The 72089-nt window shown below is 41.9% G+C and overlaps 4 protein-coding genes and 2 pseudogenes across 4 annotated transcripts; 3 read left to right on the top strand and 3 right to left on the bottom strand.

The window, feature by feature from the left end:
* Nucleotides 1-11216: 11216 nt before the first annotated feature.
* Nucleotides 11217-12803, top strand: LOC123477557. Its single transcript, XM_045180937.1, has 2 exons — nucleotides 11217-11760; nucleotides 11851-12803. Exons 1-2 carry the CDS (start codon nucleotides 11217-11219, stop codon nucleotides 12801-12803), a joined length of 1497 nt encoding a protein of 498 aa, XP_045036872.1.
* A 12-nt stretch (nucleotides 12804-12815) lies between these two features.
* LOC123477556 lies at nucleotides 12816-13640 on the top strand. The gene has a single exon (XM_045180936.1). It carries the CDS (start codon nucleotides 12816-12818, stop codon nucleotides 13638-13640), a length of 825 nt encoding a protein of 274 aa, XP_045036871.1.
* A 3340-nt stretch (nucleotides 13641-16980) lies between these two features.
* On the bottom strand, nucleotides 16981-18423 carry LOC123477555. Its single transcript, XM_045180935.1, has one exon. The coding sequence runs from the start codon at nucleotides 18421-18423 to the stop codon at nucleotides 17158-17160; it is 1266 nt and encodes a 421-aa protein (XP_045036870.1). The 3' UTR covers nucleotides 16981-17157.
* Nucleotides 18424-53964: 35541 nt separating this feature from the next.
* On the bottom strand, nucleotides 53965-56076 carry LOC123477554. Its single transcript, XM_045180934.1, has one exon. It carries the CDS (start codon nucleotides 56074-56076, stop codon nucleotides 53965-53967), a length of 2112 nt encoding a protein of 703 aa, XP_045036869.1.
* A 1848-nt stretch (nucleotides 56077-57924) lies between these two features.
* Nucleotides 57925-59965, bottom strand: LOC123477553 (annotated as a pseudogene).
* A 3177-nt stretch (nucleotides 59966-63142) lies between these two features.
* LOC123477552 lies at nucleotides 63143-64515 on the top strand (annotated as a pseudogene).
* The last annotated feature ends 7574 nt before the right edge of the window (nucleotides 64516-72089 follow it).

Below are 72089 nucleotides of genomic sequence, written 5' to 3'. Positions count from 1 at the left end.
TCAATCAGTCCCCAAATCGACAACACCCTTTTCTGGGATACAGTTCAGTCAGCCAATAGAAACCCTTGCGGATTTCGAACAACTCCGAGTAGCCTTCCATGAGACTCTCAGAATCCACAACAGGGAACTTTACAATTTCTCTTGCCCAATCCAACCAGTAACTGAAGAACAGTAAGACCAATACAACTGATAAGACTGAAAATGCTGGTAAGACTTCAACTGAGAAGCAAAAGGGCACGCTTTCATAGGTTTTGGGTTTCTTATGAAAACATCGCTTTTCTGGATTGATGCGACGCTGGTGTCTCCTTTTTGAGTAACACGCTTGATCAATCCAAATTCATTTAAATGGATGGCGCCAAGTCCTAGCTATTGCTTGTAACCAATCATTAGCAAGAATATCATTGATATTTCTGGTATATATTTTGATGACTTCGTTACAGTATTCTAATCATTAATGCAGCGAAATCTGCCAACTTAAAGTTTAAAACCTACTACAAGACAAATAATATGTATTTACATATTTACAATTCTTGGTCCGAGATTAAAACATGAGAATTTCAGAGATACCAGTGAGATTAAGAAATTCAAGACCGTTTGTTGCCAATGAAAGAAACTAAAATAATATTTTAAAACTGCGTATATTAAAATGTTTTGTATGTATATAGGATTTAAGATTCTTGGGCATATTATCGGCCGAAATAACTATTACTCTTTCCGCAAACAGAAGATAAGACAACTCTCTAATGTCAGCTTTTTATACATAACGTCATGTTATATGATAATTAGATGATTACTTAGCTATGGAAACCGAAAGTGAAGATAATGATATTTAGATGTTTGGCAAATCCACAAAAAAAGACGACCGGAGTCATCAAACATGGAATTTGATTTTCTCACTAATTCTTCATGTAGTGCAGCCCAGATAGCTTTCAATTAAAAAGGATCTCATATTCGTTGCGCGTAACAAACTAAGCCCTGAGTCAATTGAGATGTCTAATTGCCTTAGAAGTTGGATGAAGGGGGTTTTATATTCCTCTGAAATACACTGCATTAAAAAAATGTTGTTTTCAGCACACAAAAAATGTGACCCATCAAACCGCGTTTGGACGGGATCGAGTTGATTGAGGAGTTTTTGGGTTGTTGGGTCGGGTTAATTTGGGTAGAAAATCGATCGTATACGGGTCAATCTGGATGACTAAAATACCTCATCCGAACCTAGGATCACTGGTTGGGGCACATTTGATTTGTGATAAAATGAAGCGGCACGTCCATCTGTGTAGCTTCCAATAATCCAAGAGAGCAAGACTCTAGGTAAAAACTAAGGATCTACTGCCTACCACAGTGTGTTTTCACTCGGGTGTCATAAAGACAGACAAGAGACACTGAAAACAAGTGTGAGGAAAGCTGAAACAAAAAAAGGTTATAAGGCGGACACACAAGTAGATTTCTAGTATCCGCTTCACTAAATTACAATAATAATTTTAATTCTTCACCGGAACATCCTTCCCCGAAATATCCTTCCCGAGTGGATCTGGAACGGAATCACGGCATTTCCCATACCGTAGTCCTTTGTCCATTTCCAAAACCTTATCCCCGAATTTAAAGTATGGTACTTCTTTCTTCTGACAAGCAATTAGAGGTAGACGTTCTTCTATAAATTCCAAAATAAGTGGTCCATCAAATGATCATATCTAATAGGCACAAAACTGATCTGATCATTTATTATCATATTTGATAAGCACAAACGAAGTTTGTTCCAATTCCGGAGTGCCTGAAACAGGATTTACCGTAGAGCCCAATGAATCGAGAAAATTGTCTGCAGAGAGTGAGTTGGCAACATCCAAATAGACAGCGCTGGTTACGAGGTAGTTATATAGAAAGGCGCATCGCCTGGCTGTGTGATTTCGAGAGAGTCCAGCCTCCAGTGGTACAAACAAATCCCAGGCTGTTCTGTAACTCGCACAACCAGTCATCAGCTGCTTGCTGGACGCCTTGCTTCTTTGCGGAGAACTGCCTGCACCACACGTGGCGGTTGCGGCCGGCGTTGCAACTGGGGCGAAGATGACCGATCACGATGGAGTGATCGTTGAGCTGAGCGTCGGTGAAGCCGATGGAGAGAACGGCTTGAAGGGTGTCGGTAGACAAGCATGACAGCAGCGTGTGGGCTTTATATACGCCTCGAGCATCTTCATCAAGTGCCGTGTCGATCGTCGACAAACTGAGAAAAATTTGCCATTTTTTGTGTCACAGTTCAAAAGAGTCTTTATACTCATCGAGATCGAACGCCGGCGGTGAACCGTAGGGTTTGAATGCCATATTGGTGTAATACCCCCACAGCCAGCCTATGTCCAGCGTGCTAACTCTTTCCAGCTAGGACCGTCGGGCGAGTCACTAAGCGCGATTCACTACGGCAACGGCCACTAAACGCACCAGCGAGATGTAAGAAACTGTCATAAGCTGTAGAAAGTGAAATACCCTCGGCGATGTCACTGATTACCACCGATACGATTCAGTAAAAAAAAATCAGAGAAACGCGAGTCACTTGGTAGTTTCGTGCGTGGCCATGCGCTCTGCCAATCAGGCGTCCATTTCACACGCTAAGGTATACTTAAACTACGGCCGGGTAAGTCAATTTACTGTTCAAACAGAAATGTACAGTATCCTGCACAAGAAGGTGAACACCGATTTATTTTTAAAAAGCATTCTGTGGGTAGAAAATATTAATAGTTGGCCTTTTTAAAGAGAGGTAGGGCGGTTTTGGCACAAAATCATCATAAGAGGGGTTGGGTAATGTCAGTCCAGACACCGTTTTTTTTGCCCTGGGTATTAAATGTCTGGGAAAAAGTGTAGACTGTATTATTGGTAGACTCCCCTATCCCCCGGCTAAGTAGAACAATTTCTGCAATACAAAACAGAGTCTTTCCATTACTGGTTATTGTCATTATCGGGTCGGGTAATCGGGTAGCATATGAGAACAACAAATTCATTTAAGGAGAGGTAGGGCCAAAACCACCCTACCTCTCCTTAAAAAGGCAAACTATTAATATTTTCTACCCACAGATGGCTTTTTAAAAATAAATCAGTGTTCACCTTTTTGTGCAGGATACTATAAAAACACAGAAAACGTAGGTGTAGGTATGAGAACAAACCATCTGCGCCATGTAATGAACTGAACGAGACGTGATCTGTATTTGAGTTGACCGTCGGCCATAGATGACTTCACAAGACTCGAGACAAAAAGGGCTTTTGGGCCGAGCTAGATTCCGTGAGGGGGGTGAGGGCTGTGCTGCCCGATGTCTTCATAACATGTTCGAGAAAAAGAGGATGAGACAGCTTCTAGTTGAGAATTTAGAAGCTCGGTCATAAGCTGTTCGCCGGGTTTGGCTCGATCTTGTTGGCACCTGTGACATTCATATGTAATCCTTTTGACTACTTCTCTGCCTCTTGGTATCAAAAAGTGCTGTCGGATAAAACTGATTTGCTAGTCTGTTCCCACGTGCTTTAACAAAATGTGAAACGCTCGAATGATAGTTCTTGTAAAACTATGTTGCGTGGGTAGCAATGGCGGGTGTAGCTCTTAGTAGAGGAATTTAGTTCGTCCATCTCGTCCACCTAGTCTTAAAAGTTCGTGTTTCCCGGGGAGTTTTGCAAGGAAGTATGAACTTGAGGAAGGTTGGAACCATTTTCCTTCCATCAGACGGCAGATTTCTTCACTTTGCGCTTAAGATTGACATCATTTTGCAAGATCACAGAAAGAGCTATCCAGCCTTACCAGCTGGATGTCGTCTACGTCAATCTTGACGTTTTCCTAATCAAGTGTGGGGGCGATGACTGTGTTTTAATGCGTTCTTACTGATTGTATCTCTTTGATCAAGGCAATCAATGTGAATCGGCATTCCAATTTTCTTCGTCGTCCTGTAGGAGTTTCAGTCCATTCCACCAATACGTTGGAAGGGCTTCCTCTTCAATGGCCGAGTGGGTAGCGATATTGAACGGATTTTTCTTGCCCGGTACAAAGGACCATTCTTCTGGTTGCTTGGAGACACAGACATACAGTTATTTGGAGACACATATGTTAGCACCAGAAAGTATCTCGACTATTCTGAAAACATATCTTGCTACACTGGAGAACTAACGAATAATAATCCATCAAACAGTGCGTCCCGATAGCAACTCCGCCCCATTCTAACCACCTACCCCGATTTTCACTCTGAAGCTTTTACAGTCACCATCTTTGAAAATGGCGACCGGTCTTTCAGAGTGTTGGGAATACGAATGTATTCCCAACAGCAGACGACCCGGACTGGCCGCCAGACACGTCTACCGCAACGTTTTTCATTGTATGATTTGGGTGGCCACCATCTTAAAATTGCATTGTGTGTAGCCTACCCTCGGTCTAACGGCCGTTACTATAAACAGGGAAAAGGGCAGGTAGTAACGTATTACACCCCGCACAGTTCAGACATACAACCAGTGCTATTTCATCGCCTTGTCATCAATTTCATCTTTAATAAGGTAAGATCAGTACACGGACTGACGTATACTTTACACAGGGTAACCACAGATTTGTGTTCCGCTTCGGTTCAAGGGGTCCCCTGATTGTGTCTCGAATGGCTTTTTGGGGGAAGGGTGTGGACTTCGATTAGAACCAATCGTGGACGTTCCCGACTGCAAGTATTTATACACGATGCATTTTCTTTTTCTATCCTGCCTGAGTCAGTGCCTAAAATACGAAAGTGGAACACGAAACTTTTTTGGACTAAACGTGAAACTCAATGCGAACCAGGAACTGAGCTAGGCAATAGAACCAAATCCTTTAATAAAACTTCTATAGTATCCTGCTAGTTCCAGAAAAGATGTTGTATGGTCAGATTACTGAAGAACAGGATAATTAAGAATTTTATCAATTTTGGTGAGATCGCGTGCGATGCCTTCTTTAGAAATAACAGGACCCAAATAATTGGCAAAATGTTTCATACATTTTTTAATTTATAGTTTAAGTGATTTTTAAAATGATGAGTACTTTGCATATGTCTTCTAATTGGGATTCAAATGTGTTGGAAAAAGATTATAACATCATCCAAATAAATAAATGCTCTTTTCTAAGACGAGTAAAGAAAGAAGTCTCTTAGAACCTAATTCATCGTTCGTTCAATTGTTCTTGGTGCGTTACATTATAAAAAAGTCATTCTTTTAAATTGATATAAAATTTTTTCTACGATAAAGGCTTTTTGTTCTTTAGCTGAATCCTCTGGCTCTATCTGCTACTAGACAAGACAGATGCAAGGTAAAGAGTCGATTTTTTTCTTTATTGTAAATTAGGCAGTATCCTAATATCCCTAACTTTTTGTTAGAAACTCCTTATAATTAACATATATAACTATAGCTATCCTTATATAACTCATAGCTAGACTTATAATTAGCATGGAAATATTCTTCTTAAAAAGATGAATTTAACCATACCTAGTATATGGGGGTGCAAATGATGTCTTGAGGTAGTAAATCAACTTTGAAAATATTGATTTACCGTAGCTTCCCCACGCGTTTGGCGGGGTAATACCTGCTTATCCTACGCCAATTTTCCCCTTTCCTCCTTTTCCCCCGTAATTTATTTTTGTGATGTAATGTAAACTTACTTCTTCATAATGTCATTTTTCTTAAGTTATCCTACTAAAACAAAGCATACGGATAACGTAAAATGAATGTCAATAACGTATGTGTACATGCACATTACATTTTTGAATGTTGTGGTAATATAAAATGTGTATTTAAAAATAGTCTTTTAATTTTAAATACATATAACGTAAAAAGTACATAAAACGATGAAAAGGTCTTTACTAAGCAAAATTTTATATGCTTGCGACATACAAAATTGCACTTCAAAGTGAGGACAAGTTTGCTATGGAAGGAAGATCTCTATAGAACATTGGTAGATGACCATAAATTTCCTCAACAAAATCGTATGTTCTTATTACGTACAAAATGTATGTCAAATCGAAGACTATTTTGGAATAAAGGGGGGATGTCTATGGGACATAGAGACATGAAGATAAATTTACTCAGTAACATTGTATGTGCTTATTCCGTACAGAATTGCATGTGAAATCGAAGAAAAGTTCGTAATAAAAGAAGGACGTCTATAGAATATTAAAAGATGAAGGTGAATTGAATCAGCAAATTTGTATGTCTTATAACGTTCAGAATTGCACAAAAAAGCGAAGATAATTTAATTGTGGCGGGAAGATAATTATAGAACATTCGGAAATGACGGTGAGTATCCTCAACAAAATTTTGTGTTCTCATTACGTACATAATTGCACAATAATTTGGTAATAAAGGGAGGATGTCTCTAGAACATTAAAAAATGAAGATTATTTTACTCAACCACGTTGAATATTCTTATAACATAAAGCATTCCATTTCAAAGTGAAGATTATTTTTGTTATGATGGGAATATATTTATAGAACATTAAGATATAATGATGACTTTCTCAACAAATTTCTACGTACTTATTACGTACAGAATTGCATGTTAATTAGAAGACTCTGTAAAAAAATTAATGTTTATTGAACATTCTAATATTGTTTCCAGCATTTTAAGCTCCGGCCTAGTGTCAATGCGGCGAGTCAAAATTAACCGTGTAAATTAAACGATGAATTTATTTCTCGATTACAATTGGAGACAACTGCGTACTCATTGATAAATAATTAGTTAATTTTGTGGTTTAACATTCGAGCGAAAAAATATGAATCCGTTTCGGGAAAAACAGTTAGAATTCGAATACGTTTAAACTTTAGGAATGAAAGAAGATGGTATTTCAAGGTTGGGGATAAGTTTGACACGACAGTTTCAAAAACGTTTAATGAAGAAAGGGGATATTCAAATAAATGTTCTTTGTTCAGATATCTTTTTCCTGACACAAAACACGCCCTTTGAATTACAAAAAATTCGTGATTAGGAAAAAAATATCACCCGATAGAATTACAGAGTTGTCCGGTAAACTATTAGATAATATAACTTTTCCTTTATGTAACTGTTTGAACTGCTTTGCCGTCCTTAAATCCGGTAATATGGGACAAAAAACATGAATTCGTCTAAGTAGTACTGAATCAGTAACATTAGATTCCCTCGATTTCATAACCAAAACCTTCACTTTAGAATCTTCCTCTATGCGACGTACAACCTGCTCAAGTTCTCTGCCACATTGTTTGACCTTGTTTTTAAAAATTTGGAGTTTGTTTTCAAAGAGAAAGGCACTTGTTTCTTCCAAGCTACCATGCCTGCGCACTCCTTCAGTCAAATGGCTGAGCCCATGAACATCGAAAGAAACAAATGCAGAACCATACAGCTTAGCGGATACTTCAATGAATAGCCATTATAACTGATTAGCATAATCTGCATCAGTTTGGGAGTTATCTGTACCCAACAATAGCCGGATGGCCACATGAAGTAACATTCAGGGGTCGTAATTTGATTTAGTTAAAAACCTCCTATAAACTACAGGACACAAATACAGTTCAGTTGCCTTCCAACGACTAACATGTTTAAACTCTCTTGGCTTCCTAGCAAACTCAGTGGGGATGTACTTTTGAAGATGAATTCGAATTCGGGAATTTCAGCCAATTGTCCTTTAGTTAATCGAATGTTATCAAACGGGTGTGCAAAATAGATCAGCAGGAGTTTCTTGTATGACCCAATGCATACCAAGTGCATATAGTAGAAGTGTACGTCATTTACCAGGTCAACAATGATGTTCTCCATAATGGACGTTCGACCATCCTTGCTGTAATGTACAGGATTGGCTCGATCACGAAACGACGAGTCCGTTCGGAGAGGTGCGTCAAGTTCAGGATAAGTTCCTCTTCCTTCATATTTTGCATTTGTTCTAATAGAAATATTTGCTAACCAGGAACCTCTTGTGGTGCATTTTCGGCATCCATGAAATGCACTGTGGTTCTTTTTTTTTTCAACACGAAAGCCGTTGCTGGTGCATCACAAGAAATTCCACTTATCGAAACATTAACCAATTTTCCTTTATGCTGTATCCCGCATCTGCTTAGTTCTACTATTTCTTCCTTGAAAGCGTATAAGAACTCTTTAACGTCACCAGGTTTTCCTAGTCCATGATAGATGCCAGCTACGAAAACGTTATCCCACCCTAAAGAAAGATTAAGAAACTTGTTATTATTAAAATTACGACATTAATTCATGTAATTGATGTATAACAATCAAGAACTCGCAAAAGCGTTGGCCAGAAATCTGAAATATTGCTCTTGCTTAATGGAATTCAATCTACATTAAACAAAATCTTCAATTCCATTAAATTTTCAATTCTTTGGGACTACATCGCTACGAGAGCACTGAAAAGAGCTGTCTCGACACTGAAATGGAAGTATTTGCCAGGCAGAATATCGGTAAATTTGAATTTATCTCGCTTTGAATGAAGAAGAGGGCTAGCAGAAAGTGGGAGATAAGTTAACTTAGCTTTGTAGTGCAGAAGTATTAGCAAGCTATAGATGTGGACAAATGGGGCGCGAGATCGATCGCCTAGTTTCGTAAACTTGATGTTACAATTGTTTGTGAATTTGTTTGTTTAGTTGAGTTGTTATCGACATGTTCATCATTGACAGTGTAAAAATATTCTGTGTTCCGAATCCTACAACTCCGAAATAGCTAGAAGAGGCTTTGTCGCGATCGGTATTGTGCCATAGGCGAGAACGGAGGCAGGGGAACGTAGACGACGCAACGACAAGGGAAGAACACGTTTTGCGGCGTTAATTACACACGAGAATTCGCCAGTTACAGTCGCGTCAATCGTTTGCAATATAACAGTTTTGTAACACTTAAATGTCAGTTTGATTTAACGTGCCCGTAAAACAATACAGAGTATCGAAAATTACCTACAGTATAAAATCAGTACGTATCGATAACATTTTGGTGCATCGACCGGGAATCGTGAATCCCAACGAACTGATCCGTAAATTGTAGTCGTCTTATCGCTCTGTATCGTCCACATCGTTTACGCCACAGCACGAATATTCATGCCGACATTGTCTCTCAGTGAGAAGATCTACAATCAAGCGTAATTTTTAGAACAGAACTTAATTAGACGATTTACGTTCACACGTGCTCGCCCTATAGCACCCTGAGTCGTCTACGCTCAAAGTACTGTCCTAATAACTTGATTGTCGAAAACCTAAGCTTGTACCCGTTTCGTTGACAAGCTCGTGTCTTAAATAACGTGTAACGTGTTACATTCGCAAATAAGTCCCGCGTGGCAGATCACGTATCCATTCCACAAATTGCTCCCCTACGTCATCCGTTGTCATTCCAGCATGGCCAACGACGCCTTTCCCCTTAAAGCTATTCAAGAAGAAGAACCGGAGGAGGAATTGGAAGAATGGCAAACGACCAACGATCCTGCTGAGCTAAAGCATTACCGTACTCAGGCAAAGAGAATTCACACGAAGTCATTTAATCAAGCTCTCCTTGCCGTCCGAATGCTAGAAGATGTTGATACAGTCAACGTATATCGAGTTGGCTTGGTCCGTGCATATGACATAGTTGAAAGAATTCACCGTCGCTACGTTGAAGTCTGTAAGTTCGACGGCGAAGAGCTTGACAGAGAAACCAGCTGGGGAATTGATATTTCCATCAAACATTCGAAGACGTTAGCTGACGTGGCCAACGTCAGATTCCTGTCAGGCCCACGCAAGATCAGTTGCAGGTTCCAGCCGCAGTAGCACTTCTAACCGTTCATCAGCCTCATCGACACGCCGTAAACTTCAAGAAGCAGAGCGGCTAGAAAAGGAAATGTAATTAAAGATTCAACAGGAAAGAGCTGAAGCCTTACAACAAGCCGAAGAGGATAAACGTATTCAGCAGTTGGAAATCACTAGAAAAGCAGAAGAAAGGCGTGTTGAAGCAGCACGTAAGGAACGACAATTGCAAATGGAGCTGGAGAAACAACGATACACTGGCTCCTTGTTACGCAAACAGCTCGCAGACGAATTAGCAGTTGCCGAAGAGACCGATGAAATGGAAACGTCCGGGTTTGATAAAACAGATGTCTGGAAACCATCTGTCGTCACATTTCATCCACCTGCTACGCTTATCCCAAATTTCCGTATACCGTGTGGGACATCAACGTCAACGCAACCATGCTCTCAATACGAGCTGGCTGCGTCTGAACAGCAATCTACGTCCGACCAGCCGTCCACGTCGATTCCCAAGCAAAATGCCAACGCTTCCAGCTACGTACCACCAAACGTATTCAACCAGCCAAATCCAAGTATAGCTCAGCAATTCACCTCAAGCGCTCGTCCGTCACTGATTCCAACAACCACGATGGCGTCGCTACCCGTCCACAACCGAGTTACGCAACAAGCGTTTTCGCCTCAAATAGCAGGTCACGCTCCACAACCAACGGTGCATTCTCCTGATGCCTGGATATTCGTTGTGAATCGTCATGACGCACCTCCGACATTTCGTTCATCGAGACCGCCGAAAGCTGAACCACCGAAGTTTGACGGCAACCCGATAAACTGGCCTATGTTTATCCAGTCATTCAAGGTTCAAATTCACGACACATGTTTCAGCGATGCTGAACGTCAACATCATACACGTGCAAGCTTGACGACCGAAATTCAGAACAATCTTGGCGAAGTTCTACTTCGCAACTTTGCAACTGGGTGGATATGGACTGGAACTACACAGCAGCACAACCTTGGCTCAATTGGTTAGAAAATTGCCGCCCACCTTACGCAGTAAATGGGCCGAAGTAAGCTATCGAATTCAAGATAGATTGCCTACGATACTCGACCTGGACACGTGGCTCGATGACGTTACGATGGCGGAATACTTCGTCCGTGTTGGCGTCAACCCCACATCCCAGCAAGGCAGTCATCCGAAAACTCGAGAAAACGTCCACAGGTCGTCGAACGAAAAACAGAAAAAATCGACCACGACTCCCGTGGTCTTTTCTACGACCGTAAAAATTGCGTCCTGCCCACATTGTGACGGTGCTCATCGCCTTTACCTCTGTGAGAAGTTTAAAGCCTTAAATCCCACGGAACGATCAGAAATCTTTAAAAAAAAAATGCTGTTACCGGTGTCGCGACGACCGCCATCTTAGTTCCGAGTGTACGAAGTAAAAGGAATGTGGAACGGACAGTGTAAACGTCTTCAACACCCCCTTCTCCATGGAGCACCGAGGATGTACCCGAAAACGCCACGATCGATTCCGATGTCATCCTCATCTCAAAAGAGCCCGTTTAACGGCTTGGTCTCCTACGGCTACGAAAGTGAAGCGACCTTGCTGCCTATTGTCCCTATGTTAATTGAAGCTAATGGCCGAACCTGGACCGGTTATGGATTGCTGGATCCTGGAAGCCAAATCTCAATGATAACCAACGCGCTTGCAAACGAATTGGGACTTCAAGGCGAGAAGGGAATTTCAAGAATCGGAACGTATCACGGCCGCGACCCAACCGCAAACACAACAAAGGTGTCTTTCAGAATCTCTTCTTTGGACAAAAGCAGTTCCTTCGAAATCCCGAACTGTTACTCCGTTCCCGTCTTAAGAATCAGAAACGAAAACGTTGACCTAAAGAAGTTGGTTAAGGATTGGCCTCATCTAGCCGGATTAAAAGTTCCCACCCAAAATTCCGTGTACGTTAACGTGTTGATCAGCTCGTGTGATATGGCGCCGCAAGAGGTCCTGGAAATCAAAAGGGATCCGTTGAACGAGCGGGCCCCGCGTTGACTACGAACAGCCTTTGGATGGAGTATAGCTGGACAGATCTCCCCAGCCGCTGTTGCACAATTGCAGTGTAACTCGCTCTCATTAGCGCCCCCACCCGACCAAGATCTTGTGAATGCAATTGATCGCTTTCTACTCACCGAGACTTACGAAGCCCGAGCAGGTGTCAAGGTACTGATTAGCGACGAAGAATTACGTGCGAACAAGATCCTAAACGAAACGACGAAATTCGTAGGCGATCGATACGAGTCGGGACTTCTCTGGAAAAACGAAGAGCCGAACCTGCCCGACAACAGTCAGTCTACACTAGCGCGCTCCCTCAAGCTAGAACGAAGACTCATCGCCGACGAAAACCTTGGTAAAAGGTACTCCGCAGCAGTCAACGAGTATATCAGCCTTGGTCACGCCCGAAAACTCTCAGCTGAGGAGGTTAACTATCATCCAGCTGGCCGAACCTGGTTTCTGCCTCACCATCCGGTGATTCCGAAGAAACCTGAAAAATGCCTCCCGGTCTTTTATGCCTCCGCGTACTACAAGGGAATGTCGCTGAACTCTGCCCTGCTGAAAGGACCCGACCTGCTAACCAACCTCATTGGAGTGCTGATACGTTTCCGACAACATCCGATAGCGTTGAGCGCGGATATTGTTAAAATGTTCCACCAAGTAAGGGTGCGGCCAAAAGACGGGCCCACACTTCGCTTTTTCTATCGTGACCCGGGTATACAGGAACCACTTTCCGTTTACCAAATGAACATGCAACCCTTCGGCGCAGTTTGCTCTCCTGCAATTTGTGCACACGTTCTACGTCAAGCAGCCGTAGACGGCGGGATTGATGCGGCCGACGTTACCAACCTAATAATCGACCATTTTTACGTGGATAATTGGTTGACATCATTCCCAACTGCCAAAGAAGCTATTCAGCACGCAAAAAGGGTGGCAGACGTTCTACTTCGAGGAGGATTCGAGCTCGCCCAATGGGGTTCATCATTTCCAAAAGTTCTGTTGTCGTTGCCTGGCAATCCAGTCTCATCCATCAATTGAGCCTTACACGGAATGCCAATAGAGCGAACGTTGGGGCTCTCACTCGACTACGGCAGCGATTCGTTTGTGGTGAGCGCAAGCATAAAACTGGATGGAACGCCGAAACGAGAAATACTTCGAGAAACGTCAAGCGTCTACAACACATTTGGGTTTCTTTCACCGGTGTTGCTACACGCAAAAATTATCCTGCAAGCTGTATGCAGAAAATCGGTTGGCTGGGACGATCAACTAGACCAGACGACCATCGATGAGTGGCAACATTGGGCCGTCTCCCTCTCGAAGCTAAGACCGCTCTCCGTCTCACGATGTTTTAACCCAGAGCTACCAAAAGCGCGAGGTGTGGGACTTCATCTGTTTGCTGACGCATCGGAATCGGCATGTGGTGCCATCGCCTATCTCAAATTTGACAATCCCGACGGCGTAAAGGTGTCATTTGTCATGGCCAAGGCAAGAGTGGCACCCATCAAATACGTTTCGATTCCCAGACTTGAGCTGTGTGCAGCATTACTCGCCGCCCGTCTAGCATCAGTGATCAAGTTAGAACTCCGACTAAAAATCGACCAAGCCACATTCTCGTCGGACTCCATAACGGTTTTGAGATGGATCAACTCTCCAGACTATCGATTTCATGTTTACGTTGGAAACCGAATAGGCGAAATATTGAAGTTGTCCGAAAGTAGTCAATGGCGTTATGTCCCTAAAACTCAAAACCCAGCAGACGACGTCAGCCGTGGCGTCGCATCCACAGAATTTTCCATCGAACAACGTTTCATTACCGGACCATCTTTCCTCTATCAATCACCGCAAAACTGGCCGGCCTTCCCCGATGTAAAATAGGGAATTGACGAAATAGAGGATCCCGAAGTTCGCTGTACGAGATGGGTTGGTGCGACACTACACGTAACCGATTCCATTGACCGGCTCACCACGTACACTTCCCGCTATCCGTTTTTAGTCGGCGTCGTCGGCTACGTCAAACGTTTCATTAATAACGCTCGGAAAGAAAAAACCCATCGTGATTTCGGCAAACTATCGGAAACCGTGGTCAAAAATGCGGAAGCGGAATTGTTTAGGCGCGCCCAGATGTCCGCCTTTCCTGAAATTACAGTAATATAAAAGAGGGAAAGCAGTTCGATCCTGGTTCAAGCCTAATCACGTTAACGCCATTCGTCGACCATCAAGGAGTTTTACGGGTCGGAGGACGTATTGAAAATGCTCCAGCGTCACCGGAAGCTCGCTATCCGATCATACTCCCAGCCGACGAAAAAATCACAGAATTGATAATTTATAGTCTCCACCTTGAATTCGTACATTCCACTACAGAGAGAACCTTTCACGAATTACGTAAACTCTACCGGGTTCAACGCGGACGAAAAACGGTGAGAAGAATTATAAACAAGTGTTTCAAATGCAAGCAACACTACGCAAAGGCACTTTGTCCAATGATGGCCGCTCTTCCCGGTTACCGTCTGAAGCCTTTCTACCCCGCCTTTACACATACCGGAGTAGATTTCTTTGACCCGTACAACGTAACGATATTCAGACGGAAGGTGAAACGCTGGGCCTGTTTGTTTACTTGCATGTCATCAAGAGCCGTGCACCTGGAAATTTCATACTCTCTTGACACTTCCTCCTTCATCAACTGCATCAGTCGCTTCGAAGATCGCCGTACAACCCCGAAATATTACCACAGCGATAATGGCACGAACTTTGTTGGAGCTGTGCGTGAATTTTCCGAGTGTCTCCGTCGGATGGAACAGCTAGCCATTCAAGATGGGCGAAAACGAAGAACGGTGACTTGGAGTTTCAACCAACCTGCCGCGCCACATTTTGGTGGAACCTGGGAACGTCTAGTTCAATCGTCAAAACGTGCCTTAAGATTCGTATTAAACGAGCAAACTCTGACTGACGATACTTTAATCACCACGCTAATTCAAGTCGAGAAACTTCTCAACGGCCGCCCGTTAACGTATGTAAGCGTAAACCCGGCGGATCCTGAACCCATTACGCCAAATCATCTTCTCCTTGTACACGAAAATCCGTACATACCTTTTGATCTGTTCGACGAAAACGATATGACAACCAAAAGGAAGTACCGCATTGCTTAGTACCTAACTGATTGTTTCTGGAGACGTTGGATGAGAGAGTATCTAACCAGCCTTACGGAACGACGAAAATGGCTACATGGACCAAAGAATCTCAACGTTGGCGACATCGTGATCGTTATCGAGCCAGATACACCCCGTGGAGAATGGTCAATCGCTCGTGTCGTCAAGGTGTTTTCCGGCCCAGATGGCGTAGTCCGTTCCGCTATCGTTCACCTTCGTTCGGCTACCAAAACCTCCGAACTTCACCGCCTGGCTGTGAAACTCTGCTTGTGGGAGTCTTGGGATACGGATTGTGCGACCGCTTACGAACGCAGAGTCGGCTATGTTCCGAATCCTACAACTCCGAAATAGCTAGAAGAAACTTTGTCGCGATTGGTATTGTGCCATAGGCGAGAACGGAGGCAGGGGAACGTAGATGACGCAACGACAAGGGAAGAACACGTTTGGCGGCGTTAATTACACACGAGAATTCGCCAGTTACAGTCGCGTCAATCGTTTTTAATATAACAGTTTTGTAACACTCAAATGTCAATTTGATTTAACGTGCCCGTAAAACAATACAGAGTATCGAAAATTACCTACAGTATAAAATCAGTGCGTATCGATAACATTCTGTACCAGCATTGTTTTCTCCCGATGAATCATCAGATTCCACGTCCAATGATTCATTGTCGTCGAACAAGATGTCACTGTTAGGTTCGATGTCACCTATTAAAATAAAAATACAATAGATCTATTTGAATTTATGATATGTTTCAGCAAGATTTATGAAAATCCACCATAAGGATTACTGTTAAACTTAAAAGGATATCTGATTAATTAAAGCTTTTTTTAATCAAAGTGAAAATTTTTGTTTTTGATGAATCATTATTGGTGATGGTGGCCTTTAAATTACAGGGATCATATAAGTGAGAAAAAAACTGAAAAAGTGCCACTGTGTTATTTGGCCCCCCATAGGGCGAAGCGGTGTTCGGATATTTGATGACTAACATGCTAGTCAACAAATCTTGTAGGTAAAAAATTAAAAATATTGTTCTGGATAGCATATTGTTTATTTAACACTAGAAATTTTTTTTGTAGCTTTATTTTAAATTTTACTACCCCATTTCCCTATCCGCGCTACACACCATTCGCCATAAGACACTGGGTTAAATGGCCCTAGCGTTCGGATACTAAGGGCGGGTACTGTACATCGTAGAGTTTTCGGTATGTAATTTCTTGTATGCAGAAAACTTTTTCTCATAGAACTACTATGTGGTATTCATCAACTTATCTCTTCACATTTCTAGATAACTTTAGTGCTGGAAGAAGAAAGTTGAGTTTAGCATCGAAGCAAACTGATTTGGAATCTGAGCTAGAGTTCAACCAAGGAAAAGGAAAGAGGGTCAGGAAAGCTACCAAAAGGTATTCACCCAATACATCCAAGGATGATGGTGAGTCCTCCGACAATGAGTATGGGGAAGCTCCCAATTTGCTGGGAATGTTCCCGAAACCACCACATACTATTGGTAGTCCCAACTTCTAAATGTTTTGTATTTTGGCTGTCTAATCCATAACAGAATTTTGAAATATCTAATGATATCGTCTGTTTTTCTTTAATAGGAGGAAAGGTGATAGCAGATATATACACAGATAATTCTCTGCACATTGATCCAGCACAATGATAGTGATTTTTGGGATGAAGGGTAAATATAAATATAAATCAACAAAAAGAAGTTTCCGTTTGTAGTATAAGCAAGGATTATTCTCCTGTCGTGTAATGGGACCTCTTGAATTTTCATTTTATTCACAGTTTAGATCTTAAATTAAGTAATGATATTTTTATTCAAAACCAATAACAAGTACTGAACATTGTGTGATTTATTCCACTGATTCATAAAATGACAGAGATTTTCAAGATTAAGGGTAAAAATATATATAAATCAACAAAAAAAAGTTTCCGTTTGTACTATAAGCAAGGTTGACTCTCCTGTCGTGTAATGGTACCTCTTTTTTTTTTTTTTTTTTGTTTTTAGGGGCGCTGAAGAATCCCTCTGGTGGCCAGATTTTATCTTCAGTTTATGGGCGTAGGTAGGCCCTTTAGCCCCAACCTTCGTTGTCGCTTGATGGAGTCTTAGCGTCGTTGGTGAATTTGGGGGTTTTGGGCTTTTGGCTATAGAGTCATGAGGTTTTTGTTTGTTTGTTTCTTTGCGTTAGCCTCAGGTTTGTTATGAAGGTAAGTAGTGGAGAATATTCTTGCTAGTTGTTCAAATCATGCCAATTAATCTTGTTTCTTTTAGGTAACGAACAAGTAGCCTTTGGATCTCGTACTGTTGGTTGCTGTGGATTTCGAGGTTGAGACCCAGTAGGTTAGTTAAGTTGTGTTCAAGATTATTTGCTGTAAGGTAGCAACTTATTTCCATTCTTTCTAGCTCAAGAGTGGAGCATTTCAGCAGGACATGCATTGTGGTTTCATTCTCCTCTTCACAGTTTCTGCACGTTGGGTGGATATGGTTATTGAAACGGGCCAGGTTTGCTTTGAGCCTGTTGTGGCCTGTTCTTAGCCTGAAAAGTACCCTGGAGATGTATCTGGATTTGTGTGCGTGCCATTTAAGTGGGCCAGTTCTGTTCCTCCTCTGTAAGTTATCTTTCTCGTTGTCTTTTTGCAGTTCAGTCATGTTTATTTTGTTTAGGTATGCCCTGAAGATGGAGCTTTGTTCTGTGGCAGATAGTTGGTTGCTGATGAGTCTGCCGATGTCTTGTGTTGAGCTTTCTTCTGATGCTAGCTTATCTGCCTTTTCGTTTCCTGCTATTCCAATATGGCTTGGCACCCAGTAGAGATTGACTTTGGTACCTGCACTTTTTAGTGTTTCAGCTGTGCTAAGGATAGTATTAATAATATCATGTTTTTCTCTTCCAGGGTTTTCAATGGTTTGGAGGACTGATCTGGAGTCTGTGATTATGGTGAGTTCGCTTATTTGTCCTTCGTGGTGATAAGCTGCCTCCATTGCCTTGTGTATGCCGTAGGCTTCTGCTGTGAAGATTGACGATCCTTTGCTTAGCGTGTATGTTTCCTCTATTCCCAGGGTAGGGAGGTAGAGCGCGCAGGTTGTTTTCCCCGTTGCCTCATTTAGTGAGCCATCTGTGTAGGCTGTTGTGGAGGCGCAGAGTTGGCTGTGATTTAGGCAGTTGAATAGGGCTCGAGCTTCAGCTGAGTTGTTTAGTGCTGCAGTTTTGGAGATTGGGAAATATCCTACTGTGATTGGGGGGCCTATCCATGGCGCTGGGCCTAGTTGTTGTTGTCTGCTCCTGGGCTGTTCCCGGAATAATTCGATGTCAGCCAGGATTGTGTGTCCTGTTGCAAGCTTGAGGGATGGTATGTTTTGGTTCTTCCATGTTTTGGGCTGTCTTTTTAAGTTGAAGCAGCTTTGGTACAGGGGGTGGTCCGGGTCTTTTTCAATTCTAAATAAGTAACGCCCCGACAGCCAAGTCTGTCTTATTGAGAGAGGTTCGATGCCCAATTCACACTGCATTTCCTTGATCGGGGTGGTAGCTAGGGCACCGAAAAATAATTCGTAGGATGTTGTTCTGTATGACCTCCAGTTTCATTTGCCTTGTTTTGCACGTTGAGCTATATGCTATGATCCCGTATTCGATCCTGCTCCGGACTAATGCCTTGTACAGGATGCAAATTGAATCCATGTCCGGTCCTTGCTTGGCTTAGGAAAGAATTTTGAATAGATTTCTTAGTTTGACCGACTTGCTTATTGCAACTTCCATTTGTTTAGCCCAGCGCAGGCCCTTGTCTAAGTGTATTCCTAAATGTTTTATTTCTTCTGTTTCAGGTATCCTGGTGCCTGAAAGGAATAGCAATGGTTGAGACTGAGGGCGTTTTTGTCTGGTGAAGTTGACCAGGTTGGATTTTGCAGCCGAGAACTTGACGCGCCATTTCTTGTTCCATTTGCTTATGGATTCTAGGTAGGGTGAGATTAATTCTTCCGCTTCTTGTCCGTTCTCTGCGTGAATATGAAATTCTATATCATCCGCAAACATGAGGGTTTGTCCTGGTGTGGGGAAGGATGGAAAATCGTCCATCATGACGGAGAATAGGAAGGGGCTTAGTGGCGAGCCTTGTGGTTCTCCGAATTTCAAGGGGTAGTCTTCGGAGTGGCGGTTGCCTATACGGACGCAGTATGTTCGGTTTCGGAGCATGTTGTTAAGCCACCCTAGGATGCGGCCATTTACTCTCTTCTTACTGAGTTTGAAGAGAAGCCCTTGGATCTATGTGGTATCAAATGCTTTAGCCACATCTAGGAACACAGCGTATGTATTGATTGGCTTCCTTTTATTGAATCCCTCCCTGATGTAGGGTTCCAGGCCAACTATGTTGTCCATGGTTCCCCTTCCTTTCCGAAATCCTGACTGTGTTTTTTTTCGTAATCCGTTCTTCTAAAAAAACCACGTTAGTCTTTGGTTGACGATTTTCTCTATTGTTTTGCCAAGGCATGATGTCAGCGAGATAGGGCGGTATGATTCTGGGTTTTCGGCCGGTTTGTCTGGTTTTCGAATTGGGATAATTGTGGCTAGTTTCCACTCATCCGGAATATAGGATGAAGTCAGCATGGCATTGAAGAGATTGAGAAGATGCTTTTTATTGTCTTCAGACATGTTTTTGAGCATCTGGTTGTGTATGAGGTCCCGTCCCATTGCTTTACTTTTAAGATTGCTCATGCCGTATCTTAGTTCTTGCTGAGTTATTACTGAGTTGAGTGGGTTGGGTTCCGAGGAATTGATTTTCGACCTGATGGCGTGTTCGAATTCTGGCCTGTCGGGGATGTCCACTTTCTGATGGTCATACTGTAGGGCGAAGATTCTGGCTTTTTCTTCAGGGAGCGTGACTAGGTGTTGTGTCTCCGGGTCCTTAATTGGTGAGGAACAGAGGTCGGGTGCTCGAATTCCTTTTGTCCATGCTTTTACGAACGCCCATGTTTTTGCTGGGGAGCTTTTGGGGCTCAGACTGTTGATGTGATCCTTAATGGCTATTTTCTTTGCTTTTAAGATGATTTTGTTTTTTGAATTTTCCTTTTCTTTCCAGGCTATGATGTTTGAAGCGCAAATGATTCCTCCTCTTCTTGGGTTGCAAGCATTTCTGGCTTTCCTTGCCATTGCCACTGCTTTTCTGCAGTCTTCATTCCGCCATGGTTGTGCGGGTTCAGCACGGATTTTTTTCGATGGTTTTGCAAGGAAGATATTACTGGCCTTAGATGCTGACATTAGGGCTTCGTGAAAAGTGAGGTATTTTGTTTCTGGGTTGGCTGTAGAATACAACTCACTTGAATTGACTGCTTCATTGACTTTAACGTTCCAGGTTGTCCAGTTGGCATTCTTAAAATCCCAGCTGGGAGCTCGGCCTAGTGTTAGTATCGGCTTCGCATTTATCTTGATATGAACTGGGAGATGATCGCTGCCTATGTGTGGCCCCTTCGTGACTTCAGCTGTTAATGCCAGGTGAGGGGACATGAGTGCGAGATCAATTGTTGAGTATGTTAGTGTGGTTGGATTTTGCCTTGTACCAAGGTCTGGTGGTGTTGCTAGTTCAAGCTCTTCGTTGTTTTCCAGCAGGTTGGCTATAGCGCGTCCGCTCTGGTTGTGGTGGTTGCATGATGTCTCCCAGCGTCCATGGTGGGCATTGAAGTCCCCGCAGAGGATAAAGCTGCTTCTTCTCGCTTGGGTTAGTAGCTTGAGTTCGTCTTCGTTGCATTGATTGCCGTTAGGGATGTAAGCTGAGATTATGTCTATAAATTCGTCTGTATTATTGTTTTTAACAGCTATTGATGCGCCGACTGCTTCGATTGTCTGGGTTGCTGGGAGTGAGAGTTGGAAGAACTGGAGGGATTTATGGATAAGGATTGCCACTCCTCCTCCATTTTGGTTCTGGCGGTTTTTGTTGATCACATTGTAGCTTTTGAACTTAACAGTGAATGAGTCTTTCCAAAAAGTTTCCGAAATGATTGCTATTAATGGTTTGTATTTGTGCAAGTGTGCTTTAAATTGAACTAAATTGGCTTTTGTTAGGCTTCTTGAATTTAACTGAATAATGAACATCATTTCCAATTGAGTTCTCTCCCCTTCGACGCGTTGCTTAGCCTTTTGATTTTATTTTCGGAGCCTCCTTTGCTTTCTGAGGCTTTGAGGGGTAGGGGTGCTCTGCCTGCTGCGTGATCCACTTCAGGGGGTCCTGCTAATTGGCCTCCTCCTTCAGTTTCAACTTCCATTTCGACCTGATCTATGTTCGGGAAGTTTCTTTGGAAAAGACTCACCAGCATATCTAGCTTTGCATTGGTCGATGCTTGACCTGCTTCTAGGGTGTCCAGCGAGATATGAATTAGACTCACCGTTTTATCTAAGTTTTCTACTCTCTTTTCTAGAGATTTGATCTTGCCGATTTCCGTTCGCATTCTGGTCATTTCTGTTTGCAGGGCTTGAACTTGACTTTTTAGAATCTCAGTTTCTGGTTCAGGGGCTGTCGTTGAATTATTTTTTGCGATCTCGCTATAGGGCTGTAATCGAGTCTCTTGCTGGGGGGTACCCTTTTCGGCCTCCGCTCGGGCAGAAGCCCTCATTTTCAGATACTTCGGGCAGGTTGGGGAGCTGGCTGGGTGATCACCCTTGCAATTGATACAATTGGGTGATGATATACAGTTAGCGGCATCTTCTTGGGTTATTCCGCATATGGAACAAGCATGGGGGGAGTTGCAGAATCTCTCCGTGTGGCCAAGTCTCTGGCATTTTTTGCAACGGAGTGGCGATGGTAGCTGCTTTTCGGGTATGAAGACTAGGCCCTTTAGGAGGATTTCTTTGGGGTACTGGCCATTAAACTCTATAGCTACCGTAGTGGACGGGATCTTTGAAGTACCTTTATGAATCGTAAAACGATGGACGTTTTTGATTTTGTATCCGTAACGTTCGAGGGCTTGACGGATCTCCTCGTTCGTGTCTCCAGTTGGTACTTGACGGATGATGATCCTTTGGGAGGTGTGGCTATTTGGAAGAGAGCAGTTTACCTCAATTTCTCCATTGAGCACTTTATGAGTATCCAATAGTTGATTTTGCTGTTCACACGAGGCTGGTCGAATTAGTAAGTCGCCTCCTGCTGCTATTGAGACACTTCCTTTCTCGAATGGGCCTAATTTCCGTTCAAGCTCTTGTATGATTGCTGAGATTTCCTCAGATTTCATTTGTTTGAAGGTGCTGAGGCCATTACGTTTTATAAAGACAGGTATCGGTTTTTTATCCATGTGCGACATCACTATTGTGGGAGGGGGGGTGGCCTAAGGCCGGGGTCTACCGCTTGCGCTATGGGCAAGGTAACTTCACTTTAGTAGAGGTGTGGTAATGTAATCTTGAGAGTTCTTTAGAACACATCCGATCACTGGCGCGGTTGAAACCGCACTCCCAATGGTACCTCTTGAATTTTCGTTTCATGCACAGTTTAGATCTTAAATTAAGTCATGATATTTTTATTCAAAACCAATAACAAGTACTGAACATTGTGTGTTTTATTCCACTGATTCATAAAGTGACAGTGATTTTCGGGTTGAAGGGTAAACATAAATATAAATCAACAAAAACAAGTTTCCGTTTGTAGTATAAGCAAGGATGACTCTCCTGTCGTGTAATGGTACCTCTTAAATTTTCGTTTCATGCACAGTATAGATCTTAAATTAGGTCATGATATTTTATTCAAAACTAATAAAAAATCCTGAACATTGTGTGTTTTATTCCACTGATTCATAAAATGACAGTGATTTTCGGGTTTAGGAGTAAACATAAATATAAATCAACAAAAACAAGTTTCCGTTTGTAGTATAAGCATGGATGACTCTCCTGTCGTGTAATGGTACCTCTTGAATTTTCGTTTGATGCACAGTTTAGATCTAAAATTAAGTCATGATACTTTATTCAAAACCAATAACAAGTACTGAACATTGTGTGTTTTATTCCACTGATTCATAAAATGAAAGTGATTTTCGGGTTGAAGGGTAAACATAAATATAAATATACTGTACAAAAACAAGTTTCCGGTTGTAGTATAAGCAAGGATGACTCTCCTGTCGTGTAATGGTACCTCTTAAATTTTCGTTTCATGCACAGTATAGATCTTAAATTAAGTCATGATATTTTATTCAAAACTAATAACAAGTACTGAACATTGGGTGTTTTATTCCACTGATTCAAAAAATGACAGTGATTTTCGGGTTTAGGAGTAAACATAAATATTAATCAACAAAAACAAATTTCCGTTTCTAGTATAAGCATAGATGACTCTCCTGTCGTGTAATGGTACATCTTGAATTTTCGTTTGATGCACAGTTTAGATCTAAAATTAAGTCATGATATTTTATTCAAAACCAATAACTAGTACTGAACATTGTGTGTTTTATTCCACTGATTCATAAAATGACAGTGATTTTCGGGTTTAGGAGCAAACATAAATATAAATCAACAAAAATAAGTTTCCGTTTGTAGTATAAGCAAGGATGACTCTCCTGTCGTGTAATGGTACCTTTTGAATTTTCGTTTGATGCAAAGTTTAGATCTTAAATTAAGTCATGATATTTTTATTCAAAACCAATAACAAGTACTGATCATTGTGTGTTTTATTTCACTGATTCATAAAATGACAGTGATTTTCGGGTTGAAAGGTAAACATAAATATAAATCAACAAAAACAAGTTTCCGGTTGTAGTATAAGCAAGGATGACTCTTCTGTCGAGTAATGGTACCTCTTGAATATTTGTTTTATGCACAGTTTAGATCATAAATTAAGGCATGATATTTTATTGAAAACCAATAACAAGTACTGAACATTGTGTGTTTTGTGAAGCTTGACTGAGCGTAGGCTTCCAGAATAAGACGAGATAGAGAGGGGAATTTTAGGTGGACTTACAGTGTGCGCATAGTGACAACTAGCGGTAGTAGAGTAGAACGCGGCGGGTCGGGGCACCAAACAGTTTATTCAACACAAACACTTGCACTTACAAAAATTAAAAGAACTTGTCGAGTTGGGCACTAGAAAAAGACTGAATTCGTTAGGGTTTTGGAGGGACATTTTATACGGGAGAATTAGGTCAGTTTAATTCAACATAAGGGGAAAGGTAGAGAATATATTAGTGTAAATTTAACACTAAAGTGTAAAAAGGTACCGGGTAAGGGTTTTCGGGTTAGGGTTCTCCGTGGGAACCAAGGTCGCACATCGGAGGTGTGAAATCGGCGGTGGTAAAAAGGTTCGCGGCTGGCCGTTCCTTACATACCTTACGGCCGTGAAAGATTGCGTCCCGCAATCATGTTGCAGGGTTTAAGGGATGAGTGGTTTCACTGTCGAACGAGTGGTACCCCGAAGTTTTGCTCGGGGAATCGGATATATTGATCATAGTTAACAGTTCCTTCTTCAGCATGCGACACATGTATACACGACAAAAACTTTTTTCACTATCTTCTTGGCGGGCGTATTGACGACAATGGCCGTAGCCCTGTGCGTCTTCCCGGTCTGGCTGGCTGTGCCAACTCTTCGTCGCCCTGGTCTGGCGGCGTGAATCCGAAAAATGGGTTTGAGATGTTTTCATGTTTTCATGTTTTCATTTTCATCTGTCGGGAGGTCTAGGGAAAACGCCTCCAGAGGGTAAGAGGACTCGGCTGTGTCGTCTTCTACCGGTTTGAGCTCTTCTTCCTCTTCTTATTCGATTACTTGTCTTGCGGGATTTAGCCGGAGGTCTTCAAAGTCGGGACAGTGGTCGTCCCTTCCGATCATAGCTTCTAGCAATGGTTTGATTTGGTTGGTGTGAACTAGCTGCGGGGCCGTACCTGGTGTTGCCTGTATCTCCACTGTGTGGTTTGGGTTAATTTTGGTCACTCGGTACGGGCCTTGGTATCTGGGATTTAGTTTACGGCTGGTCCCGGGTTTAACGGTTCGTACGTCGAGGAGTACCTTATCCCCTATTTTGTATTCGAACATTTTAACTCGTTTGTTGTATTGTTCCTTTTGCTGTGCTCTTGCTATCTCTAGATTTTCCTTTACGAGGTCAAAAGCCTTGAAGAGACGTTTCATGGTTTGGTTTTTGTAGTCTTGCGGTGTAATAGGATCGGAGGAAGTTGGCTGTAACCATCGGTCGATAGGCATGACTGCGTCCTTACTGTACTTTCTTAGCATTTCTACGACGGTTTTATTGAAACGTTCGGTTAATCCATTGGTTTGTGGATGATACGTGGTGGTGGTGCAGTGTTTGATGCGGAGAGCCTTGCAAAGTTCGTTGAATAGCTCCGATGTAAAATTCGTGCCATGATCTGAGATGATTACCCGAGGAGGGCCATGGTAGTTTATGACTTTGTCCACTAGGGCCTTACATTTTGTTACTGCGGTTTGGTCTAGAAGCGCCACGACCTCCACCCATTTGGTAAAGTAATCTGTTATCACAAGTATGTGGTTATTTCCTTCGAAGGATGTAGGGTTAATAGGACCCAAGAAATCTAGTCTTAAGGTTTCGAATGGGGCTTGGGCGGGTTGGAGCGAGTGTAGAAGCGCTCTGTTGGCTGATCGTCGTTGTCGAGCGCACGTTTTACATTTCTGGCAGTATTCTTTAACGTCTTCGAGCATGCTTGGCCAATAATACTTATCACGTAACCTCTGGCAGGTTCTTCGGTAAGCGAGGTGGCCAGAAAGCGGTGAGTCGTGATATTCTTCCACTAGTGCCTGTCGTAAAGATGCTGGTACCACCACTTGTTTTTGCACAAATTGTTGCCTCTTTTCGGAGTAAGGCGTGTACAATCTGCATAATATGCCATCCTCGACGGTGAATAGTTCGATTTCTCTTGCCCAGGTTGGCATTTGTCGTCGATCTTCTTCCCATAAAAGCCCATTTTCTAGGTACGCCTGGATGTCTTGGCATAAGGGGTCGTTCCTTTGTTCTTGTGTTATACTATCGGCGTCTTTGGGCTGCACTTGCACGGCTGCCACTGGTATCCGTGATAGGAAGTCGGCGTTTTCGTTTACCCGTCCTTAGCGATATCGTACCGTGTATTTTAGGTTACCGAGCATTATCGACCATCTGCCTAGTCTCCCTGTTTCTTCTTTGAAGGTCTGAAGCCATTGTAGTGGCCGGTGATCGCTTACTATCACGAAGGGCTCGTCTTGTAGGTAATATTTGAAACGTTTTATCCCGAATATCAGGGCTGCTGCTTCTTTTTCTACCGTTGAGTATTTTCTTTCACTGTCGTTAAGATGTCTGCTGGCATACGCAATTGGCTTGTCTTTCCCGTCGATTTCTTGAGATAGGACGGCACCGAGTCCGTGATCGCTTGCGTCCGTGAAGATTATGAACTCTTTACCAAAATCCGGGTACGACAGCACTGGTTCTGTTATCAGGCTCTTCCTGAGGGCTTCAAAGGCTTTTTCCTCCTCCAATCCCCATTTGATCTCATCTTTGGGTTGCCCTTTTGACTGCACTAGCAGGGGGTGTGCAATGGTTGAAAATTTCTCGATGAACCGACGGTAGTATTAGGGTAGTCCTAGAAATGATTGAAGTTCTCTCATGGTGCATGGGCGTTTGTAATTGGCTATTGCTTCAATTTTTGTTGGGTCGGGGGCTACTCCTTCGGCTGATATGATGTGGCCAAGATAATTTACCTTCTCTTGCAAGAATTTGCATTTGGATAACTTGAGTCTTAGGTTAGCTCTCTCCAATAGTCCAAAAATTTCTCGCAGGTGCAGAACGTGTTCTTCGATGGTTTTGGAAAATACTATAATGTCGTCTAAGTAAACGAGGCAACTTTTACCGAGGACGCTTGTTAACATAAAATTCATCAAACGTTGAAATGTTCCTGGGGCGTTTGTTAGCCCGAATGCTAATCTATTCCATTCGTACTAATTATTGTCCACAATAAAAGCAGTCTTTTCTTTGGATTGCTCATCCATCTCTCTTTGCCAGTACCCTGAAGCGAGATCTAAGGTTGAGAATAGTTTCTGTCCTTGCAGGAGGTCCAATACGTCGTCGATTCTTGGCAGCGGAAATGAGTCTTTTTTCGTGATGGCATTTAGTTTCCCGTAGTCGATACACAGTCTTTCTTCTCCCGATTTTTTTCGGTACCAAAACAATGGGCGATGCCCATGGAGAAACAGATGGTCGTATAATCTTGTGTCTGAGTAGTTCTTGGATGATTTCCTCCGTGACTTCTTTTTGTCGTGGGGAGCTCCGATAGGGCCGTGAGCGGATGGGCCCTTTGCCTTGCGTGTCGACCGTGTGCTTGACTAGTCCTGTCTTTCCGAGATCTTCTGTTTTAAAAGCAAACAGATGGGCATAATTTTCGAAGAGCTCTTGTAGGGCTTGTTTTTCTTTGCTCGGAATTTCTGCCAGGGCTTCGTCGAAGACCTTGGGGTCAGTCGGCGTGTTTTGGTAGGAGCAGGAGACAACTGTGAACTGTGTTTTTTCTTCGGTAAAGACTACTGTACCTAATACTCGAAAGGCTGGTATCGTGATTTGTTTGTCGGTCTCGTTGATGATGACGATGCGAAATAATCCATTCCCCTGTTTCTTCGAAACGAAGGGGTCAAGGCGGACTCCCTTCGGGAGTTCTGGAGCAGGTATAAATGAACAGGCGATGTTCGGGGGTAGCTTTCCGCCCCCCCCCCCGTTCGCTCTCCACCACTTGGGCTGTGTATGGAGGAATAGTGATTTTGCGCGGAGTTATCATAACGGGCTCATGAGTAGGTTGATCCGGTTTTCTCATCCGATAAATTGTCTTCTCACTGCCGTTGAAGATGAACTTGTGACCGTAGAGTGCGTCTAAACCTAGTACGCAGTTCTCGGTAATATCGTCCACTACGATGAACGATTGAACTAGGAGATCGGGACTTTCTTCGTCCACTAGCTGAAATTGAAGGGTTACTGTACCCAGGGTTTTTAAGCGCCTGTTATTTATATCAAATAGCTCTACTGCTACTTCTGGAGAAAAATTCACTGCGTTTTCACCGAGTGCCGAGTATAAATTGTTGTTTAGTAAGCTACGTCCTGCACCACTGTCGAAAAGGGCTTCGAATGTTACTTCCCCTGCTTTTAGTGTTATTCTTGGAGGTCCGACTTTATTTTGCACATTTCTTACGTATTGGCGGGGCTTAGGATCGTTTCCACCGTTTGGCCCGACATGTATATCGGTGGTTACTCGTTTAACTGTCCGGTTGCGGTGTTGGTTGTAGGTTGTGGGTATTGCGGCGTTTGTTGCTGCTGCAGTCTTGGGGGCTGATTATAATAGTCCCTCGGCGGTGGATTGTTTGGAGGTTGCTGCCCTGCTGATGGGTAGTTTCCGGGAGCGCGACAGAAATTGCGACTGTGTCCCCTACGTCCGCATATTTCGCACACTAGTCTCATCTGGTATTGCCTCGCTGCACAGTTATTGGTGTCGTGTTCGTACATGTTATGGTACGGGCAGAATTTATCGGACGGGTCATATTGCCCATTTCTCGGTTCCCTTCTCTCTGGTTTCCTCGTTTCGGCGTTATTGGCGAGTTCCGATCTAATTACTTCCCTCATGAGGTCGGAGATGTCCTTTGCTTCGTCTTCTTTCTTTGCTAGGGGTCCTGCTGCGTCTCCTGCGCCTGGGTTTTCTCTTGAATTTATGAGTTCCAGAGCTAAATCGTGTCGTTCTGCTGTCTCGATCATCTGGTCGAATGAGGGGAAATCCTTGCAGAATAGTCGGTCGTGAAGTTGAGCGGCTAGTCCGTTCATGAATTTATCCCTGCTCAACTGTTCGTGGCTTACGTTCGGGTAGCCTCCACTTGCGAGTTTCTGGATTCGGTGTGCGAAGTTCCTGATCGATTCTCCAGGTTCCCTTTTGCAGCTGTTGAACGAGGTTCGGTATTTGTGTTCCATGTTTTTTCCCATGAATCTTTCTTTGAGCGCTCGTTTGAGGGTTTCATAGCAGGTTGCTTCGACTGGGTGATCGAGTTGGTACTGTTCCATGAAGTTTCCTGCTCGACCCACTAGTTTGGATCGAAATATTTAATTTTTTTGGATTCTTCGAAATCGCGAATGTCCAAGGTATTTTCGAAATGCCTTAGCCAAGAGTTGAAGTCGGCGTTGTTTCCTGGTGTGGAGAATACTTTAATTTGTGTCAGCAGCCGGGTTGCTTGTATGTCGAGTTCGCTGATTGTTGATTGGTGGTGCCCGTAGTGAGGCTGTGGTTGGAGCGTGTTTGAGGTCATGTAGCTTGGTTGAGGGGCTATTGTTGATGCCGTCGTTCGGTAGTGCTGCCAGGGAGGGGCGATGGCACTGCTCATCGGATTTTGCCACAAGGTGGGGTTCGGTGTAGACGTATACTGGGGAGGGTTGGGTGCTCGGGTTGTGTTGGTTCCTAGTAGGGTGGCTACGAAATTTGCGGCTTCGTCAGTTTACCAGTTATTTCTGGTTAAAGCTCGGAATACTGCTACCAAGTCGTCTTCGGGATTTCTTGAGTTAGTACTGGCTTGAGGGCGCGGGTTTTAGTTCATTGTGTTTGTGGTGTTCTGTCTTGTTGTCGTTGATAATTGAGGGGTGAATGATACTCTCTTTGGAACCGGAGGTTGGAGGTTTTCTGCGTTTCTCGGCGTTTCCCTATGTGTTGCTACTGTAGAAGATCTTAACTTTCTTTCTGCTAGTCTTGTCTGGTCTGCTTGTTGTTTGGCTTCTTGCCCCGGTTTCTTGGTCCTGGCTTGTTAAAAAGGGGTTTCCTCTACTAGTTACACGGATCGGGTGTGGTGTGAGGACGGAGTACGGTATATCTGCCTTAAAACTGGTTAGTTCCAGGTCAGGGTTTTGACGGGAAGCCAGTGTGGTTGATTCCGTCTGACCTGCGGTTACTGGTGAAGGGTTTGGCTGAAGAGCTTCCGGTATCGAAGTTAGGTATGTTCTGAGGTTAAAAAATCGGAAAAGTTCCCTTGGTGTATAAAAATACTCGCCGTACTGCTGTATCACTGCTCGGTATGATTTTCTGATTTGTTCGTAAGACAGTTCAGGTTGGCAATTCAGTTCCCTCAAAAATAGTAGTTCTTGTAAAATCTATTCTTCTGGTACGTCTTCAAGTTGTAAATCGGCGTATTGTTTGTTAAAGCTTGCGGTGCCTGTTGTGTCTGTTTTTAGTGTTGTAAGGTTCTCCTTGAAGAAAAGTTGTGTGGCTTCGTTTTCTATTCCCTGCTGACTAAGATCTTCTGCGATAAGTGCTTGAGCTTGTCTTAGAATTTCTAAAGGGGGTGTTTCGTATTGGTCGCTTTCTAGGTGCGTTGTTTCTTCTTCCCTAATTCTATCCCACTGAGCGACGAGGTTGTGTTCTTCTACTTCGTTGTCCGTTATTAGGTTGAAATTGCTAGGGGATTCGTTATCTGGGGCGATTTGTGGCTGTATCTGAGAATAGACTATTTTGCTTGTAGGACCCTGATTTTTTCTGGCTACTTTATTTTTGGTTGGGAATCCTGTAACTATTTTACCAGCGCTTCGAAATACTTTTGTAAAATTATCCATTTACTTTTTTAGGCGAATAAGTTCTAATTTCCTTTATCAGTGGCGCTTATTGGTGAAAAATCAATAGATATTTGGCATTGTGGGAAAAATTAAAGGTGGCGCTATCTGAGGTACCGGAAAGATATAGGAAAATTTAAGTCTCTAACGGGGGTTCGGGGATCGAATTTCACTGTCACCAATGTGAAGCTTGACTCTCCGGGTGAGAGTAGGCTTCCAGAATAAGACGAGATAGAGAGGAGAATTTTAGGTGGACTTACAGTGTGCACATAGTGACAACTAGCGGCGGTAGAGTAGAACGCGGCGGGTCGGGGCACCAAACAGTTTAATCAACACAAACACTTACACTTACAAAAATTAAAAGAACTTGTCGAGTTGGGCACTAGAAAAAGACTGAATTCGTTAGGGTTTTGGAGGGACATTATATACGGGAGCACAAGGTCAGTTTAATTCCACATACGGGAAAAGGTAGAGAATATTTTAGTGTAAATTTAACACAAAAGAGTAAAAAGGTACCGGGTAAGGGTTTTCGGGTTAGGGTTCTCCGTGGGAACCAAGGTCGCATATCGGAGGTGTGAAATCGGCGGTGGTAAAAAGGTTCGCGGCTGGCCGTTCCTTACAGTTTTATTCCACTGTTTCATAAAATGACAGTGATTTTCGGGTTGAAGGGCAAACATAATATTAATCAACAAAAACAAGTTTCCGTTTGTAGTATAAGCATGGATGACTCTCCTGTCGTGTAATGGTACCTCTTGAATTTTCGTTTCATGCACAGTTTAGATCTTAAATTAAGTCATGATATTTTTACTCAAAACCAATAACAAGTACTGAACGTTGTGTGTTTTATTCCACTGATTCATAAAATTACAGTGATTTTCGGGTTGAAGGGTAAACATAAATATAAATCAACAAAAATAAGTTTCCCTTTTATGCATAGTTTAGATCTTGAATTAAGTCATGATATTTTTATTCAAAACCGATAACAAGAACTGAACATTGTGTGTTCTATTCCACTGATTCATAAAATGACAGTGATTTTCGGGTTGAATGGTTAACATAAATATAAATCAACAAAAACAAGTTTCTGTTTGTAGTATAAGCCAGGATGACTCTCCTGTCGTGTAATGGTACCTCTTGAATTTTCAGTTGATGCACAATTTAGATCTTAAAATAAGTCATGATATTTTTATTCAAAACCAATAACAAGTACTGAACATTGTGTGTTTTATTCCACTGATTCATAAAATGACAGTGATTTTCGTTTTGAAGGTTAAACATCAATATAAATCAACAAAAACAAGTTTCGGTTTTATGCACAGTTTAGATCTTAAATTAAGTCATGATATTTTTATTCAAAACCAATAACAAGTACTGAACATCGTGTGTTTTATTCCACTGATTTATAAAATTACAGTGATTTTTGGGTTGATTGGTTAACATAAATATAAATCAACAAAAACAAGTTTCTGTTTGTAGTATAAGCCAGGATGACTCTCCTGTCGTGTAATGGTACCTCTTGAATTTTCGTTTGATGCACAGTTTAAATCTTAAATTGAGTCTTTTTATTTTTATTCAAAACCAATAACAAGTACTGAACATTGTGTGTTTTATTCCAATGATTCATAAAATTACAGTGATTTTCGGGTTGAAGGGTAAACATAAATATAAATCAACAAAAACAAGTTTCCGTTTTTAGTATAAGCAAGGATGACTCTTCTGTCTTGTAATGGTACCTCTTGAATTTTTGTTTGATGCACAGTTTATATCTTAAATTAAGTCATGATAATTTTTTTCAAAACCAATTACAAATACTGAACATTGTGTGTTTTATTCCACTGATTCATAAAATGACAGTGATTTTCAGGTTTAGGAGTAAACATAAATATAAATGAACAAAAACAAGTTTCCGTTTGTAGTATAAGCAAGGATGACTCTCCTGTCGTGTAATGGTACCTCTTGAATTTTCGTTTTATGCACAGTTTAGGTATTAAATTAAGTCATGATAATTTTATTTAAAACCAATAACAAGTACTGAACATTTTGTGTTTTATTCCACTGGTTCATAAAATGACAGTGATTTTTGGGTGGAAGGGTAAACATAAATATTGTAACGAGTTATCGCCGATGGGTTCGGTGAATCAATATCGGTGTATTCAATCTCTTCAACACTCAAACACTACACAAAGTAAACATAACGGTTCTATCTAACTACTGGCCACGAAGTTCTACACTACAGTCCCATTTATAGTCTTACAGGCGTGGGAAAGGGTCAGTCGGCGAATCCGATGCATCAGCAATCGGATGAATCTCGAATGACACTTCCGTCGGTCGTTTGTCTATCCGTTACAGTTATAACGGATGGCGAGAGTTCTCTTACAACGATGCGTGAACGCTACATCCCGCCCTTCAGCCTGCGACTCGTCCCGATCGCACTATGACGACGAAGAACAAGGAGAAAAATAAACATAAACCCCAAAACATAAGAGACACGAGCAATTTTCGGCCAAAAAAAAAAAATCAGTGCAAAGAAAAAAATTTTTTAGCCAAAAGTTAATGAAAACAAATGAATGTAAAATTCAATGTAAACAAATGTCACAACAAATGCTAGAAGGGTTACTGGTCGAACCAATGGACATTAATGCAAAAAATAAAAAAAAAACCAAATTACCAAAAAAACAAGCATGAAACAAAATAACAGCTACAAATAGCTATTGAGAAGAAAAAGAAAAGTTACACAAGAAACACCAAAATAAGTTCAGCAATTCGAATAATTCCTAACAGAATAGGGGAGAGAGAGAGAGAAAAACAAAAACAAATACAACGGGTCGGGTAACGGTTATAAACGCTCTTCCACCTCGGCCTCATGAAGAGTCAATCGACCTTCCAATTCGACTATGCGTTGAGTCAAGGCTTTTATGGTTACCCCGGTTTGACGCAAATAAACCAACAGACTTGCTCCCAAACCAAAGAATAAAATCGCTATAACTGCTACCAATTCGAACGGGTACCGAACTGTTTCGGATTGCCCCGCGCCCCGTCTAGCTTTCTCTTCTTCCTCAATGATACGCAGATGTTCCCCCATGAGGGCTACGCGACCTTGAATCATCGCACGGCGCGTCAGTATCGGCTGGCTTTTCTGGGTTCTTGTCCCCCCTCCCTTTCTAGTATAGTCTCACTAGCCTCGGGCGCTTTCAAAACTTGCCCTACTTTTTCAAGCTCAGTGAGTGACGGCAGTGACGCGTTGTTCAGTGTATACTTGACATTCTTCCTGAAGCTTGCCTGAAAAATCCAATTATCCAGGTGTGCGGTACACGACATTGGAACTTCAAAGACATCAAAAGGTTTTCTTCTAATTAAAGTGTTAACCTTTTCACGACTTTGCGGGGAAGTTATTGTTATTGTTGTATCTTCAGTAGTTGAATAACCCCACCTCCTATGGCCTAGATATACAGTTTGTTGGCCAAGCCAAGCTGAAACATGAGTCATGCACTGGGTGCGACTACGGGCCTCGTCCTTAACAAACAAAGACATTGCACACCCGGGTTCCCTGTGTTTCCGATTAATAGCGCTACTTATCGGACAAATTAAAGCCGGTGACATTAAACAACGAAATGCATCGTCTGCTGATAACTCTACAAAGGCTTGTCTATCAGTTGCTACGGCAAGAAATGGTGGAAGAGGATAAAATTGTGCACCTTGTGTGGCATTGTCTAAAGGGCGCGGCAAACTGATTACTTTATAGAGTGTAAAACGAAAAGGAAACTCAAAAACAGGTAAATGAATAAAAATTCTAAGACCATTATTAACCGCAGCCACGACTACTTTAGTTTCAGTGTACACCTTCCAGACATCGCCCTTCTGGATGGATGGACTCAAGGACCATCCTGACGGCCGCACCGATTTAATTTCTTTCAGGGTGGCTTGAACTTGCAGCGGGGGAAAAAGGGTAGCTGGTAGACGTTCCATAGCCATAACAGCCAATCCAACGGCAAAGTTATCCAACACCTCTTCGATCCATCCCACGGCGGACCCAATTTGACGGAACGCATCTCCAACTTTCGTGGTAGCAATCCATTGCCTTTCGATCTCTTTCACCACCCCGTCCATTTTGTTGTCCATTTTCCAGGCCTCTCGTTCAATTTTTGCAAAAGCAATCTGTAGCTCGGCTACGGCGTCGCCACTTGCCTTAGTCTCCCACAGCGTCTCGTTAATGAGAGAAGCATGAACTTCCAGGGCATGCACAATGGATGTTGTCTCCGCCGAAAGCTTTTTGATGCAGCCGTTCACGTGTTCGAGATCTTCTTGGGTAGAGACCCTGAAAAGCCAGTTAAGAAGTTGACCTCCTCCATCCACTAGGCCACGTTTCACTCTGGAGTCTTGCACACCGACGGCTGTTTTTAGTTCATTCCAGCGCCGATGAACCTTCCGCAATTTCAACAATTCTTCTTGTGCCCGTTCTTTCACATGTTGTTGCAATGCCTGTTTAAACTGTGATTTAACTCCGTCGTAGTGATCGGACATGGCATTCACTCGAATGTCTAACCACTCGTAAAACGATTTTACAACTTGGTCCACTGGATCAAACGTAAAATCTGTCACTACGACCCACTCCGAGTCGGAAAAGGCTAAGTCTCCTTCTGACTTGAAGATCACCCCTTGATAGGCGACGATCTCGCTGGCAGCTACCGGACCCGGACCTGACATTACGGTAAGCAAAAACATCAACGGGAAAGCAAGTAAGAATGTTTTCCTCGGTACCCGTATTCTCGTAGAGCGTCGAAGGCCGACGCCTTCGGGTGCGATGGCTGTAGCATGTGACGGCCCATCACGTGCAGCGGGAGTGTCAGCCGGAGAGTTCCGGTTTACTCCTCTCGGTTCAGGTCCACGGACTCCTGATGAGCTCCCAACGGCAGCTTCTCGTTCCGGCGGCGGAATGCTAACGCAATCGACGAACGGTTTCATACGTTCCACATGAAAGATTTTGGTTTTAACCGTTCGTCCCAGCCGCAGCTCGTAGTTACTAGGAGTGGTCTGTCGTACGACCGTGTACGGTCCCAACCAACGATGCAAAAGCTTCTCAGATTTTCCTACCTTTCTGATAGGCTTGTAGATCAGTACCTCTTCTCCAGGTAGATATGTCGTCGCCTCCCTCCGGCCCTCGTCGTAAACTTTTTTCTGCTTCCGCTGCACAGCAGCAGTGCGAGCCTGCACTTCCAATCGGGCCTGTTGAAGACGTTCCACCGCCCATTCGGACGGATCCCGGTTAGGTGGAGGTACCAAATTCGGATCCGCGTTCAGAGCGCCATCGATGGGGAGAACAGCTTCTCTTCCGTACACCAGGTAGAATGGAGTTCGTCCCGTACTTTCATGACGGCTGGTGTTGTAAGCGAACGTTACGAAAGGTAACGACTCGTCCCAATCCTTATGGTCGGAGCTAACATACATGGACAGCATGTCAGCTAGGGTGTGGTTCAACCTTTCCACCAAACCATTTGCCTGGGGATGATAAGCCGTTGTCGTACGATGGTTCGTCTCCAGGGCCTGCAACACCTTTTGAGTTACCTCAGCAGTGAAGCAACGTCCCTGGTCGGTCGTCAACTGGCGTGGAGCTCCATGTCTTAACAACACAAATTTCACCAAAAAATCTGCTACCTCCGACGCATCTGCTGAAGATAGAGCTCGAGTCTCCGCCCACTTGGTGACGTAATCTACGGCTACCACAATACTTTTATTCCCACTCTTGGACAGTGCAAAAGATCCCAGAATATCCATTCCCAGTCTCTCGAATGGACGTTCACTTCTTTGAATTTCCATAAACCCCGCTGGTCGCTGGTAGACTGGTTTTCGGGACTGGCACTCCCGGCACGCCCGCACAAAATTACGCACGTCCTCGGCTAAGGCCCACCAGTAGTATCTACCCCTCACTTTGTCAAGAGTACGAGTGACACCTAGGTGGCCAGCGGTAATGTCATGATGGCAAGAGCGCATTACCTCGTTTTTCAAGGATTGAGGCACACATAGCCTTAGTAGGAGGCCGTCGTCAACGACCTTGGTCTGGAACAGCAGACCGTCCTTAAGGCGATACTAGCTGTATTTTCTTCCTTTCTCCAGACCCGCGAAGACTTGGTCCCACTCCACTTGCTGCGCTTGCTGAAACTCACTCTTACTTTCAGTGTCAATACTGAAGGCAGCTAGAGTACAATACAGCTGTTCGTCGAGCTCCTGCGGTGCGTCGACCGGATAGCGGGAAAACGCATCTGCATCCGTATGAAGTCTTCCATTTCGGTGTATGATCCGTAGTAGAAATTCCTGTAGCTGTAGACTCCAGCGAGCTAAACGTCCGGCTAGATCCTTCTTGGTGAGTAGCCAACACAGAGCGTGATGATCGGTCACCACCAAAGTATCCATTCCCCATATGTAAGTCCGGAATTTCTTCACGGCCCAAACCAAAGCGAGACACTCTTTCTCCGTGATCGAGTAATTCGACTCACTTGGAGACAAGAGGCGACTCGCGTAGGCCAGGGGCCTCTCAATGTTATTTACGCGTTGTAGTAACACCGCTCCTAAACCGTAGTCACAGGCGTCAGGGTGTATCTCGAACGGCCTTGTAAAATCGGGATAGGCCAAAGTGGCCGCACTCACTAGCGCCTGCTTCATCAGCTCAAAGCTGACTTCTTGCGACTCTTCCCACATGAAGCAACCACCCTTTTTAAACATGTCCGTCAGGGGTTTGGCTGTGTGTGCAAACTGAGGAATGAACCGGCGATAATACGAGCAAAGCCCCACAAAGCTACGTACGCACTTCAACTGTTCACTTGGCTTACACAGGTTCGACGGAGAAGGGAAGTTTGCGACCGCATTAATTTTTTCTGGGTCAGGCCTAACTCCATCCCCACTAATGACGTGGCCCAAAGCCTTTACTTCGCTGGCCCCAAACGGACACTTCACCAACTTAATTTTCAACCCGGTCTTCCGCAGGGCGGTCAACACTTGTCGCACTTGCACCAAGTGTTCCTCCGCATCAGCCGCGTAGATGATGATGTCGTACAGGTAAACGAGACAAATCGTCCATCTCAGACCGGTTAAAACCAAATCCATCATGAATTGGAATGTCCCCGGTGCGGAGGCCAACCCGAAGGGCATAACAAGAAACTGATAAAGTCTGTCGTGGGTGACAAACGCCGTCTTGACTTTATCCTCTTCGTTTAGTGGTACTTGCCAGTACCCACTCTCCAGATCCAGCGTCCAGAAGATGCTAGCGTTCCCCATCCGAGACAGCGTCTCTTCGATCCTAGGCAACGGGTAAACATCTTTTACGGATATGGCGTTGAGGCGGCGATAGTCCACACAAAAACGCCAACTTCCATCCTTTTTCTTCACTAAGACCACAGGTGATGCCCACGGGCTAGTTGAACGTTCAATTACACTTCTGCTCAGCATTTCATCCACTTGTTTCTGCACAATAGCCCTCTCTTTCCAAGCACTCTTGTAGGGAGACTGATGTACCGGCGTAGCTGTACCAGTATTTATGCGATGCGCTGCAATCTTGCACACCCCCAGTTCTCCCTCCTTCAACACAAAACTAGTGTCAAATTCCTCGAGTAGCTCAACCATCTTCTCCACATCAGCAGGGGGAAGCGTCGATGCTACTTGAGCCCGAAAAGCTTGACTCGGAATAGAGGTCACTCTCGGCATAGAATCTGAGTCGCTTATTGACTCAGCTGAGTCCTCCCCAACATCGTCGCCCAGTGAATCTGGCGTTTCCCCCTCATCCACTGCGACAATGGAGGGTTCCACAGCCTCCATCTGCCCCAAAACGGTTCCCTCTCTTAGATAGGCGCGCCGATTGGTTAAGTTAACCATCAACACTTGTCCTAACGGTTAATCCGAAGACACCAGCACTTTACCCGCCGTCAGCCCCTTGGTTTGAGCCGGATGTTCCGAAGGTTCAATCATCCACGTTGCTTCATTGAGAGTCGTGGTTTCTATCTCCACCGGAACAATGGCTCTGGGCGGAAGCATTCTACCCGTATTTGTGACCAATCTAGGTGCTTTCACGGCCTCCTGTTCTTCGATTACGTTCATGGGTAACTCTCCGAGCAATAATTCAGCGCCATTTGGGACGTAATTTCTTTGAAGCCGCTTGAACTGGCTCAAAAAATCGTTGCCCAGCAGTAACTCGATCCCTCTCATTTCCAATAGAATTACTTTTCCACTGGCCTTCATTCCTCTATGCTCGATTTCTAGCTCGAGGGCTCCTAGCGGGGGAGCTCTCTGGCCGTTTACCATGACTACAGACGGTCCGTCCCATCCCATTCGACGAGCTCCTAATTTCTCTTGCAAGCTCGGAGACGCCACCGACACCACCACTCCGGTGTCAATCATGGCCTTGATCCTTATTCCTCGGCACACTACCTCTTCAGTTATCAGGCGGGAAGAGTCGATAAGCAGTACAGCCGTCTCTCCTGAGTCGTCTTCGTCGGCCGACACCATGCCCACGGTATTCCGGTGATCTTCTTCGGAGTCCCGTCGCCTAGCCTGCAAAGCCTTTCCATCTTTCTTGCGCCGATCGTTTCTCCATCTGTTCTCTCCCTCGTCTCGACGATCACTCCGCTGACCGCCCTTCCCATCTTCTTTCGGGGCCGTACTTTTCTGGTCTTGGCCCTTCTCCGCTCTACAGAAACGAGCAATGTGCCCCACTTTGGCACAATTATGACAGATAGGCTTCCCATCCGAAGTCCGAGATGCGAACGACACATTATTTTGAGGTCGCCCCGAGTTTCTTCGTCCGCCCTCCTGCCTGGGAGATTTTGACACGCGTTTTAAATCGGCGATTTCAGCTTTCAATTCCAATACCAGGTCTCTCAACTCAGTCCCAGCTTCCTCCTTTGGAGGAGGTAACCCCTTCATTGGTCCCAACACGCTCACAGCCCATTCTGGTCGAATAGCTAACTCCGACGCTTCCGTGTGCAGCTGCACCGCAGTCAAGAATTCCGCCGTAGTTCTCGGGCTAGTCACCCAGATCTTCTCGACAAGGGTAGGCTTCAAACCACGAAACAGATAATCCACTTTTGCCTCTTCCAACATCCCTGGGTCTACCCTCCGACACAAATCAATGACGTCGTAGAAGTATTCCACCCCTGATTCGTCTATCCCCTGCTTCCGCTGTCGTAACTTTGCCTCTTGATAGCGTCCATAATGTTGTGGCTGAAAGGCGCGAAGAAATCTCGTTCGTAGTCCGTCCACCCCAGGCACAGCCACCACCCCCGGTGCTGCTGCCACTGCCGGTGTATCCCGCCACACCGCCGGCGCTCCCGAGCAGAGAAACCATTTCCTCGCTGCTCCATCCAGCTGCATCCCAAAATTCTCGGCCATTTCAGCTGCTCCCCAACGGTTATAGAGAGCCGTACTCTCATAACGGTCTAGCCAATCCACTGCATCCTCATCCTTCCTCCCGTAGAAGATCGGAGGAGCCCGGTACTTCAATTGGGGGGCAGGTGGTCGTTGGGCCATGACTACTGGTGACGCGGCCCGAGAACCCGCTGAACTGCCTGACGACTCACTCGCAAGCTCTTCTTCGTCTACCGACTCACTCGCAAGCTCCTCTTCGTCTACCGACTCACTCGCAAGCTCCTCTTCGTCTACCGACTCTGCAAGTGATGACTCTCTCGAGGATATGGGTCGGCTTCTCCAACCGTGCCAACCCGAGCCCTCCTGACTGGTGCCCTCTTCCGGCTCGGAAGTCGCTCTGAGCTCTACCGCGTCCTCTCGTAGGTCGCCGGAATCCCACTGCAGTGACTCCGTGTAGTAGGCCCCTTCTATCCCCGCTTCCACCAAGTTAAGCCTACTCTCGGCCCTACTTCCTGGCAGGGGTGGATAGGTAGCGGATCGCTCTCTTGCGCCCGCCTCTTCTCCTGAGTCGTCTGGATCTACGACCGTCCGTTCTCCTAGACCGCTGTCTTTCGGTCTCCGCTGTAGCAAGAACTTCCGATAATTGCACCCCCGATTCGCCCTCTCTCCAGAACTCCCAACCAGATTCCCTGATTCAGCTCCGAGGCTCGGGGCGGGGTGACTAATCGCTAGAGAGGTTTGCGTCCCAGTACTAACACAAACTTTGGTCGTAACTTCCGTTTGAGCTTCCGTTACGTTGGCCCCCCTACGTTCCCTTACTTCGCCCTCGGGTGACGCTGCAATCCTCCTTAACCGTTTACTTTGCCACAGTGGACCAGTACTCATCTACACCCGATCATTCAGGATCGCCGAACCCCCCGGTAGATCTATTTTCCCCCGCGTAAAACAAGACAAGATCTGCTCTCTTACCCGAGTTGTGGACGTTCAAGCGAATAAGAAGCTCGGCCAGGCCTGTGGTCCTATACCCAAGCAATTTAAGGTACCAATACCCGCTGGTCATACCTTCCAAGGACCTCTCAACAGCACCTGCCTCCTAGTTTCTTACTCTCTCACTTCGTCCCCTAACAACTCAGAATCAAGCACAATGATCTTACCTTATTTTACCAGGAAGGTCTACCCTGCATCTCCACCATGTAACGAGTTATCGCCGATGGGTTCGGTGAATCAATATCGGTGTATTCAATCTCTTCAACACTCAAACACTACACAAAGTAAACATAACGGTTCTATCTAACTACTGGCCACGAAGGTCTACACTACAGTCCCATTTATAGTCTTACAGGCGTGGGAAAGGGTCAGTTGGCGAATCCGATGCATCAGCAATCGGATGACACTCGAATGACACTTCCGTCGGTCGTTTGTCTATCCGTTACAGTTATAACGGATGGCGAGAGTTCTCTTACAACGATGCGTGAACGCTACAATATCAATCAACAAAAACAAGTTTCCGATTAATGCACAGTTTAGATCTTAAATTAAGTCATGATATTTTTAATCAAAACCAATAACAAGTACTGAACGTTGTGTGAATTATTCCACTGATTCATAAAATGACAGTGATTTTCGGGTTGAAGGGTAAACATAAATATAAATCAACAAAAAAAAGTTTTCGTTTGTAGTATAAGCAAGGATGACTCTCCTGTCGTGTAATGGTACCTCTTGAATTTTCGTTTCATGCACAGTTTAGATCTTAAATTAAGTCATGATATTTTTACTCAAAACCAATAACAAGTACTGAACATTGTGTGTTATATTCCACTGATTCATAAAATGACAGTGATTTTCGTTTTGAAGGTTAAACATAAATATAAATCAACAAAAACAAGTTTCGGTTTTATGCACAGTTTAGATCTTAAATTAAGTCATGATATTTTTATTCAAAACCAATAACAAGTACTCAAATTTGTGTGTTTTATTCCACTGATTCAAAAAATTACAGTGATTTTCGGGTTGAAGGGTAAACTTAAATATAAATCAACAAAACAAGTTTCCGTTTGTAGTAAAAGCAAGGATGACTCTCCTGTCGTGTAATGGTAACTCTTAAATTTTCGTTTGATGCACAGTTTAGATCTTAAATTAAGTCATGATATTTTTATTCAAAACCAATAACAAGTACTGAACATTGTGTGTTTTATTCCACTGATTCATAAAATGACAGTGATTTTCGGGTTGAAGGGTAAACATAAATATAAATAAACAAAAACAAGTTTCCGTTTGAGGCACAGTTTAGATCTTAAATTAATTCATGATATTATTATTCATAACCAATAACAAGTACTGGACATTGTGTGTTTTATTCCACTGATTCATAAAATGACAGTGATTTTCAGGTTGAAGGGTAAACATAAAAATAAATCAACAAAAACAAATTTCCGTTTGTAGTATAAGCAAGGATGACTCTCCTGTCATGAAATGGTACCTCTTGAATTTTCGGTTGATGCACAGTTTAGATCTTAAATTAAGTCATGATATTTTTATTCAAAACCAATAACAAGTACTGAACATTGTGTGTTTTATTCCACTGATTCATAAAATGACAGTGATTTTCGTTTTGAAGGGTAAACATAAATATAAATCAACAAAAACAAGTTTCCGTATGATGCACAGTTTACATTTTAAATTAGGTCATGATATTTTTATTCAAAACCAATAACAAGTACTGAAAATTGTGTGTTTTATTCCACTGATTCATAAAATGACAGTGATTTTCGGGTTGAAGGGTAAACATAAATTTAAATAAACAAAAACAAGTTTCCGTTTGTAGTATAAGCAAGGATGACTCTCCTGTCGTGTAATGGTACCTCTTGAATTTTCGTTTGATGCACAGTTTAGATCTTAAATTAAGTCATGATAATTTTATTCAAAACCAATAACAATTACTGAACATTGTGTGTTTTATTCCACTGATTCATAAAATGACAGTGATTTTCGGGTTGAAGGGTAAACATAAATATAAATCAACAAAAGCAAGTTTCCGTTTGTAGTATAAGCAAGGATTATTCTCCTGTCGTGTAATGGTACCTCTTGAATTTTCGTTTGATGCACAGTTTAGATCTTAAATTAAGTCATTATATTTTTATTCAAAACCAATAACAAGTACTGAACGTTGTGTGTTTTATTCCACTGATTCATAAAATGACAGTGATTTTCGGGTTAAAGGGAAAACATAAATATAAATCAACAAAAACAAGTTTCGGTTTTATGCACAGTTTAGATCTTAAATTAAGTAATGATATTGTCATTCAAAACCAATAACAAGTACTGAACATTGTGTGTTTCATTCCACTGATTCATAAAATGACAGTGATTTTCGGGTTGAAGGGTAAACTTAAATATAAATCAGCAAACACAAGTTTCCGTTTGTATGATAAGCAAGGATGACTCTCCTGTCGTGTAATGGTACCTCTTGAATTTTCGTTTGATGCACAGTTTAGGTATTAAATTAAGTCATGATAATTTTTTTCAAAACCAATAACAAATACTGAACATTTTGTGTTTTATTCCACTGATTCATAAAATGACAGTGATTTTCGGGTTTAGGAGTAAACATAAATAGAAATAAACAAAAACAAATTTCCGTTTGTAGTATAAGCAAGGATGACTCTCCTGTCGTGTAATATTACCTCTTGAATTTTCGTTTGATGCACAGTTTAGATCTTAAATTAAGTCATGATATTTTTGTTCAAAACCAATAACAAGTACTGAACATTGTGTGTTTTATTCCACTGATTCGTAAATTGACAGTGATTTTCGGGTTGAAGGGTAAGCATAAATATAAATAAACAAAAACAAGTTTCCGTTTGATGCACAGTTTAGATCTTAAATTAAGTCATGATATTTTTATTCAAAACCAATAACAAGTACTGAACATTGTGTGTTTTATTCCACTGATTCATAAAATGACAGTGATTTTCGGGTTGAAGGGCAAACATAAATATAAATAAACAAAAACAAGTTTCCGTTTGAGGCACAGTTTAGATCTTAAATTAATTCATGATATTTTTATTCAAAACCAATAACAAGTACTGGACATTGTGTGTTTTATTCCACTGATTCATAAAATGACAGTGATTTTCGGGTTGAAGGGTAAACATAAATATAAATCAACAAAAAAAAGTTTTCGTTTGGTGCACAGTTTAGATCTTAAATTAAGTCATGATATTTTTATTCAAAACCAAAAACAAGTACTGAACGTTGTGTGTTTTATTCCACTGATTCATAAAATGACAGTGATTTTCGTTTTGAAGGGTAAACATAAATATAAATCAACAAAAACAAGTTTCCGTATGATGCATAGTTTACATTTTAAATTAAGTCATGATATTTTTATTCAAAACCAATAACAAGTACTGAAAATTCAGTGATTTTCGGGTTGAAGGGTAAACATAAATATAAATCAACAAAAACAAGTTTCCCTTTGTAGTATAAGCAAGGATGACTCTTCTGTCGTGTAATGGTACCTCTTGAATTTTCGTTTGATGCACAGCTTAGATCTTAAATTAAGTCATGATATTTTTATTGAAAACCAATAACAAGTACTGAACATTGTGTGCTTTATTCCCCTGATTCATAAAATGACAGTGATTTTCGGGTTGAAGGGTAAACATAAATATAAATCAACAAAAACAAATTTCCGTTTGATGCACAGTTTAGATCTTAAATTAAGTCATGATATTTTTATTAAAAACCAATAACAAGTACTGAACATCGTGTGTTTTATCCCACTTTTTCATAAAATGACAGTGATTTTCGGGTTGAAGGGTAAACATAAATATAAATCAACAAAAACCAGTTTCAGTTTGTAGTATAAGCAAGCATGACTCTCATGTCGTGTAATGGTACCTCTTGAATTTTCGTTTGATGCACAGTTTAGATCTTGAATTAAGTCATGATATTGTCACGTGGTCAATGACCACGTTATGTGATCCGGTATGCAATGCTACCGGACGTGTGACGTCAGTGTTCCCCCCCATATATAGTCCCCCGTTGTCGTGTATCAAGCCCCCAGTCTTAGTCTTGTGAACCGTCAATACAACATACTGTTACATGGTGGAGATGCAGAACCTCCGGTAAGTCTCTTTTGTGGTTGTGTTTCTCTTCGATTCTGTGCTGCGGAGGCGGTGGCTGTCAGGGACCCCTGAGAGTCGACGACCCAACTGGTTTTAGCACCTTAAATTGTTGGGGTACGGGGTCACGGCTCCGACCGTAGGGCAATCGGGGGAAGCATAACGAAGGAGAGACGCCGGGGGGAAAACGGTGAAAAGGGCTAAGGTGGGGCAGACGGGTACATTGAGGGAACGTGGATAGCGGAAACCGTGAGCCGAAGTGGTCGGCAAGAATCAGGGCAGTGAACCGTGAGCCGAAGAGTTCGGCAAGAAGCGGAGAAGTGACCGTGAGCCGAAGTGTTCGGCAAGAATCGGGGCAGTGAACCGTGAGCCGAAGAGTTCGGCAAGAAGCGGAGAAGTGACCGTGAGCCGAAGTGTTCGGCAAGAATCGGGGCAGTGAACCGTGAGCCGAAGAGTTCGGCAAGAAGCGGAGAAGTGACCGTGAGCCGAAGTGTTCGGCAAGAATCGGGGCAGTGAACCGTGAGCCGAAGTTTTCGGCAAGAATCGGAGAAGTGAACCGTGAGCCAAAGTTGTTGGCAAGAAGCGGAGAAGTGAACCGGAAGCCGAAGAGTTCAGCAAGAAACAGGCGGTGCGAGGATTGCGGGAAGTAGATGATAGGAGAGGAGGACGTAAGGAGCGGGGAGAGAATCCGAGACGCTCGGGGACGGTTCGTTGCACGGGGTAGTTGGGGGATACCCGAGATCGGGAGTGCATCCCAGGGGCGGGCGAGGACGCGCAGTCGACCGTTGAGGGAGAGCGGAACGGAAGAGCGAGGAGAAATAGAGGACGGGGCTAACGAACCCCAACAGGAGCAGCGACCGGCACCCGTTCGGCAGGAGTATCATCTCACATTCAGTGAGGAGGAAACTGAGCGGTGGGAGGACGCCGAAGAGGAAGAAGGATCGGGAGAACACGGAGAAGAGCAGCCAGAGTGGGATTTCACGGATTTGAGAAGAAGATCATCGAATATCAGTAGCTACATCCGCGGATTCAGAGCAGCTCAACAGCAAGTGGGCGCAAGGCACGCGATGGCCGCACAGATAAAATTCCAATCCCCACCCACCTTCGGGGGAAGGACGGGGAAGACGTCGTGCAGTGGATGCATCGATACGAAAGAATCGGGAGATATAATCGATGGGGAGATGAAGAACTTCGCGACCACGTGGAGCTGTCGCTGTCCGGGGCAGCGCAGAAGTGGTACTCATACAAAGAGGCCGCGGGACAACTAGCAGCCGAATGGGAGGATGTTGCAGGACCGCCAATTGTACCCGGAGTAAAAACACAGCTGTTGGAGCAATTCAAGCCAGTCAATCAGAATCGATTCAATGAAGCGAAACTGAGAGAACGCAAACAAGGAATCGAGGAATCCACGATCGAGTATTTTTACGACATCCTGGATTTATGCCGCAGAGTAGACCCGAATATGTCCGAAGCTACGAAATTGGCGCACCTATGGAGAGGACTCAAGCCAAGTTTACTAGAGAAACTCTGGAGTTTGAAACCCAACTCATGTGACGAATTCCTTCAAGAAATTAAGCGGTATCAGGAAATGACTTCCCGAGCAAGACACGAGGAATGGGCGATGGGCGTGGTAGGAAAACCAACACTTACGGCGGGAAGTGAGAGAATGGATCGAATAGAAAAATTGCTAGAGGGACTGATGGGAGCCGTTGCATTAAGGAACGCATCAGGGGCAGCCGCACAGCAAGGAGAAAGAGCGGAGAGTCAACAGTATCGGTCGGATAACCGATCGATACTGAAATGGACTTCGGATGGGGAACCTATCTGCAGCAGATGTAAGACGGAGGGACACATCGGGAGAGAGTGTCCAACAAGAACAAACGGTCAGGGAGGCCTGAGGGGTCGGACACCGGACGGACAGGTCGTATGCTACGGGTGTGAAGGGATAGGACACATACGTCGTGACTGCCCGAGCTCCCAGCGAGAAGGAGGGGCACCACAACAGCAACGGCAGGTGCGATTCGCTGGAGAGGGTAGGCAAGTAATTGGTCTAGTAGGGACACAGCATGTAGACCCGGAGGTGCTAGCATGGCCAATTCTGAAAATCGACATCCAGAGGATGGTAGTACTGCATGTGTGGTGCTGGGGAAAACGGGTGGCTGCCGTGATAGATACATGGGCGGGAGTGTCCGTGTGTTCGCCCAAATTAGTAAGAGAACTAGGGATAACAGTGACACATGGCGCGCAAATCGTCTAGTATCAGTTGACGGCAAGGAGATTCAACCGGGAGGAGCCGCAATGCTGTCAGTATCAGATGGGAGGATGACCGTCAAGGGGGAGGCTTTGGTTCTGAACGGCGACATCGACTTACTTCTGGGGAAAGACATGTTGGAAAAACTTGGAACGCGGATGAAGATTGGGGCGCTACCGGAGATCTTCATTGGAGACACTGCCATGGGAGCACCGGTGGAAGAGATGACGGAGGAAGCACCGAAACTAGTAGTCCAGAATGGATGCGAGGTCCCACCCCGATCGAGGAAAGTGGTCGCAACTCAACCACTAGATTTGAATGGGTTTGGCGAAGGTGCACTGATGGAACCATCCCAAGCATTGCAGACGACGAAAAGGGTGTCGACGGGTAAGGTCCTAGTTAGCGGCGTGGGAACAATCGGACAGATGGCGATAACCCACTTATCGGACCACAAACAATGGATCGAAGAGGGGACGGTGTTAGGAATAATCGAGCCAGTGACCGAAATCAAGGAGGAAGACACGCCAGTAGCCGTCGCGACAGCAGAGGCAGAGAAGAAAGCGCGTCGGGAGCACAAATTTGACAGCAGGATTGGAGAAGGATTAATGCCGACAGACAGAGAAAAGATCCGAGAAGTGTTAGTGGAATATGGCGACTATTTTTCGCGGCCCGGAGACCAACTAGGACTGAGTACGGCAGCTGGGCAGACAATAGAGGCCAGGGGAAAGGACATCCGTGACCGAGGGGCTGAAACTAGAGAGACTATACCCCTGGACGAGGAGGTGCAAGAAGCTCGAAATGAAAGTGTGGACGATCAGGTGCGTCGATCAACACGAGTCCGGATGCCACCGGTACGATACGGACAAATGCCGCAGGTGGCAGTGGGGGCTCTTCTCCTTCTGCTAGGACTACTAGGACCGCGGATGGGGGAACTTTTCCCACCTACTCAATTGCGGTCGGTAGACGACTCAGTAGACGACTCGGAGAGGGAAAAACGAGCGGCGGAACATCATACATACCCATTCGAGCTATGGGGTGTGGGAGCAGCGTTGTTTATGGCCAGTGTGGCTGTGTTCAGCATCCAGTGGTGCCGTGGGAGAAAAGGAGACGTTAATAGGGCTGACCTTCGGGAACGCCTACGGATAGTGAAGGAGTTCGTAGAAGAAGAAGCTAAGAAGCGACGTGCGCGGCGGTGGAGTACCGCCGAAAAAAAAGGATGATGTTTTTGTTTTTTTGGGGGGGTGTCATGTGGCCTATATCATGTACCAATGTTCCCGGTTTTCTTTCGGTATATCTTTTTTTGTAATGTTTGTTTTTTTAGTAATGCATTCGGGGACGAATGCAACTAGAGGGGGGGATGTCACGTGGTCAATGACCACGTTATGCGATCCGGTATGCAATGCTACCGGACGTGTGACGTCAGTGTTCCCCCCCATATATAGTCCCCCGTTGTCGTGTATCAAGCCCCCAGTCTTAGTCTTGTGAACCGTCAATACAACATACTGTTACAATATTTTTATTCAAAACCAATAACAAGTACTGAACATTGTGTGTTTTATTCCACTGATTCATCAAATGACAGTGATTTTCGGGTTGAATGGCAAACGTAAATATAAATCAACAAAAACAAGTTTCCGTTTGTAGTATAAGAAAGGATGACTCTCCTGTCGTGTAATGGTACCTCTTGAATTTTCGTTTGATGCACAGTTTAGATCTTAAATTAAGTCATGATATTTTTATTCAAAACCAATAACAAGTACTGAACATTGTGTGCTTTATTCCCCTGATTCATAAAATGACAGTGATTTTCGGGTTGAAGAGTAAACATAAATATAAATCAACAAAAACAAGTTTCCGTTATAGTATAAGCAAGGATGACTCTCCTGTCGTGTAATGGTACCTCTTGAATTTTCGTTTGATGCACAGTTTAGATCTTAAATTAAGTCATGATATTTTTATTCAAACCCAATAAAAAGTACTGAACATTGTGTGCTTTATTCCCCTGATTCATAAAATGACAGTGATTTTCGGGTTGAAGGGTAAACATAAATATAAATCAACAAAAACAAATTTCCGTTTGATGCACAGTTTAGATGTTAAATTAAGTCATGATATTTTTAGTCAAAACCAATAACAAGTACTGAACATTGTGTGTTTTATTCCACTGATTCATAAAATGACAGTGATTTTCGGGTTGATGGGTAAACATAAATATAAATCAAGAAAAACCAGTTTCAATTTGTAGTATAAGCAAGGATGACTCCCATGTCGTGTAATGGTACCTCTTGAATTTTCGTTTGATTCACAGTTTAGATCTTGAATTAAGTCATGATTTTTTTATTCAAAACCAATAACAAGTACTGAACATTGTGTGTTTTATTCCACTGATTCATAAAATGACAGTGATTTTCGGGTTGAATGGCAAACGTAAATATAAATCAACAAAAACAAGTTTCCGTTTGTAGTATAAGAAAGGATGACTCTCCTGTCGTGTAATGGTACCTCTTGAATTTTCGTTTGATGCACAGTTTAGATCTTAAATTAAGTCATGATATTTTTATTCAAAACCAATAACAAGTACTGAACATTGTGTGCTTTATTCCCCTGATTGATAAAATGACAGTGATTTTCGGGTTGAAGAGTAAACATAAATATAAATCAACAAAAACAAGTTTCCGTTTGTAGTATAAGCAAGGATGACTCTCCTGTCGTGTAATGGTACCTCTTGAATTTTCGTTTGATGCACAGTTTAGATCTTAAATTAAGTCATGATATTTTTATTCAAACCCAATAAAAAGTACTGAACATTGTGTGCTTTATTCCCCTGATTCATAAAATGACAGTAATTTTCGGGTTGAAGGGTAAACATAAATATAAATCAACAAAAACAAATTTCCGTTTGATGCACAGTTTAGATCTTAAATTAAGTCATGATATTTTTATTCAAAACCAATAAAAAGTACTGAACATTGTGTGCTTTATTCCCCTGATTCATAAAATGACAGTGATTTTCGGGTTGAAGGGTAAACATAAATTTAAATCAACAAAAACAAGTTTCCGTTTGATGCACAGTTTAGATCTTAAATTAAGTCATGATATTTTAATTCAAAACTAATAACAAGTACTGAACATTGTGTGTTTTATTCCACTGATTCATAAAATGACAGTGATTTTCGGGTTTAGGAGTAAACATAAATATAAATCAACAAAAACAAGTTTCCGTTTGTAGTATAAGCAAGGATGACTCTCCTGTCGTGTAATGGTACCTCTTGAATTTTCGTTTGATGCACAGTTTAGATCTTAAATTAAGTCATGATATTTTTATTCAAAACCAATTACAAGTACTGAACATTGTGTGTTTAATTCAACTGATTCATAAAATGACAGTGATTTTCGGGTTGAAGGGTAAACATAAATATAAATCAACAAAAACAAGTTTCCGTTTGTAGTATAAGCAAGGATGACTCTTTTGTCGTGTAATGGTACCTCTTGAATTTTCGTTTGATGCACAGTTTAGATCTTAAATTAAGTCATGATATTTTTATTGAAAACCAATAACAAGTACTGAACATTGTGTGCTTTATTCCCCTGATTCATAAAATGACAGTGATTTTCGGGTTGAAGGGTAAACATAAATATAAATCAATAAAAACAAATTTCCGTTTGATGCACAGTTTAGATCTTAAATTAAGTCATGATATTTTTATTGAGCACCAATAACAAGTACTGAACATTGTGTGTTTTATTCCACTGATTCATAAAATGACAGTGATTTTCGGGTTGAAGGGTAAACATAAATATAAATCAACAAAAACAAGTTTCAGTTTGTAGTATAAGCAAGGATGACTCTCATGTCGTGTAATGGTACCTCTTGAATTGTCGTTTGATGCACAGTTTAGATCTTGAATTAAGTCATGATATTTTTATTCAAAACCAATAACAAGTACTGAACATTGTGTGCTTTATTCCCCTGATTGATAAAATGACAGTGATTTTTGGGTTGAAGAGTAAACATAAATATAAATCAACAAAAACAAGTTTCCGTTTGATGCACAGTTTAGATCTTAAATTCAGTCATGATATTTTTATTCAAAACCAATTACAAGTACTGAACATTGTGTGTTTTATTCTACTGATTCATAAAATGACAGTGATTTTCGAGTTGAAGGGTAAACATAAATATAAATCAACAAAACAAGTTTCCGTTTGTAGTGTAAGCAAGGATGACTCTCCTGTCGTGTAATGGTACCTCTTTAATTTTCGTTTGATGCACAGTTTAGATCTAAAATTAAGTCATGATATTTTTATTCAAAACCAATAACAAGTACTGAACATTGTGTGTTTTATTCCACTGATTCATAAAATGACAGTGATTTTCGGGTTGAATGGTAAACATAAATATAAATCAACAAAAACAAATTTCCGTTTGTAGTATAAGCAAGGATGACTCTCCTGTTGTGTAATGGTACCTCTTGAATTTTCGTTTGATGCACAGTTTAGATCTTAAATTAAGTCATGATATTTTTATTCAAAACCAATAACAAGTACTGAAAATTGTGTGTTTTATTCCACTGATTCATAAAATGACAGTGATTTTCGGGTTGAATGGTAAACATAAATATAAATCAACAAAAACAAGTTTTCGTTTGTAGTATAAGCTTGATTACTGTCCTGTCGTGTAATGGTACCTCTTGAATTTTCGTTTGATGCACAGTTTAGATCTTAAATTAAGTCATGATATTTTTATTCAAAACCAATAACAAGTACTGAACATTGTATGTTTTATTCCACTGTTTCATAACATGTGTTAACAGAAATAAGTGTGATGAAAATGTGGTTAACTCAGTGGCCAAAAGGGCCACGCTGCGATGTATTAAACACGACTCGAGGTACAAAAGACGAAAACGGGAACAACAGGTTGCGACTGCAGCCACGACGAATACGAATAAGAATGACCTCGTTGCCGCATTTCCCTTCGTCTTCGACTACGGCGGAAATGCAGAAAAAGGGATAAAACAAAAGAAGGGCGCTAACGCGAACAATTAGCTTTAGGTGTAAATCGGATGGTGGAAGTGTAAGGGAGGGTAAGCTATAGCAAAACCAAAGGGTATTAGTGTAGCCAAAGGTCAGACCAGTTCAGACTTGTCTGCCCCTCGGCAATGACACGAACACACACACACACACACACGTACATACAGACATACAAAACAAACAATTAAATTTACATTCATCCTAATGTCTTCTGTCGTTAACAGCGGGGCATGTTACTGATTACAGAGAGAAAACAATCATTCATCAGTAACATTAGATTCTAACAAACATAATTTGGACACTGGGCGGTGGTATTCTCCAGTAGAGGTCTTGACGAACACCGACCTGACGATTCCATCTGGACTGGGAATGATCCGAGTTACTCGACCAATAGGCCAATGTCCTCTAGGAGAATTCGGGGCCACCACAAGCACGGTATCGTCCACAGCCAAATTCTTCTTATCGAAAAGCCATTTTCGACGGTCAGTGAGTGTGGGAAGATATTCTTGAAGCCATCGGCGCCAAAAGTGTGTCGTCATGACTTGCATAGCTTCCCAATGTTTTCGAGAATACAGTTCTCGTCCTCGATGACGTCGTCTTCGGTGTTAGGCGAGTTCTGCGCTAACAAGAAATGATTAGGGGTAAGTGGTTCGGGATCTCGAGGGTCCACACTGACATAGGTCAGTGGACGTCCATTCAACAACGATTCGGCCTGAATCACGAAACCACGTAAAAGCTCTTCGGTAAGCGGACGTGATTCCACAATGGCTTTCAGAGCCACCTTTGCTGATTTTACGAGACTTTCCCAAACGCCTCCGAAATGTGGCGCTAATGGTGGTGAAAAATGCCATTCGATTTCTTGTTTCACCATTTGACCAACGATGTTTTGCTCCTTGAGACGCTCGATGCCTTGTTGGATTGCCTTGTCCCCAGCAACAATTTGAGTTCCATTATCGCTTTACACGACTGACGGACTGGACTGACGGGTGGTGAAGGAAGCAAAGGCGATAAAAAAAGACGACAAGTCGAGTGAGGCTGCAACTTCCAAGTGTACCGCTCTAGTGTTGAGACAGGTTATCAGCAAAACATATCGTTTTACTTTGCGACGATAAATAGTGATGTTGCACGGGCCGAAATAGTCCAAACCCACATGAGTGAATGAACGTTGGAACGGAATAAGACGATGACACGGAAGCGGGGCCATGAAAGGAATGCAGGGAGTAGCTCTATGGCGTTTGAAAGTAAAGAACTTGTGCCGATACCTTTTGATAGCCACTCGTCCTTTAATGATCCAATATTGAGACCTTATTGAGCTGAGCAGTCTTTCTGGAGATGGATGAAACAGGAGATCATGCTCTCTCATGACGATTAAACGCGTGAGTGGATGATCGTGAGGCAGGATTTTGGGATGCTTGATGTCGAACGAAAGGGAGGCGTAATTAAGCGTTCTCCTACTCGCAATATTCCTTCTTCATCCAGAAATGGTGATAAAGTAATCAGCGTCAAACTCAATTTTAAAGGCCTTTTATTCTTTAAAGCCTCTATTTCTTCGGAATATTTCTCCAATTGCGCAGATTTGATGCAATGATTAGCAGCGTGCTGAATGCATTTGACACTAATGCGTGATTTGTCACGATCCAGCAATTCAAATTTCGAGTTGGAAATGAAACGAAGGATCCATGCAACAATTCGCATCACTACGTCATAGTTGGAATTTCGTTCCAAAAGTGAGCGGAGCCTGTTTTCTTCAGCGGGGCCGTAAACGAGCCCAATTCAGTTGGTGGCTGATACCTCTGGATTTTTGACAGAAGGTTCGGGAAGTTTAATGCTTATCGGCCAGGCGTTTTCTTCTTGCTGCAAGAAGTCTGGGCCATTAACCCAACGGTAATTCTCCATCATCTCATCAGGAAAAAGTCCTCTGCTGCACTCATCAGCTGGATTTTCGATACCTGGGACATGTCTCCATTCAGATGGTTGAGAATGCTCTAAGATTTCGGATATTCGATTTGCGACGAACGTCTGAAAGCGACATGTCTTTGAGGCTATCCACTGAAAGACAGTTTTAGAGTCAGACCAATAGATGATTTGATTGATGGGGATACGAAGGGTCGATTGGACGAACTTCACAAGGCGTAGTGCCACAACTGCTCCTTGGAGTTCTAATTTCGGAACGGTCAGCGGAAGAAGGGGTGCCACGCGGGACTTTGATGTAACGAAATTTACGGCGACGATATTGTTGCGATAGGTTACTCGTAGATATACCACAGAGCCAAACCCAACGGTGGATGCATCGCAAAAGGCATGCAGCTGAATGTCTTGGATGTCACTAGACGAATTTAGAGCTCGCGGGATCTTGAACGCTTCGAGCTGGCTAAGATTAGTAGTCCACTTGTTCCACTGGTGTTGAATTACTTCGGGAACTTGGTCATCCCAGTCAACACCGACAGGCCACAATTCTTGTAGAATTCTTTTGGCGCTAAGGATCACTGGTGATAAAAACCCCAGTGGGTCATACAAGGTAGACACAGCACTCAAGATCCGACGCTTAGTACTCGCTTCGACGTCGGTTTTAACATCAAAGATGAAGCTGTCACTTTTGCTGTCATATAAAACCCCTAAGGTTCTCTCCGCGGGCAAATCCTCTAGATCCAAATTCAGGCGAGGCTGATTACGATCACCTTCTGGTACACATGACAATACCCGTCGAGATGAAGAGAGCAATTGGTTCAGGTGGAATCCTCCCTTTTTTAGCAATGCTGTAGAATCTTTGACCACACGACTAGCTTCCTCTTCGGTGTAAAAAGAATCCAGATGGTTATTTACATAGAAGTTCTTGTAGAATCGTTCAGCAGCTTCAGGAAATTCTTCACGATGTAGGTCAGCAATATGTCGAAGGACTTGGGAGCAGATGAAAGGGGATGAAACTGATCCAAAGATTTGTCGCTGCATTTCATATACGGTGGGTCTTTTTCGAGAGCCAGGTAGACGCCATAGAAATCGTAGGGCGGAACGGTCTTCTTTCTTCACGCCAACTTGAAGAAACATTTGTTGAATATCCCCAGATAGGGACACCGACTTTTCTCTGAAGAGTAGAAGGGTAGCACCTATGTCATTGATGAGATTGGGACCCTTTAAGAGCACTTCGTTGAGCGCAACTCCTTGAAAGTTTGCCGAAGCGTCGAAGACCACCCTAACCTTTTCGGGTTTTCGAGGATTTACGACTCCATGATGGGGAAGGTAGCACTTTCTCCCAAAAGTGCCCTTCAATTTACTTTCTTTGAGAGGCCGCGCGAATCCCTTTTCCAAATAGTCATCGATTACGGCTTTGTATCTCTCAGCAAAATTAGAATTGTGAACAAATTTGTTTTCGATAGAGAAAAGTCGACGCAATGCACTATTGTAATTGTCGGGTAATGCGATATCTTCTGAAACCCATGGTAGACCTACTTCATACCTGGTTCCGTCGAATTGAATAGTTGCATCGAATTTCTTCATCGCTAGTTTATCCTCGGTTAATTCTAGTGGTTGAACCGGAGTTACAATTGGAAAGCTTTCCGTTTCCCACAATTTCTCGACTTGACGTAAAAGTAGTGCTTCCGTCGGTGATTCTTGTACAAGGTAGCAGAGTTTTTGCACCGACATCAGTGGTTTGTTTGAACGACAAACCGTTGAATCATGCTGCTGCGTCCCTAATGTTAGATCGCCAACGCAAGTCCAACCAAATGGCGTCAATAAACCAAAGGGAGCGTCGGTTCCAACAGGAGGTAGTCTTTCATCGAGACGTAAGTGTAGCCATTGGTTTCCCGCTCCAATAAGGATGGTTGGTTCTCCAACATAAACCAGTTTTACGTCTTTGAAATGAGGGTAACGACTTCGGATCTCCATTAACTCCTTCGGTGGGCATGGTAACTTTAGGTACTGAGTCAACACAGTAGAGACCTGCTTTAAATCCGATTCAAAAGATCTATCACGAGCCTTCCCCGTCAGACTAACTGTAGTTGATTGAAACTGTGGGTCTTGGCCGTGAAACGAGCCAAAGGATACATTCCTTGCATTCCCTTTGCATTTGAGCTGTTTAGCTACATCCTCTCGAATTAAGTTAACGGTCGCTCATGGATCTAGAAAAGCGAAAGTTTCTATTTCCACCCCGTTAGCTTGAAGTAACACACGAACGATAGCTAGGGAAGTGTTTATAGCCGTATCCCTGTTTTTAATGGTCATTGCGCGACCATCAGACGATTTTGCTGATGGCTGGCCTGCATTTTTAGTGGTTGAAGCATTCGCCGGATAAACTCGAGGTGCTCCGTGCAATAGCATCCCAAATCATTCAGCATATTTGACGCAACTTGTGTGCGGATAAAGTGAGTAACGCACCAACGCTGTATTGCGGAGCTCGAATTGGTAAAGTTAATAATCCCTATTTAAAAAAAAAACAATATCTTTTAGTAATGGCGTTTTGAGAAACAGAAAGCACACATGTTACTTCGTGAACGATTTGCCGCTTCAGCATTTATGGTTTGCTCTACTACAAGATCAATTGGTGTCCGTGAAAAGGACTTGTTGGTTCTTCTAATCGAAATCATCCCCTTTTCAAATTGTTCTGTGATTCCAGGATGAGTGTCTTCCATTCGTAACATATTATCATGAAACATGGTAAAAAAGAGAAAGAAGGATTAATAAGAAACTAGCTAATTCATTGTGCAATATACCTGACGCCCCATCTAGCGTAATTTTGATGGTTAAACGCAAAAAAAGCTTCGAAATTTCAGGTTGAAGGTAAATATAAAGACGGTAGTCTCCCGTCCTTATCGATCGAGAAAAACGATGATATAATCCTATGAGCTCTATGTAGATCAAATAATATTTTGCAGTTGCACCGTACCCACCATTTAAGGTAATTTCCTTGTAGGATTTGTATCTGCAAAAAAGATAACACATTAGAGGAACAAGAAGTTGCAATATTAAGATTAAATATACTTTTCGTGGATTTATAGTAGCTCAATTGGAATTGACCCATGGAATACATCGTCTCCACAGGGATATTTATCTCCGATTTTGAGAAACAGCAACAAACGTGGGAGACTCTCTAACAACGCTGGATTGTCTTCCTTTTCTAGAAATGCACGGAAGTAAAAAATTTCTAGTGAAACCGCGAGGAGTGGGTGGATGCGGTTACACCGACTATAATTTGTCCCAAGGAGGAAACCGTTGAGTGATCCCGCAGCCAGTACTCCGCTTTCTGTTAGTGCATATCGAGCCCCAGACTCGGCGATGAATTTCCCTACTGCTTTGAAAAACGAGAGAAAGATGTGGAAAGATCCGAGCTGGATGAAGAGGTTATTAAATCTTGGTTTCTCCATTGACTGGATACACAGTGCTTGTTTTGCTATTGCGAGGTCGTAAGAAACGGAGATGTATATCTGGTTACACTCCTTTAAGATTCGAAGAGATCTTTCCATTGTCTCTTTAATCACATTCACTCGAGTTGGAGATGCGTCTATTTGCGGCAAATAACGCACTCTTTGAAGAGGGAGGACATCTTTTACAATCCGAGAGTTCCACCCGGTCCACATAGGTGTATTCGGCACGCAGTGGCATAGTGATAACATCCATAAGAAGTCAAGTTTAAAAGCAGTTTCCAAAGTGCTAGGTGGTGGAAGTGATCTCCTACTGTCTGTTAAAGCCAGCATGGGCTCAGACAGCATTCTGGGTTTTTTGTAATAAGGTTCATTATTATATCTCTTGATATGAATGCCCGTCGTCGCTTCCCAGTTTGTAGTATGATATCACATTCGTCTTCTTCGAATTCATTCAATGGAAGAAAGTTGTCACCATCAGGGGGAATATCTTGTGTCACGATTCCCACCGTGTCATGTAACGTATCTTTTCCCGTAAGCGTTTCAACGAAAAGATCGAAATTATCAAAGGCAAATCCAGTGTTGAGATCCGGTCTGCGAAGCAAACTTTCAGGCAATAACTTAGATTCCTCAACAGCACCAAAAGCTAGCTCTGTTTCCAAATCTTCTACGAAATTGTAGCACACGCAATGTCCAAAACGGTTCATTACGTCAATCACCTCGCGTTTTCCTATATTGCCAATATATTTTACTAAAAATTTAAATGTCCATGAGAATAGCAATAACATTGATTACCTGTTGTAGATTTAAGGTACATCCCGAGCATCAATTGCTTTGATGGCTTGTAGAGTCCATTAGTGACGGCAAAAATGGTGTCATCCATCAAAGTATCTATTCTAATCTTTCTTCTGTTTGAGATTTCACTTTTGTCTGTATGAGCGTTAAGACTTGAATTGGAATGTCAAGATGGTAATTCATTGAGATAAAAAAATTGCATTCATATTTCTCCTATAGCTTAAAACAAAGTTTACCTGCTACCAGACTTTCAAAAAAGCTTTGAAGCAAATTTGGTGGTTTAACTTCTCCGGCAATGAGATCCCCAATGTTAACGTGTTTTGGGAGAATATTGCGGGGCGTTTCCAATATCAAATTGAATGAAGGCGACTTCTTTTACCTATAAATTAATTACATGATATTATTAAACTAAAAATCAACTTACGTTTAGAAGTGTTATTACCTTGTAATCAGAACTGATGTTCGCATCAAAAAATGTCAGTAAAGCCTTGTCGACGTTCAAGTCGGATTTGAAAATGATTTGTCCAACACCTTCGACAATGTGATTTATGACTGTTACTTTGTCACCAAAATAGCTGATCAATTTCTCTAATACCTCACACTTGCGCACTCTACAAATACTATTATAATCCAAACCAAGTTCGGATAGCAGCAATCGATAGTGTTTTGTGATATCTTTCACACGATGAACCTCTTCTTCCTTCATGATTTTTTCTTCCAAAAAAGCTATTATTTTTGGCATAGCGTTTTCCCTAATGCTCTTGTTTAAAACCCACTTGGATTGATGTTCCTCTTCTCGTTTCTTTACTGCACTTTTGGCTGCAGAAGCAAACTTTTTCCGGCACGAATTATGATATTTTATTTCTTTAGAAAAAGATTGCAAGTTCGATTCGAGATTCCCTATCTTTCTTACTATGGCTTCATCGTCGAGGATTATGGCGTCATTCATTATACCGATCTGAAAACATAAAAAATTATTAATTATTATTATTGTTATTAATAATATAAAGGCAATTTATGAATTCTGTTACTTGAATATTTTCTGTCGAGCAACTTGTAAGACATTCATTTTTCCCATTATGTTCCTTTCGTACTTTATCACAAAAAAGACAGCGATTTAAAAAAACACCAGTTCTTGTATTGCTGACATTAGGCTGTTTCCCAGATCTTAAATTACGTGCAGGAGTGTTAGAATTGCTTTGTGTTGCACAAGCTGTTTCTGCATCTACAAAACGTAGGATAATTCTTAATGGAATAATCTTTAAATAAATGTTTATGAAAATTACCTGGAACGCTTGAAGAATCTTGAACTGCACTTGCACTTTCACTGTTTTTATTGCACTGTTTTTCTTTGGCTAATTTTATCTGACTGCTGGAAACAGCAGTGAATTTACTATAACAGGAAGAGTGATAGCCCTGGGTGTCATCAGGAGTTTCAGGTAGGTTTAATCCACTGAATTTTGAATTTGTTCGAAACTTGTAAACAAGTAGTGCATTTTTACATTTCAAAAGTTTTTCATCATCAAACATTTTTATCTTCTCCGTACTCGCAGTATCAACTATGTGAATCACACATATCTTTTCTTTATTTGAGGGAGTCATTTAAAAAATGAAATACACTTGTAAACACAGTGTAAATATAACATTCTTAGTATTGTTTACGCAGAGTAACACACTAATGAATGGAATAGCAGACAGCTCAAGGAACGCTGCCAAACTTTACAAATATATATAAGTAAAAAAAAATTATGGCGTGAAAAGATAATTATATCGTAAAAAGATATATATAGTTGCAGTTGTAAAAAATTGTAAAAAAAAAATATATTTCCGAATTAGGCGGGTGGGATGCGGTGTTGCCATTGTTAAATAAATACGTCTGACAGGACAAATCTAGTAGTTTAACTGATTCTGTTTCCTATAAAACGGCCAATAATTGCGTCTGTTCTTATACCATAATTATCAGGAGGAACTGGGCTATTTTATGGTGTTTTTGGTTTATTTGCCGCTAAGTTTCACAAAAACAGTCAAATTGGCCCAATTTCAAAACGTCTGTTTGTCCCTAAAACGGCCAAAAAAAACGTCTGTTCGTACAACCTAAGAATCAGCGTAATTTCCCCAATCTAATGGTATAAGTTTTATCCTTGCCGCTTGGTTTGACAAAAACCGTCATTCACGCCGACTTTGACGACGCGTCACGGGTGAACGCGGCCGATGTCAGCCGACAGAGATTGGTTTTATTATTGGTGAGAACCCCATCTATCGATAAGAATCGTCAAACCTTTTGCCCTTAGGTTTGACATCACTTGATAGCTGTCTCTTAGTCTAAAATATAAATAAACAAAAACAAGTTTCCATTTGTAGTATAAGCAAGGATGACTCTCCTGTCGTGTAATGGTACCTCTTGAATTTTCGTTTGATGCACAGTTTAGATCTTAAATTAAGTCATGATATTTTTATTCAAAACCAATAACAAGTACTGAACATTGTGTGTTTTATTCAACTGATTCATAAAATGACAGTGATTTTCGGGTTGAAGGGTAAACATAAATATAAATCAACAAAAACAAGTTTCCGTTTGTAGTATAAGCAAGGATGACTCTTCTGTAGTGTAACTGTATCTCTTGAATTTTGGTTTCTTCCACTGTTTAGACCTTAAATAAAGGCATTATATTTTCATTCAAAACCAATAACAAGTACTGAACGTTGTGTGTTTTATTCCAATGATTTATAAAATGACAGTCATTTTCAGGTTGAAGGGTAAACATAAATATAAATCAAAAAAACAAGTTTCCGTTTGTAGTATAAACAATGTTGACTCTCCTGTCGTGTAATGGTACCTCTTGATTTTTCGTTTTATGCACAGTTTAGATCTTAAATTAAGTCATGATATTTTTATTCAAAACCAATAACAAGTACTGAACATTGTGTGTTTTATTCCACTGATTCATAAAATGACAGTGATTTTCGGGTTTAGGAGTAAACATAAATATAAATGAACAGAAACAAGTTCCGTTTGTAGTATAAGCAAGGATGACTCTCCTGTCGTGTAGTGGTACCTCTTGAATTTTCGTTTCATGCACAGTTTAGATCTTAAATTCAGTCATGATATTTTTATTCGAAACCAATAACAAGTACTGAACATTGTGTGTTTTATTCCACTGATTCATAAAATTACAGTTATTTTCGGGTTGAAGGGTAAACATAAATATAAATAAACAAAAACAAGTTTCCGTTTGTAGTATAAGCAAGGATGACTCTCCTGTCGTGTAATGGTATCTCTTGAATTTTCGTTTGATGCACAGTTTAGATCTTAAATTAAGTCATGATATTTTTATTCAAAACCAATAACAAGTACTGAACATTGTCTGTTTTATTCCACTGATTCATAAAATGACAGTGATTTTCGGGTTGAAGAGTAAACATAAATAGACTAAGAGACAGCTATCAAGTGATGTCAAACCTAAGGGCAAAAGGTTTGACGATTCTTATCGATAGATGGGGTTCTCACCAATAATAAAACGAATCTCTGTCGGCTAACATCGGCCGCGTTCACCCGTGACGCGTCGTCAAAGTCGGCGTGAATGACGGTTTTTGTCAAGCCAAGCGGCAAGGATAAAACTTATACCATTAGTTTGGGGAAATTACGCTGATTCTTAGGTTGTACGAACAAACCTTTTTTTTGGCCATTTTAGGGACAAACAGACGTTTTGAAATTGGGCCAATTTGAATGTTTTTGTCAAACTCTTTGGCAAATAAACCAAAAACACCATAAAATAGCCCAGTTCCTCCTGATAATTATGGTATAAGAACAGACGTAATTATTAGCCGTTTTATAGGAAACAGAATCAGTTAAACTGCTAGATTTGTCCTGTCAGACGTATTTATTTAACAATGGCAACACCGCATCCCACCCGCCTAATTCGAAAATATATTTTTTTTTACAATTTTTTAAAACTGCAACTCATATATCTTTTTACGATATAATTATCTTTTCACGCCATAATTTTTTTTACTTATATATATTTGTAAAGTTTGGCAGCGTTCCATGAGCTGTCTGCTATTCCGTTAATTAGTGTGTTACTCTGCGTAAACAATACTAAGAATGTAATATTTACACTGTGTTTACAAGTGTATTTCGTTTTTAAAATGACTCCCTCAAAAAAATAAAAAGATATGTGTGATTCACATAGTTGATACTGCGAGTACGGAGAAGATAAAAATGTTTGATGACGAAAAACTTTTGAAATGTAAAAATGCACTACTTGTTTACAAGTTTCGAACAAATTCAAAATTCAGTGGATTAAACCTGCCTGAAACTCCTGATGACACCCAGGGCTATCACTCTTCCTGTTATCGTAAATTCACTGCTGTTTCCAGCAGTCAGATAAAATTAGCCAAAGAAAAACAGTGCAATAAAAACAGTGAAAGTGCAAGTGCAGTTCAAGATTCTTCAAGCGTTCCAGGTAATTTTCATAAACATTTATTTAAAGATTATTCCATTAAGAATTATCCTACGTTTTGTAGATGCAGAAACAGCTTGTGCAACACAAAGCAATTCTAACACTCCTGCACGTAATTTAAGATCTGGGAAACAGCCTAATGTCAGCAATACAAGAACTGGTGTTTTTTTAAATCGCTGTCTTTCTTGTGATAAAGTAAGAAAGGAACATAATGGGAAAATGAATGTCTTACAAGTTGCTCGACGGAAAATATTCAAGTAATAGAATTCATAAATTGCCTTTATATTATTAATAACAATAATAATAATTAATAATTTTTTATATTTTCAGATCGGTATAATGAATGATGCCATAATCCTCGACGATGAAGCCATAGTAAGAAAGATAGGGAATCTCGAATCGAACTTGCAATTCTTTTCTAAAGAAATAAAATATCATAATTCGTGCCGGAAAAAGTTTTCTTCTGCAGCCAAAAGTGCAGTAAATCAACGAGAAGAGGAACATCAATCCAAGTTGGTTTTAAACAAGAGCATTAGGGAAAACGCTATGCAAAAAATAATAGCTTTTTTGGAAGAAAAAATCATGAAAGAAGAAGAGGTTCATCGTGTGAAAGATATCACAAAACACTATCGATTGCTGCTATCCGAACTTGGTTTGGATTATAATAGTATTTGTAGAGTGCGTAAGTGTGAGGTATTAGAGAAATTGATCGGCTATTTTGGTGACAAAGTAACAGTCATAAATCACACTGTCGAAGGTGTTGGACAAATCATTTTCAAATCCGACTTGAGCGTCGACAAGGCTTTACTGACAACTTTTGATGCGAACATCAATCCTGATTACAAGGTAAAAACACTCCTAAACGTAAGTTGATATTTAGTTTAATAATATCATGTAATTAATTTATAGGTAAAAGAAGTCGCCTTCATGCTTCGCAATTTGATATTGGAAACGACCCGCAATATTCTCCCAAAACACGTTAACATTGGGGATCTCATTGCCGGAGAAGTTAAACCACCAAATTTGCTTCAAAGCTATTTTGAAAGTCTGGTAGCAGGTAAACTTTGTTTTAAGCTATAGGAGAAATATGAATGCAATTTTTTTATCTCAATGAATTACCATCTTGACATTCCAATTCAGGTCTTAAGGCTCATACAGACAAAAGTGAAATCTCAAACAGAAAGAAGATTAGAATAGATACTTTGATGGATGACACCATTTTTGCCGTCACTAATGGACTCTACAAGCCATCAAAGCAATTGATGCTCGGGATGTACCTTAAATCTACAACAGGTAATCAATGTTATTGCTATTCTCATGGACATTTAAATTTTTAGTAAATTATATTGGAAATATAGGAAAACGCGAGGTGATTGACGTAATGAACCGTTGTGGACATTGCGTGAGCTACAATTTCGTAGAAGATTTGGAAACAGAGCTAACTTTTGGTGCTGTTGAGGAATCTAAGTTATTGCCTGAAAGTTTGCTTCGCAGACCGGATCTCAACACTGGATTTGCCTTTGATAATTTCGATCTTTTCGTTGAAACGCTTACGGGAAAAGATACGTTACATGACACCGTGGGAATCGTGACACAAGATATTCCCCCTGATGGTGACAACTTTCTTCCATTGGATGAATTCGAAGAAGACGAATGTGATATCATACTACAAACTGGAAAGCGACGACGGGCATTCATATCAAGAGATATAATAATGAACCTTATTACAAAAAACCCAGAATGCTGTCTGAGCCCATGCTGGCTTTAACAGACAGTAGGAGATCACTTCCACCACCTAGCACTTTGGAAACTGCTTTTAAACTTGACTTCTTATTGATGTTATCACTATGCCACTGCGTGCCGAATACTCCTATGTGGACCGGGTGGAACTCTCGGATTGTAAAAGATGTCCTCCCTCTTCAAAGAGTGCGTTATTTGCCGCAAATAGACGCATCTCCAACTCGAGTGGATGTGGTTAAAGAGACAATGGAAAGATCTCTTCGAATCTTAAAGGAGTGTAACCAGATATACATCTCCGTTTCTTACGACCTCGCAATAGCAAAACAAGCACTGTGTATCCAGTCAATGGAGAAACCAAGATTTAATAACCTCTTCATCCAGCTCGGATCTTTCCACATCTTTCTCTCGTTTTTCAAAGCAGTAGGGAAATTCATCGCCGAGTCTGGAGCTCTATATGCAGTAACAGAAAGCGGAGTACTGGCTGCGGGATCACTCAACGGTTTCCTCCTTGGGACAAATTATAGTCGGTGTAACCGCATCCACCCACTCCTCGCGGTTTCACTAGAAATTTTTCACTTCCGTGCATTTCTAAAAAAGGAAGACAATCCAGCGTTGTTAGAGAGTCTCCCACGTTTTTTGCTGTTTCTCAAAATCGGAGATAAATATCCCTGTGGAGACGATGTATTCCATGGGTCAATTCCAATTGAGCTACTAGAAATCCACGAAAAGTATATTTAATCTTTATATTGCAACTTCTTGTTAATCTCATGTGTTATCTTTTTTGCAGATACAAATCCTACAAGGAAATTACCTTAAATGGTGGGTACGGTGCAACTGCAAAATATTATTTGATCTACATAGAGCTCATAGGATTATATCATCGTTTTTCTCGATCGATAAGGACGGGAGACTACCGTCTTTATATTCACCTTCAACCTGAAATTTCGAAGCTTTTTTTGCGTTTAACCATCAAAATTACGCTAGATGGGCGTCAGGTATATTGCACAATGAATTAGCTAGTTTCTTATTAATCCTTCTTTCTCTTTTTTACCATGTTTCATGATAATATGTTACGAATGGAAGACACTCATCCTGGAATCACAGAACAATTTGAAAAGGGGATGATTTCGATTAGAAGAACCAACAAGTCCTTTTCACGGACACCAATTGATCTTGTAGTAGAGCAAACCATAAATGCTGAAGCGGCAAATCGTTCACGCGGTAACATGTGTGCTTTCTGTTTCTCAAAACGCCATTACTAAAAGTTATTGTTTTTTTTTAATAGGGATTATTAACTTTACCAATTCGAGCTCCGCAATACAGCGTTGGTGCGTTACTCACTTTATCCGCACGCAAGTTGCGTCAAATATGCTGAATAATTTGGGATTGCACAGGAAGGAAGACATAGCCAGAGAAGCACACCCTAGCCGTATCCGAAAAGATATGAAACAACTCAAAGAACTAACGGACTTCTTAATTTCTTGCAAAAGTCCCTTTTCTGATGAAAACGAACCGTTATTCAATATCAGTACTGGCAAGGCTGCCTCTAATGAAACGCAAAAATTTTTGCTTAACGTAAGGGAAATTGGCGAAAAAGCAATGAATGATTACATCGAACGTTGCCATGAAGATCCCCTTTCATTCGAACTCCCCATAAGAAGACAGAAAATATCGACTTTCGCCAACGACGGAAAAAAGATAAAACGAAGTTGCGAGGGAATCATAAAAGAAATCAAAATGGAACGTGATATATTGGGGAAGCTGCTGATGATTTCACTCAATCATAAACTTGATATCGGACCCGTCTTACAATACCCACTCACTCCCGTCCCACTACTATTCAGCCATCTTGATGGGACGATAAACAGTACCGACAAAGCGGTGCTCTACAAAAATCAAGAGAAAAGAGTTGACAGTGTTGGACCGGAAATTATTGATGTGTACATAGTGGACGGATTTTTCTTCTTACACCTTTTGGGTCCCAACATACCACAGATTTACGAAGATATCGCTAGGTTTATCCTGGTAAAACTTTGCAAATTAAAGGCAATGACGATTCATCTTGTTTTCGATCGCATCCTATCCCCTTCCATCAAAGATTTGGAACGTGATGTTCGAAGTGACTGTGATCGCTCAACCAATTACGGTTCCTTTGGAAAAAAAACAAAAGAGACCCGCAAATTTTTTAAAGGCCTTAAGAAATGATTCTTTCAAAATACAGCTTGTAAAATTCCTTGCGGACGCATTCGAGGACGACTCTTACATTAATATACTTGTTGAAAAAACAGTGTATATCACTAAAGACACGAACTGCTACTCCTATAAAGTTTTAGAAGATCGCATAATGAAATCCAAAGAATTACACATGGAAAATTCCCACGAGGAAGCAGATTCAAAGGTATAGATTTTAATGCGCACACACAATATATCATTATTCACCTAAATTTCTTTGTTGCTTTCAGATGATAACTCATCTCGCCTCCGTCAAAGGGCCTGCGCATGTGGTTATCCGATCTTGGGACACAGACGTGTTGGTCATCGCGCTAGCTAACTGCCATATGATAAGTAAAGACATTTCTATATACATGGAAGTCGGAATCGCAAGCAAGAACTCCCTCCGTTTTATTGATGTTAGTTCCCTGTACGGAAAACTCGGACCTCGATTTGCAAGATCTCTCGCTGGATTTCATTCTTTCACCGGTTGTGATCAAAATCCTGCAGGAAAAGTCAGGCCACTAGCGATTCTCGAAAAATCATTACTATATCATGATGCTTCCTCATCCCTTGGTGCATCAGAAACAATTGACGAGAAAACAATCTCTACAATTGGGTTGTACGTGTGCGAAATGTATGGTTTCAAGAAACATACTGGAAATGCAGATCAACTTGATGTCGATGACGCCAGGCTTCAAATTTTTTCAAAAGTCTACCAGTCTGGTTCAAGCAATCCAATGTCGAAAGTGAAAGGGTTGGATGGAAGCTCACTTCCTCCCTGCAATACAGTTCTTTTTCAGCAAATTCTCAGGGCAAATTCGATTTGCTCGGGATGGAATTTTGCTACGGATCCTAAGCCTCATATTTTCCCACCAGACAAAAACGGTTGGAGGAAAGAAAAAAACAACTCCGGTGTCGAATCATATAATCTACATTGGTTCGATGGAGAAATGGTTCCAAAAAATCTGGATGACGTTTTGTATACTGATCCGCAAGAGGAAGACAAAGGAGAAGAAGAAGAAGAAGAGGAAGAAGAAGAAGAAGAAAAAGAAGGTCACGAAGAAGGAAACGATGATTTGGAATCAGCTGACAGCGATGCAGATTAGTCAAAACAATAAGTTTAAATAAAATTATTGTTTTTACTTTGTAATAATTTACAGTTTATTGATCCAGTTTAATAATCCAGAATAAACTACCTGTTTTTATCATTTGAAAGAGTTATTTAATCAATTATTAATGAAACTGGCGAATTGTTATTAGACTGGTATACGAATTAGGCGGGTGGGATGCGGTGTTGCCATTGTTAAATAAATACGTCTGACAGGACAAATCTAGCAGTTTAACTGATTCTGTTTCCTATAAAACGGCCAATAATTACGTCTGTTCTTATACCATAATTATCAGGAGGAACTGGGCTATTTTATGGTGTTTTTGGTTTATTTGCCGCTAAGTTTGACAAAAACAGTCAAATTGGCCCAATTTCAAAACGGCTGTTTGTCCCTAAAACGGCCAAAAAAAACGTCTGTTCGTACAACCTAAGAATCAACGTAATTTCCCCAATCTAATGGTATAAGTTTTATCCTTGCCGCTTGATTTGACAAAAACCGTCATTCACGCCGACTTTGACGACGCGTCACGGGTGAACGCGGCCGATGTCAGCCGACAGAGATTGGTTTTATTATTGGTGAGAACCCCATATATCGATAAGAATCGTCAAACCTTTTGCCCTTAGGTTTGACATCACTTGATAGCTGTCTTTTAGTCTAAAATATAAATAAACAAAAACAAGTTTCCGTTTGTAGTATAAGCAAGGATGACTCTCCTGTCGTGTAATGGTATCTCTTGAATTTTCGTTTGATGCACAGTTTAGATCTTAAATTAAGTCATGATATTTTTATTCAAAACCGATAACAAGTACTGAAAATCGTGTGTTTTATTCCACTGATTCATAAAATTACAGTTATTTTCGGGTTGAAGGGTAAACAAAAACAAGTTTCCGTTTGTAGGATAAGCAAGGATGACTCTCCTGTCGTGTAATGGTACCTCTTGAATTTTCAGTTGATGCACAGTTTAGATCTTAAATTAAGTCATGATATTTTTATTCAAAACCAATAAAAAGTATTGAACAAAAATTTGCTAGCCATTGGTGACCTAGTCGGCTAAAGCTCAGGCCGGTGAGCGATATCGAGGCATTCCCATTAAAGTGATACCGAATCAGCAACAATACTGTCCTGAGCTTGAAATGCTACCCGGGCGTGTTTTATTCCACTGATTCATAAAATGACAGTGATTTTCGGGTTGAATTTCTAACATAAATATAAATCAACAAAAACAAGTTTCCGTTTGTAGTATAAGCAAGGATGACTCTCCTGTCATGTAATGGTACCTCTTGAATTTTCGTTTTATGCACAGTTTAGATCTTAAATTAAGTCATGATATTTTTATTCAAAACCAATTACAAGTACTGAACATTGTGTCCCGGGTAGCATTCAATATTGCCCAGTTCACACACGATATTGAATTTGATCTTGTTTGCATCTGGATTTCTATCTAAAATTTTGAGGTTGTTTCTTTACTGGGTACATTTTGGTTTGCGGTTTTTAAAATTCTGATGTTACTTCAAGGTTAGTATGAGTTAGAATTGACTAAGAAATACTATACATGGATGTCAATATTGGGACAATGTTGGTTCATTTTACAATAGTATGCTGTCTTTCCTATCGGAAAACAGTAATTGAGCCAGCATAGAAATAAGCTAGTACGCCAACATCAAACATGGATTGGAAAACTATATTGGGCCAGACCAGATTATATAGCGTTTCTTTTTTGAACTTGCAGGCCAATACAATCTGACAATGGACTAATATTGAAATAAATATGATTAAGATGTATTTTGTTTATTTCGTAAGAATAGGATAAAAAATGTCCAGCCAATATTGAAGTACTATAACTACCAATACGTTTATTACTTTTCAAACTTTAACCTTCAACAATACCTTAAATTGGCTTTGAAACATACGGAACCTACAGCACAGCCTCACTATAGGATTTGTATCGTCTTTCGAATGTAGAAACAACACAGCGAAATGATGGCTGGATATATAGCAATTGTACAACCTGAATTGGTGTATGTTTTATTTATTAAATTTATACGTCTTCATGGTTTTCCAGTACTTACCAATACTGTTTTCCAATTTACAACCAATATCAGAAAAACGGTATCATAAACACAATAAACAGACGACGGAAACGCATTCAGTGAAAGACAACAACAGAAAAGTACATCTGTTTTTTTTACGTTTGTGTAACAACATGCAAAAAGTATCACGATTCTCCAACAAACCTGCTGTTGACCAAGCATTGGCTGAATTGTTGAAATCTACAAAGCAATCTAGCATTCAAACTGTTGTAGAAAATTCACCGGAGTTTCCAGTTGTAAGGTAATGTGCACAATATATCTAGGGATTTTATTTGTTTAACATTTACAGTTACGTACATAGAAATGAAGAAGTGAACCTTTTCCCTGACGCGGATGATGAAATTGTCCAACAAGTAACACAGTTGCCTGCTGGAAAACCGAAAATCATTGCCAGGCCTTACACTTCTGCTTCTTATGATATTCCTCCTACTGACACACTTGGCTCTGACGGAAACAATGCGTTTAGTAACGACAACATTCTTCGGCATATTTCAAGCAAGGAGGACATTATGAAAGAACTTGCCTTATTATATGTTAGGAAAAAACTCTCTCTTAGTGCCGTTGGAGCTATTGCTAAGTTAATAGTAGCACTAGGGCATGATAAACCGATTGACCCTAGAACTATTCTCCAAACTACAAACACTCCAATCCGTAACAAGTCATTCCATCATTTCTCCTTGAAAAATGGTCTACTGCAAAAGTTGAAGAAAGGTATGATTGGCAGTGGAAACCTCACTATTAAATGTCAAATCAACATTGATGGTACTCCTGTTTTCAAAACCAATTCCGTCGACTTATGGCCAATACTTTGTCGAGTGGTCAACTCACTTGATTCGTCGCCTTTCGTGATTAGCATTTGTTATAATGTGTACGATTCACCTGCATCTCGCCAGATGTCGCCACTGACTGATGGGGGATGTACGGGCAACTCAGACCTCAATACAGACAGTCTTGGTCTCACACTGGAGACTACAACATGGTGTCAGAAGTGTGTGTGGTAACGCTTTAAGTTGGTTCTTCCCACGTGGTTTGCACGCTGTATCCGTGCCTATCTCTGCCATCCGCTGGTGAATCTTGCTGAATTGTGGTGACTATTTCTCTTTGGTGTTCAGCATGGCGTCTTCATTGAAGTTTCCCGACCCGTTCAATTTTACGGCGTCGAACCCTGCCTTGGAGTGGAGTCAATGGAGAAAGCAGTTTGAGTGGTTTATCATGGCGACGAGAAAAGGCGAGAAAGATGAAGACGTGCTTGTTGGTGTGTTGTTGACCTTGCTTGGCCGTGATGGCGTAAAAATTTACGAGACATTTGTGTTTGCGGACGCCCTGGATGCAAAAAAGATCAAGCCAGTTCTGGACAATTTCTCTGACTATTTTGAGCCGATCAAGTGTGAAGTTTTTGATCGTTTTCGTTTTCATAAACGACATCAGCAGCCAGGCGAGCCGTTTGACTCGTGGCTTGTTGAGTTAAGGAGCTTGGTGAAGTCCTGTAACTATGGGAACGAGGCAACGGTTAATTCAATCTTATGAGACCAAATTGTGCTTGGAGTGGCCAGTGATGCTGTTCGAGAGAAATTATTGAATGATCATGGGCTTTCGCTGCCCGGTGCATGCGCCATTGTTCAAGCGTGTGAGTCTTCATCCAGCCAACTCAGTCAAATCACGCTGCGTACTGATGCTGTTCATGCTGTCCAGGAAAAGCCGCCTCGAGACCGTTCCCGCCTAAATTCTCCCGGTACAACTACGCAGAATGGGTTCGTGAACTGCTCCAATTGTGGCCGGCGTCACAGGAAAGGTTATTGCTCAGCCTCGAGAATCACGTGTTACAGGTGTGGTCAAACTGGTCATTACGCAAGACGATGTTCTCAGCCTTCGACTCAACAGCGACGTAGTTACACTGATGGCCGCCAGATGGCGACGCTTCCCAGTCATTCCACCAAACCTCCTCAACCAATACCAGCTCAGCGAGGAACTTACATGCAACAGCAATTGCACTCCATTGAAGAAGTTGATGATTTAGTGCCGGTGGGGGCTGGTGGGTTTCTTGATAAGAATATGTCACTCACGAGCTGAAGAGTTCTGATGAAGGGGAAGAGTGGTATGAAGTACTAGATATAGATGGCAGTGCAAAAGCTC

This window comes from Daphnia magna, unplaced genomic scaffold (assembly GCF_020631705.1).
Source record: "Daphnia magna isolate NIES unplaced genomic scaffold, ASM2063170v1.1 Dm_contigs083, whole genome shotgun sequence".
NCBI lineage: Eukaryota > Metazoa > Arthropoda > Branchiopoda > Diplostraca > Daphniidae > Daphnia > Daphnia magna.
Note: the sequence above shows the minus strand (reverse complement) of the source record. Positions and strands in the feature narration are given on the sequence as shown.

Coding starts and splice junctions, on each gene's coding strand:
- LOC123477557 (XM_045180937.1), top strand. CDS start 11,217: ATGTACCCGAAAACGCCACGATCGATTCCGATGTCATCCTCATCTCAA. Junction 11,761..11,850: donor GTTGAACGAGCGGGCCCCGC/GTTGACTACGAA, acceptor CGCTCTCATTAG/CGCCCCCACCCGACCAAGAT.
- LOC123477556 (XM_045180936.1), top strand. CDS start 12,816: ATGCCAATAGAGCGAACGTTGGGGCTCTCACTCGACTACGGCAGCGAT.
- LOC123477555 (XM_045180935.1), bottom strand. CDS start 18,423: ATGCAGTGTGAATTGGGCATCGAACCTCTCTCAATAAGACAGACTTGG.
- LOC123477554 (XM_045180934.1), bottom strand. CDS start 56,076: ATGGAGATCCGAAGTCGTTACCCTCATTTCAAAGACGTAAAACTGGTT.